Consider the following 69833-nt stretch of genomic DNA (forward strand, 5'->3'; position numbering starts at 1 on the left):
ATTTGGATGCCACGTAAGCCAAAAAGGTGTACAAAATTACCAAAAAAAAAAAGTTCAGCGGGGTAATAGGACCTTAATTTTGTTAAGGTGTATCTCTGAGATTTCAGTCATAGTCTAGGGTGGTACTTGTACCTTTTCCCTTGTTGATACATAACCTCAATTATTTCAAACCTAAATCAATATGAATTTGGTTTGTAGTTATAGATCTGATACATAATTATATATCTGATACACAACTTATGTATTGTTTACAATATATCGGGAGAAGGAGCAATGTATGTGAGAGTTATGAAAAATCTAGAATTATTATAATTAGGGAAACTTTCGGAATAGAATATAATTAGCGCGTGCCCAAATTGTTGAAATTTCTGTACTTTATATTTTCAGTAATGGTGATTTATTATTGTTTTCTATCTTTTTCTCCATATTTGGTCCTCCCAGTAGAAGTGTTGGAATGTGTATATATAAAATGTGTATTGTAATGGTATGTATGAACTATGTATAAATTTTGTATACATTGATATTGTTTGATAATAGAAAGCTCTTGATTATTGACTCCACATATTAAATATTATTGAAAATTGGACTGGAGCATTTTCAAATATTTGTGGTTCCTTTGTGCATGAAATTTGTATAAATTATATATAATTTGGTGCCACATATAAGAAGCCCAAATACTTGGCTCGTTCACAAAAAGGGTCCCAAGTTTAAATATTTCAAAATAATCAATAAAAATTCAAGGAAAACATGACAAATATATCTTCGAACTATCGTAAATAATATACAGATATATCTTTCGTCATACTTTTGAGACATTGGTGCCCTTGCCGTTCAAAAACTAGAGCATATATACCCTATATATTAACGGACATACACGTGTCATAATCTTATATATCCACCGATTCGACATTTATTAAATATCGGATCGATGGATATGATTGTGCCACATGTCCCTATTTAGTCTTCTGTTAGAGTGAAGGGTATATATGCTCTAGTTTTTGGACGGCAGGGACACCATGTCCCAAAAGTATGACGGAGGGTATCTGCATACCATTTACGATAGTTCGGAAGTATATTTGTCCTTTATACACATCCATACAGTACTTTAAAAACTCAAAATTTTAATTTCAAGTTTCTGACTTTAAAATCTATAAACAAAGGAAAGCTTAACTTCCAAATACCTTCTTTTTTTTATAAAAAAAAAACAAAAACAAAAACCTCAAATTATACTACTAGGTATACATTTTCTGAAAATTAAAGGATAAAAAAAGTTGGAATTTGCCTAAAAAGGAATAAGGGAAAGATGACTATATATATATGGGTCATATTTTGAAGTGCTTTACTTTAACGTATTTCAAATGACATGAATTTATGTACCTACCAAAACTCTCGTGATCATATGTTGAATTATAAAACCATATATTATTATATTTTAAAATAGTACAAAGTTTCCTTTTCTTGGATGGGCAATTGAAAGCTCCACTTTAAAACCATCTTACAAACTTTTGCAAAAGAAGGTGTTAATAAAACAAGGAATATGGTTATCCACATGCTACATTTTCTCCAAAGATTCTAATGGGGTGGTGAATATTCGATTCCGAGTTTGAGTTTTGAAAATAAAGTTGATTTCGATAGATACTGAATTTGAGTCCTAAAAATGAAGTTGATTTCGATAGAAACCGTTTTATCCCTAAAACAGTTTTCTAATGTGTATGAATATAATTAAGAGTAAAACATTTTTTATTTAAGATATCTTTATTTCAAAATTTCGAAATATGATATTTTAGATTAAAAATAAAAGGATGCGTACCAGACACCACAATGTGATATATTTAGGTGAGAGGAAGTGAAAGATCACAAGCATCACATTGACACTTCCAATTTCCAACTAATTAAATTTGCCTAAATTGAAGGTAATTAAATCAACAAGTCATTTTCACTTCCATAATCTGGAATACAACAAATTTAATAAAAATAATTTGACTAAAACATTTGACAAAATCAACCTTAAAACAGTAATATATAATTTCTCACCATTGAAATTTTTGACTTTGATGAACAACAACTCAACAAGGATTTATTTATTTATTCTCAAGAGTTGGTTGGTTAAATAGTTGTTAATCGTACAAACAAACATTTCTATGTCAATCAAGATTTCATTGCGATTCATTGCATTAATACTCAAAATTTTGTTCACATGTTTTTTTTTTCCGCTCTGATATCCGCATTGGAGCTTGACAAATCTGAATCCATGACCATTTCTGGCGACGATACTCTCAACATAATTTTTTTCATTTTTGAGTTTTTTCATTCTCGAGTTGCTTGAATTCGAGACTTTAGTTAATTAAGGATGCAAAAATCGCAACTATCCTGTCATGATCCATGTAATTGGTTCATAGTGATTCTTTAATTTGTCCCTATCACCACCTGAATTTGAGTTTTCAAAAATGAAACAATTTTAATACATTGTGTAACTACTAAATTTGACTTTTGTAACTCTGAAAATAAGTGAATAGTTTATAAAGTCATGTCCCTTTTGTATTTATTTCTTGAATTCAAAATTTTAAATTCAAAATCAATGAGATAATGTTTTTATAATAAAAAATAATAAACACCCTTCTAGTGTTGCAATTATTGGAGCATATTCTGGATTCATGCCCATTTTATGAATTTGAATTTCAAATTTGTTTTTTTTTAGTGAATATGCTGTTGTCTTTGTTGCATAGACAATAAAGATTGTCACTAATTTTATCGCTAATTTATTGCTAAATAGTTTGTGATTAACAAGTTTTTTTTGATAATTCATCGTTAAATTGGATTGATGAAACTGTCACACGTCATAATTCTTTTCCATTTAGCCCTTTTATTTGAGGGAAAATTGTATAAAATAGCAAACTATTAATTCAAATTAAATGTTATAACAACAGTTTCTTTAATTCTAATCTGTAGCAAACACTTTGTCATCGCCTCTCTCCCCAAATTTCTCGCTCACCACTCTCCCGGTCTCACTCGCCAGTCTCTCTCTAGCCTCTCTCACTTTATACAAACACAAATGTATAAATTATGTTTGTGTTTGAATAAAGTGAGAGAAAACTGTATATATACATATCTTTTCGTTCGCCTTTCCCCCCAGAGAATCTCGCTCGCCACTCTCCCTCGCCTCTCTCACTTTATACAAACACAAAGGTATGAATTGTGTTTGTGTTTGTATAAAGCAAGAGAAAACTGTATATACAAATACAAATACATATACTTTCGTCCTATACACTTATAATTATACAAAGCTGCCAGCGATTTATACAAACGAGAGGCTACCAACGATTTATACAAATCTAATGCTGCCAACGATTTATACAAATCTGATGCTAAAGTTTGCTATGTAACGCAATTATACAAACTATAGTTATAGCATACAAATATGATTTTTATGTTTGCTAAACCTATTTCAATTAGTCTGAATTTATGTGAGATAATTATCTATGTTGAACAGAAGAAAATTCAAAAGTTAAACAATATGTTAAACAAATATCTTTGTAACTTTCATTAAATCCAAAATAATAAGTCTTCTAGTCTTACATTAACGTGTTATGTTTATATATTTATAGGATACTTTTCAAATTTTGACTAATGCCTAATTTTCTCTTCTTTGAATTTTACAATTAACGAACAATTAAGTGGAATAAGAAAGCTTAATGGAAATTTTGTGTCATAACCATATTGGCAATGAGTAAATTTTAGAGCATCAGATTTATATACATCACTGGCAGCCTCTCACTTGTATAAATCGCTAGCAGTCTCTTGTTTGTATAAATAGTTGACAGCTTTGTATAATTATAAGTGTATAGGACGAAAGTATATGTATTTGTATTTGTCTATATAGTTTTCTCTCGCTTTATACAAACACAAAAGCAATTTATATATTTGTGTTTGTATAAAGTGAGAGAGGCGAGGGAGAGTGGCAAGCGAGATCTGGGAGAGTGGTGAGCGAGATTCTCTGGGGAGAGAGGCGAACGAAAAGATGTGTATATATACAGTTTTCTCTCGCTTTATACAAACACAAATATAATTTATACATTTGTGTTTGTATAAAGTGAGAGAAGCTAGAGAGAGACTGGCGAGCGAGACTAAGAGAGTGGCGAGCGAGAAATCTGGGGAGAAAGACAATGACAAAGTGTTTGCTATGGATTAGAATTAAATGAAACTGTGGTTATAACATTTAATTTAAATTAATAATTTGCTATTTTATACAATTTTTCCATTGACAATTTAAAAAGAAAAAAAAAGGTTTGCTTGGTAAGGTGCAAAATATTTTTATATTTCACATATTTGTTAATTAATGTATTTAGAAAAATATTTTCTCCAATCGAAAAACTAGAAAAAACATGTTTTATAATAAAGTAACATTGTCACACTATTGTCTTCTCTCTACCCCAATACCCCAACCACCCTCATCCATCACATGCATTTGAGACGATATTTTCTACTTTCTTACCAAACGTCAAAAAGCATTAGAAAAATAACTTCACTGAAAAAATCGAGAAAACATGTTCTATAAAAATAACACTTCACGTTATATATATGGATAAGGGTCTAAAAAATATCTCAACTTTAGTTGAATTTGCCGTTGCGATATTAAACTTTCATGAGGACCTATTACCTCCCTAGACTATTTAATACCGTATTTTTTACTCCCCTGAACAATTTAATAGTGTATTTTAAAGGTATATATGTGCCCCACGTGAACACATTACTATTTAAAATTTTGCATTATTTTTTATATCCATGTGGGTAAATATATATGTTTAAAATACAATATTAAATAGTCTAAGGAGGTAATAGGTCCTCATGAAAGTTTAGTATCGCAACAACAAATTTGACCAAAGTTGAGGTATTTTTCAGACCCTTATCCATTATATATATATATTGTTGCCCATTCTCATCCCACTACATATTCTTATGATAATATTTTCTGCTACCTTATCAAATATCATAAAATATTATTAGAAAAATGATTTTGTTAGACGAACGGAAAAAATATATCTATAAGTGATATTTGATGACACTATTATCTCTCCCCCTCCCCCGCCCCCCCCGGGTAGCTACCACCTTGCTTACTTCCATTCCACTACATGCTTTTGAAACAATATTTTCCATCTTCTTATCAAATATTAAAAATATATAAATATAAAAATGTATTTATTTTTAAATTCGTGAAAAATATGTTTCTTCGTACTAAATGCTTATTCTAGAAAAGATACGGAATCTAATAATTATGATTGATGTAGTCATTGAACTAATCAATTGAAGGCAAACGTATGAATACCTTGTATAATAAGTGGAACACTTCATTCATCATTTGAAAAGTCGAAATCAACAAATTGTTCACTCCATTAAGTGAATTAATGGATCACCATGTGCATGCACTATCTTAATAGTTGTCTATGGTTTTAATGCATAACAAAAAATTGAGAAGAAATTAAATATGATAACTACATTTGCTGCATACCACTCAATACGAAAATAGTTGGCAATAATTTTTTTTCAATTTGATGTTCGGTATTTATATTAAGGTCTGGTTCATGAACGAGCCGCCTAATTAAGAGAAGGGTGGTTCATTGCACACCTTTTGCTGAAAAATTATGTGATGTACATAAGTTAAATTTTAGCTATTATATGAGTGTGTATGTGTTTATATTTATTTTTTCATACCCTTAATTAATATAACTGAGAAGAAAAGTTGCACATTCTTTATCAAATTTCTAGCTCCACTAGGCTGCCACTTGCATAACTCTGAGGGTGACGCTCCAAATGATATTGTTTCATTTCTAGAGCTGGCTCGAATCCGAAACCTTTAATCAAGAATAAAGGAGACCCAACCATCCAATCACATTGATTGTTGTCGATGTTTCTATTTCCATAACAATGCTAGCTTTTATCCATCGAGTTAACAACTATAGAACCAAATCAAGGGAATTAATTTAAATTTATCGATACATATACTAATCGAAATTGCTCAATTTTACCGTGCAATACACTTTTGGTCCATTCATTCCTTGTCGTTAGCAAAATATTTCTTAATTATAGTATCCTTTAAGAGTTAGATTTTGATGGGAATGCATTCTCGATCCTTGAATGTCATGCTCCAAACTGAATGATACTGAAACGCCAGATAAAGAATGTTTGGCTTCAGACTTGAGGGGGTATATGTTGATGGAAAGAATTCCACATCAGAGCGAGATAAAATCCCTGATCGATTTTCTTATAAAGCACGCTTGAGCAATCCTCCTTTATTCGACCTAATTTGAAAATAACCTTTTCTTTTTCAATATTTTCATAACTATATATAACTATACTAGTTACAATAGCCCGTGCTAGCACGGGCCCAACATATATTTTTATTTTTTATTTTAATTTATGTGACATTAATAAAATTTTAACGGTCAAACAATTTTTTTATATGTTCTTTAAATTTTAAGTTGTTGATTATTGTGGTTAATAATACTTTATATGTAATTTTCAATATTCTCTTTGTCCAATTTATGTGTCACGCCCCGAGCTACCCCCGAGACGCTGACACGGGACCTAGGATCACAAGTGATCCCAAGCTAACCCTGCTGGCATGATCATGAGCATACTAAAGATATTAAACTGATGCGGAAGCTAAATCATAAATAAACTGAAGAGATGGGGAATACCCATATACTATAACTGAGATATATCAAATCTGAGAGTTTAATACAAAAGGAATATCAAACTCAAAACACTAAGCTGAATCTAACTATGTCTGAAATAAGCTTCTAACTGACTAGAAATGTTGGGACATGCCCCAACTAGGTCTAGCAAAACTGAAACTAAAGACTAAAAGCGATAAAGATAAACATGTCACTAGTCCTCAAATAATGAAGATTGACCACTGGTGTTGCTGAACTGAAGATCAGGAATCGATCTAAGCGTGATCTGGATGCTGAGAACCTGAACCTACATCACGAGAAGATGTAGCGCACGTATGCATCAGTATTTGAGAAGTACTAAGCATGCAGGATAGAGTAAAACTGAAATAACACATAACTGAACAAAGCAATAAAACAATGAAATCATCTAAACATGATATAAATACTGAAATACTGAATACTGAGCTAACTGATGGAATGACCAAATTTATAACATGCTGAGACTGAATACTGACTGTACTGAAATATGGTCAATGCAAAATAGTCTGACTGAACTGTGGGAGCTACTAATAACCGACATAAAACCACATGAGCTAAATGTGGAGTCCGATGTATACGCCCCATCGAGAGGACCCAATATACCCTGCCAGAGGTATAAAGACATGCTGACGTGATCACTAAACTGATGTTGCCCACAGAGGGGACTTACACCTATTTGGCTCATAGTTCTGGGACTATATGGGTACACTGAACCCTAGTCCAACTCGGTATTATGCTACTCCCAATGAATTAAGTAGTTAACTGGTTATGACTGAATTTCTGTAAATACTGGATAGCTCGAAACTGAACATGCAAACTGAGAATGCAACAATTAATCTGATAATGATGCATTAATAACTGAGGCATGTATAACTGAATACTGAAATATCTGACCTAGCATGTGTAATTCAAGAACTAAAGAAATACATAGCTAGGGTTCTAAAATTCATGCGATAAACTGAGCAATAACATGATAATCTGATTTGGAACATTTAAATAACTAATTCATGATGATCTGCTGTAATTCTAGAAACCCTAGGTCTGTTCATAATCATGGAATCAAGAATCTGACTAAATTCTAGGGACCTAATGGGCGAAAGGAACCCACTAGTGAAATCCCACATACCTGGTGACGAATTCCACGGAGAAATCTTTCGATTTCGGGGCTGGAACTGGAGGAAACTTGCTGCGTTCTTGACCTTTTTCTCCTCTCTTGATTTTTATTTTCTAAGTTTTGATTAATGAATTTGACTTAGGTAAGTTCTAGTTATGTTTCTAGGCTTAAACTGATTAAAATCTCTTGATTTAGGGTCTAAACGACGTATCTTAGGGGTTAAACGAAATAGGAAAAGACCAAAGGACCCCTGACTTAGCTGCTGTCGGAGTGACTGACGGACTGGACTGACGGGCCGTCATTTAATCGACGGTCCGTCGGTTGGATCCGTAGGTCGAGTCTGCCCGATAGGGCTTCACTAAAACGAGCATAACTTTTTACTCGGAGATCGGAATTTAGCAAACTTGGTGGCGTTGGAAATATAATTCAATTATCTATCATATCATAGGTCATGGGACACATAATTCATTTTGTGCTAAAAGTTATGACCATCTGAAGTTGATCCATCAACAATTTTCAGCTAACTGGTTGTTAGTCCTAACCTACGGTCAGACCTACGGACCGTGGATCGATTGACGGTCCGTTCTGGTTGACCGTAGTTTGTGTCAGAGGCTGGTAAGGGAAGTCTCGATCCACGGACACAGACCACAGACCGTGGTCTGATTTACGGACCGTGGTCTGATTTACGGACCGTGGGTCTGTCCATGAGTCGGGACTTAGCCAATTTTCTGAGCTGGGTTCTGGGGAAGTTTTCTGTCACAAACCACGAACCTGCAGGACGGACCGTGAGTCCATCTACGGTCCGTGGATGGTGTCCGTGAGTGCCACCTGTAACACCAGAAATCTGAAATCTCTATTTTTGGATACGGGGTGTTACATTATGTGTCATTGATAGAATTTCGAAAGTCAAGCAAATTTTGTATAGTCTTTTAGATTTTGAAGTTATTTAATTATTACGAGTTATAGTACATTTTACGTATATGTTACTTTTTCTATCCCAAACTATGTGACATTAGTAGAATTTTGAGAGTTGATCAAATTTTTTGTATGTCCTTTAAATTTTGAAGTTGCTAATTATTGTGTGATTTGTAATACGTTTCATGTTATTTCAAATAATATATGTTATTTCCTCTATCCTAATTTATATGGCACTAATAGATTTTGAGCTTCAACCAAATTTTATTGATGCCTTTATAATATTTTAGGGTTTAATTACCTCTTTTTGATTTTTAATCCATTAATATGTTTTCTTCACAATTATCAGTAGAGCTACCTTTCAGTGTTGATGGTTTAGCAACATACCCTTAAAGACCAACGAAAGCTTCCTCTTATTGCTGCGTATTATTAAGTAAAAAGTATTCTAATTAATTCTACTAAAGATTCACTAATTGAATGATGAGAGAAATTAATTAATGTGAGAAAAGTACTGAAAGAAAGACTTAATCCTACTCCATCCGTCCAATAATTATTGTCTATTATAGTATTTTGGAATGTCCTACAATACTTGTCCACTTTATGAAATTAATGGATAGTTTACCACTTATCATTAATTATAGTCATTTTTCAATTATATTTTTTAATACATTATATTTATTATATTTAAAAATGATATAGTAATATTACTCTTTTATTTATAATTTCTTAAAAAATGTATAAAGTCAATACTGGAGAAATATTATTGGAGAGAGAATAGTTGATATCAGTCACCAAAGCAATACAACTAAGTAGTAATAAGTGGGGCCCATGTTTTCAAAAAGTTGTGCGAATTATTTGTAGTTTTAAGGGGACAAATTAGTCCAATAGATACAAAAAATGAAATGCAGCTGCACTACTCCCTTAACTAACAAATTGAATTACATTTTTCATGTGAAATTACAAAAGTAACATCTGAGGATTTTTTTGTCAATTCCCATAAACGGGGAGCTCCTCACATTCACTTTTATTAATAGTAGTAATATAATAATTTTCAAAGTTAAATTAGATTGTATTAATTTGATATTTTAAACAAAAAATTTAAATATGCAAAATCTATACAAAAAGTACTATAAATTGTAATTTTGCATATGAATATGATGAAAAAACACATTGTAAAACATTAGTTAAAATTCTTATAGTTTGACTCTAAAAAGGAAATCATAACAATTAAAAGTGTATAGAGAGAGTAATAAATAGGTAATTAACTTTCAAGAAGTTTAAAATAAAAGGTTGAAAAAAAGAATAAGATAGACAACATATATTGAAAATTGAAAACATATAAATAATAAATGGGCTTAAATGAGGTCTAACTTTTCGGCTAATAAAGTAGTAGGTAATTAATGGTGTTAAATTGTTCAATAATATAAATTTTAAAGGTACAACCATAAAAGAAGAATGTACAACACTATCTAAGCACATATCATCCAACACTTGTCATGTGCTAAGTAGTAGATATTCCCACTTATTATATATAGTAATATATTTTAATCAATCATCTTGAAGTTTGAAAAAATACTCCATCATATAGGTATGTCGAATAAATCGGAAGTCTAGTAATTAGGTTGAAATAATATCCTCCTTGGAAGTATCTATAAAGTCAATTAACTCTAATCCTAACTTTATAAAATGGTAATTTATTATTCTCTCCTATGACCTATATATATCTAATCACATTTATTCTTTTAAAAAAGTAAAAAAATTCTCTTTTTTTTTTCTTTTATTATCTTTTTTTTTTTAATTCCAAATACATCATAAGTTTCCAATCTACTGAGCTTTTTGCGCCGCACATAAAATAAAATAAAATTAAAAAAACAAGTCAAGATAACAACAATAACAATTAGAAAACACTAGCAACATGACAATATTCAATAATTTGAATCATGATAAGATATATAATTTATTTCACAGACAAATCTACCACCAAACATTAATTTCACAAAAGAACATTTCTAATGTCTCTAACATTAATTTCGAAAACATGTTTGAAAGATAACACCTCCAAAAAAAACAAAAATAAAATAAAATATGTCCTACCCTGTACGTGATCTAAGTCAGAAAATAATAATATAAATATAATTGCGGAACCAAGATTTTAATTAAGGGAGTTTAAAAACTAAAAAAGTAAACACATGAACTAACTAAAGGGAATTCGATATATATATACATAAAAATTAATTTTAATTATACATAAATTATATTATTTTTCGTCGAAGGAGGATCGAATGAACCCCTGATCATAAATTGACTCCACCCCGATATTTATATATATATATTAGAGAAGTCACATGTTTGAAGAAAAGTGATAGGTAAAAGGTATCAAGATTCAAGGTTGTTAGGTACATATGTTTATTTATATCGTCCTTTTGTTTTCTTGCATTTGGATGGTCAATGGTGGCATACTTGTAGAATTACTAATTTTGTGAACTATATTATATATTGTTTAAATAGTTGAAAAATAAATATTTTTATTTATTTTATATAAAATTTATAATAACGCGGTCTCTCACACAAAAACGTATATACCTTGCTCCAAGCGGCATCATAGAATAGTAAGATACCACTTATATGAAAATACTGAGTATAAATATAAAATATGACACTTTATAGTAAAAAAAATTTTAAAAAAAAGTGATACTAATATAGAAAGTTTTTTGCGTATGTTATTGATTTACGTGTAAATATTTATTTTTTACTAAAGATGTGACGTTGAAAATCATATACTTATATGTTCTAATGTCATAAATTGAATGAATTGCCAGAAATTTTAAAAAATTATAATAAGATTTTTCCTTAGTTATTTATTTTCAACAAAATGTAACAACATTGATTAGCCGTATGCAATAGCGACCATTTGTGACTTTAAGTTAATGATAAGAAAAAAATTATGAGAAATTTCTTAGTTAATGACTTTTTTTCTTCTTCTGAATTTCTTAATTATAGTAATAAATAACCTGTTTTTTCCTGATCAAAACAACAAAGTACTCGTTTGGTCATAAAAAATTTGGAATAATAATTATGTTATTTAAAATTTGGTGTTTGATGATAAATTTTTTAAATTCAAATTTATATTTAAAATTGGAAAATATCTTATAATTTATTTTTAATTCACTTTTAAAGTTGTATTTAAGTACATCCTAGTAATTCAAATATTCTTTGCAAAAAGTATAACCAACCATAACTTCATTTTCAATTCTATAAATTCCAAATAAAGTGAAAAGTATTTAAAATTTATGACCGAATGCCTACTAATTATTTAGCTAGCGTTGACTATAAATTTTCAAAAATTTATCTTCAAATATATGTTTGACCATAAAATTTAGTTCAAATATCTATTTGACCAGGAAATTTAATCAGATTTTAAAAATCCGATCTTCAAATATTTTCAAATTCTTAAAAACTAGCTTCAACTTTTGACCAGGACTTTCACTCACGTAACTTCAATTTTTTTTTTCCAAAAATATACATACGTATTTAATTACAATTTCAAAAACTCAAAATGTCAAACTTCAAAATCTATTATCAAATGAGAGCTTAATTTAAAAAAATAATGAAACCTTCAAAGAAAAAAAAGAAGGAAAATTTGTTAAGGAAATGACATAGTGCCAAGTTGCCAAATAGTCCAGCACTGATCCTATTGTGCTAACCAGCTAAGACATTTTTTGTTGCCTTTTTCTCTCTTTACTCTTTCACCTATACATACATATTTCTGTATGTCTCTATCATGTTTTCACTCGTTTATAGATGTGGGATGGTGGGGTTAAGAGGGGTTTGGTTTATTCCATAGATTGGAGGACCTTGAAAATGCAAGATTTCAGCAAATCTTGGACCCCACCATTGCCTATTCTATAGTTTTGCCTAATTTTTCCAATAAACCAAACATGGCTTATGCACCCCACCCCTTCTTTGAACCCCATTTAGTTGAATTTAGCTAAAGATTTCACCTTTACTCTATTATTTTAAGTGTTTGGTTTGGTATTCTTCTTCTAGAATCAAGATTTGTCTAAAAACAGTTATTTTGTAGTTGGAGGTGAAAGTGGTGGATGAGGTTTCTTCCATGTGGTATACTTTTGTAGAAGTAATTTTTATTTCTTTCTTTGTTTCTTTAATAGCCAAAGTTTCTTCCTTTTCTTTCTCTACTTTGTTTTAAAATAGACTTTTTGAAGGACTAATTGTACATCTTATCTTTGTTTAGTGGGGTTGGCTTGAAATTGACTAACATTAAGTTATCTTTATGTGGTGTTTGCTGTTTCTGAAGGGGATTGGAAGAGCTTAAAGCTTGATCTGAGTGGTGAATTTGAAGTGGGGTTTCATTTTTTTTTGGAGGTGAGTAGGAAGTTATTGAGCTTTGATTTTACTTCTGATGTTTAGTACTTTGCTTACTATTTGTTGGACATGTTATGTTTGTATTTTTTGTGCAATTTGTCTGGCAGTTGTTGCAATTCTTTATACTGTCTTTACTGGTTCATGAAATGCAATTAGGATCTAGATATATATAACACTGTTTATTCTTCTTTGTTCTTTCTGTTTCACTGTTTGTGTCTCTCCCAGCTATTGGGAAGTGCACCACAAGTAGATTTCTGTTTTTGTAAGGAGATTTGTTGCCAAAGATTTGATTTTTTTCTGTTTTTCAGCTGTTACATAGTCTGAGACTTGTTTTGTAGACGGGGAATCTTAGTAGCTAAGTTGGTTGGCTACCTGAGAGTTCGATTCTCCACCTTGTAATCTCGTTCACCTACAAAAGACTTGTTGCGTAGACCCTCTTGTAGTTCATTGTTTGATCAAGTTTTAATCTTTGGAGTAATTTAATTGGTAAAGATTCTTTCTTCTGATTCATGACTAAAAATTCTTGTGCATTAACTGGTAGTTCCATTTCATTTCAGCCTATTTCCCGAAATTAGAATTGGGACGATACAAGTGCTGGTGGATTTTGGTCTCTTTGTATAAATCGTATTTATATCGCAGAAGGTGAAGGAAGAAAGTTCATTTACCTGCTTTCTAATGTATAATCACCTTGGAGGTGCAATATGGAACGCAGAAACACGGACAAGGATGGACCTAATAAAGAAGGTTTATTGCAGTTTGTGAACAAGGAAGAACAAGCAGAGGAGAATAGTTGTTTGTCGACAAGATTAATAGAAGAGTTAGAACCACAGCACCTACTTAGATTAGGAAACCCGCGCTTTACAGGAAATTGCACTCAGAAATTGTTCTTTCATAGTTCTCTTGGCTTACAAAATAAGCTTCCAAAGCATATAATAAGTTTTGACGAAAGATACTTCCTTCGCTGCCTTGAATTGGTACACATACATTCCACATGTAACTTCTCTTCAAAGATGCAAATTTTATCAAAGAGTTCAGGTTCAAGAGAGGTTAGAAATGAAAATCTCTGCACTAATGGTAATCTGGCGATCGAATGCCCTCAAACTGTGGGGATTGAGTCAAGTTATGTCCCTGACTCCTCCGCGGAGTGGATTCTTGGTGCAATAACTGGTAGTAAGAGTATGCTGAACATTTTAAAGAGTCCTTTACTTAATCAATTTGGATCTGTTAACTGTACTGTTGATTCTGGAAAGGAAAATATACATGACAGTGAAGAAGCAAGTTTTTCCGATTTCATGAGCTCTCCCGGTGGTTTTAGTGTCAGTTCAGCTCAGAAGCTACAGAAGGAGATGGCAGATCATGCATATGGATCTGAGCATGTACACAGAAGGGTTCTTTCTGTATCTAGTACAGCTTCGACATGCTCGGATCAATCTTGTCTTTCAGCGGCTGCTCCTATTTCTCAAGGAATGCTCCAGAGGAGATGGAAAAATGGTTTACCACATTATGTCTTTTCCATAGATGGTAAAAAGGAAGTTTATGTAGCTGATCTGCTGAAGATTGACTCACCTGATGATAAGTTTCTCGATTATGTTTACACATTTCATTCAAGACCAGAAGGCAAAAAGGAACGCGCCTTCTCTGCAAGGGAATCACAACTTGTAGGTAAAATGACTGTGTCCACTTCAGTGACACTCAGCTCAACCAAGTTGGAGATTATGGAGACGCGATTTGTTGTGTTTGGTTCCATGGATCAATATATGGATGAGATACAAACAAGTCATATCCTCAGGAAGAACAAAAAATTGGCAAAGAAAGTAACAGATGTGTTCAGAACTAGTCAGTCTTATAAGCAGAGAAGCTTATCCAAGTTCGGGGGAACAAGCGCCATTCTTGAAGATGCTTCTTGGACGCCATCCATAGATATGTATGATGATTATTATTCATGCGGCAATGCTCTTTTAGATCAACAGATTCCGCCAAATTTTGAGTTGGCTGCCATTGTTACCAAAGATCCTCTTAATGACAGCTCCAAGGAGGCAGAGAAGGGTGGCTGGGGTATGAAGTTTCTCAAGAAATCTCCGACTGGAAGTAAAAATGCACCTCCTGAGATATCGGTGGAATGTCGTTCACGTGGCACCAGTGAATGCTCAACAAGCACGGATGTTATAATTCCAAGTGGTTTTCACGGTGGACCTAGAAGCAGACATGCTGGGCCGTCAAGCCTGTTGGAGCGGTGGAGCTCTGGTGGGCACTGTGATTGTGGAGGCTGGGATCTCGGGTGCCCCTTCACAGTTCTTAAAACTGGAAATGAAGCTTCATCACAAACTACATCTGGAGACTGTCAAACTTTTGATCTCTATATACAGGTCTATCTCATTATAAGTTTTTGTTCTCTATGTTCTTCAAGCAAACTATGCATTTAAATAAGTGGAGCATTGAAATGTCACTAACCGATTTTCTATTACCCAATTTTGCAGGGTTCAAAACAAAGTGCACCAGTCATGAAAATGTCAAATATTCATGATGGTTTGTATTACATCCATTTTCATTCGACTCTGTCAGCTTTGCAGTCTTTTGCCATAGCTGCTGCTTTCATTCATAGACATAGTCCTTTCCTACGACCGAAACTGTACAGGAAGTGAAGTAAGATGACACAAAGTATGGTATCTGTTGTTATAGTTCTCTACTTTTAAAAGAAGTCAGACAAATCGACCATTAGAAATGGTTCGAAGATATAACATCTGATTGTCTCTCATGTTCATTAATTTATCTTAGCTGACAGATTATTAGATAGGAGGAAATTCGTTTGTTAGCTCAGATTATTATTTTGTTAGTGTAATGAATGATACAGTTTAGAAGCAGCGGTCAGTGTACAAATCGTCTATTGGATGGGGGGACATCCATTTGTACTGTTGATTAAGTTACTGAAAGTCGAAACACATTGATTTTTGAGTGGTTTGTTGATCCTTTGATCTTTAGTGCAACTTTCAGGTATCAATGGAAACTTCAGTTATGTTTCAATATCGTCTACCGTTGATTGTAAGAGGCCTCTCTCTCTCATTGATTTTAGCATGTGTGATGTTATGTTCACAGTGTAGATGAATCACTGCATTTCCATGCTTTCTTTACACATGTTCTTGGAACTCATCTAAGATAACATACTTTGTGTCAATGGTAAACTCAATCCTGCAAACTTCTTTGTGCTAATAACGACAACAACAACAACGTACTCAATGTAATCCCAGGAGACGGTTGGATAAACTCTTTGTTTCCTTATGTTTATGTTGCAATTGTTTCCGTGCTTTCGTGTATTGTAGCATTGATATGGATGTTGCAAGCTTTGTTGATGAGTGACCATGTTAGGGAAGTAGTATAGGCATTTGGACATGTTTTGTTTGAATTCATTGCTTTCGGCTTGAACTATGTATACAGAATTTTAAAAATATACATATAATAAGGTTACGTTTTTCGATAAAAATGGCGTATAAAGAGAGTTGGTTGGTGATGATCTCTGAAAAATGCTATTTATTCTTACTTCATTATACAGTAAAATTATGAGGGGATTATAGTTGATCTTTTCTAGCATTGGTGTCAAATCACACGACTACACGTTCAAGGGTATGACTTAGTGATCAATAAATTAAACTAACGTGTAGTCGTGACTACACGTTCAATTTTTACAAATAGATAAAGTAGAAATAAGATAATTAATGTAAGATAATTTCAAAATTTTCCCCCTATTATGAGTATATATTATGCAGTATTACCTTTAAGAAAAGCTGGTAAGACAGTGTTTGTTTTGAGTAAAAAGAGACAAATTGAGAGGAAATGGTAAAGCCAGTGTTCTGTAAACCTCTGTTTGTATTAGACTGATTTCCCAAACAGGAAATAAGAGATTTGGGGAATCTTCTGTTGTGATATGAGCCGTTGGATCAGTAAAGATGAATGGTCAAGATTAATCTATAAAATCAACGGTCGTGATGAAATAATCAGACGGTCTACATTGGTCAAATTCATTCTGTCAACATATCCTACTAGGTCAAAGTTTAGTCCCGATCAATAAAGATTGTGATGAAATGATAAGTATTTTTTCGTTTCGATTGTTATCGAAGAATTCGAAATACATCTCAACAATTTTTCAATCACGTACATAATAACTACGCTAGACATAATGATCGTTACAAAATTAATGAAATGTCAATTTCTTTTCCATGTTTTTTATAAGTGAAATGCAACGGCCATATCAATATATTGAAATAGAATAAGGTAATATGGACAATAGGTTAGATGAAATTGATTTTGAATACATCGATATATAAAATTGATATTGGATATATAAATACATAAAATTATGAAATTAAGATACATTGTGAAATAAAAGTACAGAGAAGGATAGGGACGTGGGAGAGAGGAGAGAGTCTGCGTATTTCAAATAAATGTAAATCAAACTTTGGATACAATACATATGAAATAAATTATATATCCAAAGCAAAAAGAAAAAAAGAAACAAATTATATCTAATTTGACTTGTGTGTCTAAAAAATATATAATTTAGGAAATTATTATTTCAACCTATAATCAACATCAGTAAAATTGTTTCATGTTATTTCCTCCAAAATAAAAACAAACCATTTAAAAGCTCTTTTTTTTTTTCAATTTGTGGAATTCCAAAGAGTCGATGGTGGAGTGAAAAGGCAAAAGGTTGTAATACAATTGACAGTAAAAAGTAACTATTTTCTTTTATAGATATTTGTAAAATAATTTATCGCATTTAAGTCGAGTGAAACTTTTTTTATTTCATTAAAATATATTCAAAGTTTATAGCCCCAAAGTACAAAATTTAGATTTCATTAATTTGTGAAAAATAAAATAGAATGTCATACAATTTATTTTACGGAAAAAGATTAAAATTACTTTTGAACTATGCAAAATAGACCAATTTATATCTTTCATTATATTTTGGGATAAAAAAATACCCTCACAATTATTCCAAGAGATCACAAACACCCTCACAAGTCACAAGTGAGACTAATCTCTCCACCTAACGGCAAAGGCATTTTTTATCTCAAAATATAATGGAAAGTATAAATGATCTATTTCACATAGTTCAGGGGGTAATTTTAATCATTTTCCGTCAACGGAATAAGATTTCCCAAAATTTTCTTTTATGAATACATTTATTAGTTAACCATATTTACTAACTATACTTATAATTAAATTATTTGGTTTTATATATTCATAGGAAATTCTTATTGGAGCTTTTATCTCTCACCATTGTTGAAAAGAATGTTGTGATGGAGTCCAAATGCTTCTTAATGCTAAAGTAAAAGCTATTTCTCCAACTCCATAAAAGGTATAGTGATTTATCCTTTTTTTTATAATTATGCAGAGGCGAATTCAGAATTTGAAGTTTAAGGGTTTGGACCCACCATTATATCTATAAAGTTATAGGTTCATATTTATTGTATCAAATAAATTTATGCTTGGAGTCAAAAGTATTGAGTTCGGATGAACGCGATTTGTTAGAGTATGGTCCACATGAATGTTTCTTGATCCTCAAGTTTTTTAAGGTAAAAAGGTGAATACTTTATTTGATTTTTTGGGATTTGTGGAAGAATTTCGGTGAAAAACTAATGGGGTCAGTCTTGCATTGAGTGATTCTGTGTTGGGGTATATAACCCATTGATATTAGAGAGTGAAAATGGTTTCATGCAGAAGAAAAAATGAAGAAAATGATATAAAAATTTTTACCTTTGAAAATGTATTTTGTTGTTATTGTTGTGTTTTTTTGTTTGGTTTCTCACTTTCTATCAAGAATTTTTTCATACCTAGGTCTTGAATCCGAGACCTCTGGTTTAGGGAGGAGCAGTTTGGATGCACCACATACTCTGTGTTGGTGTTGTTGTGTTTGAAGGAAGAATAGAGCAGAAAAAATAAAATCTTTGTTGTCTTTATTTGGAATCTGTGCTATTCCACATTTTGTTTTCTCTTTGTTTTGTATTTTTGCTTTTTATAAAATTTGATTCTGAATTCCCCATGTTAAGGTGTTCATGGTTCTGTTTCGATTAGTAATTTTTATTTTATGTTTCATCTGTTAAATAATGGTTTTGCTTCTTTGATGCTGTGAAATCTCATTAGTTTTGTTTCTGATGTATACTAGGTTTAGGGTGTGTTCGGTATGAAGGAAAATGTTTTTTTAGGAAAATAAGTCGGTTTCTTGCACCCAAGGGTGTGTCTTGTGTGGTCAATGAAGTGGTCGAGAGCCATGAGGTCTCAGGTTCAAATTTCAGCGGAGACAAAAATAATAGGTGATTCTTTCCCATCTGTCCTAGACTTGGTGGACAGAGTTTTCTAGTACTTGTTGTTGGTGGGAGGCAAGTATCCCATGGAATTAGTTGAGGTGTGTGAAAGCTGGTTCGGACACCACGGTCATCAAAATAAACAAATATATAAATAAGTCGGTTTTATACTTATTTTCTTGTGTCTGTTACGTAAGCAAAAAAATATTTTCTTAAAAACATTTGTATATAATCTAGAAAAATACTATGGGTTGTGGGAATGGGGGTTAGGGGGTGAAGATGAGGTGTGCTTGAGGGTTGAAGGACATAATTAATGTGGAATGCCTTGCCTTGCGCGAGTTCCAGTCATGAGATGACTTTTCGCTTACTCCTGTTTAAAAGCATTATAGAGAAGATGTTTAAAAAAAATAGTAATAGCGAAGATGTCAGTGATGAAACATGACTTAGTGAACTGTGGGAGACAATTGCATTACTTCCTATATATGATGACTGATGACCTGATTATTATGCAGTCAACTCTTTTATACTGTCTCAGACTTGGCTCTATTAGGAATTTCTGAGCATGATGAAGTATCGGTTTATCAATACTTGTTGTTATTATACTTTACTTGAGCAGAAGGTCTGTCGGAAACAACCTCTCTATCTTCACAAGGTAGGGGCAAGGCTGCGTACTCATTACCCTCGCTTGACCCCACTTGTGAGGTTATTACACTGAGTTTGTTGTTGTTGTTGATGATGATGATGTATCGGTTTGATGCTTAACAATATCATCTGGTGTTTTTTTTTTAATTCATGTAGTATTTGATAAAACCAACATTCTATAGTACTTCCAATTAGCTTCTGAAAAAATGCTAGGAGTCCTCATAGATCTGTATTGAATACCGTTCAACATGGAATGTCATCTAGTAAGTTATTATGCTATGCATAAATTATTCCAGTCATCATGTTGGTAAAATTCAGACATTGTTTCTGCATTTTCTTGTTTGTGGTTGAAATGCAGATGTAATGTTTTCTCTTTTTTTTTTTTTGGCATTGAAAGGAAGAAGATATACCTCAACCTCATTGACCTCCTTAAAGTTCTACATTAGTATACTAAATGGCGCCAAACCCGAAGTCTAGAGTTACAAAGGCCTTTGAGGCAATGAAGGTTTTTGGCTATAGTGAAACAGTTGTGAAGCCAGTATTGAGGAACCTTCTAAATTTGTACAACAAAAACTGGAAGCTTATTGAAGATGAGAATTATTCTGTTCTTTTGGAGTCTATTATAGACAGCGAAGAGTCTAAGGTATTGTTATTATTATGATTCAGTGCTTATTTCTATTGTCCATAACCACATGATACCCTTTGCGACATGTGAATCCTTTCTAAAGATTATGTGTGGTAATATTTATATCTATCTTGACATCATGCACAAATAGAAAAATAGGATGCTCATTCATCTTTACTTTTTTCCTTCCAATTTTCAATGTGAAAGCATGTCATTTAATTCCCCTGATGATCAGGAAAAGCAGAAATCCTCATTGGAAGATGAACCGGAAGAAAATGAACCACCATTGAAAAGATCTAGGCTCTACTCCCAGGGAAATCATTCTTCACCTGCTAAACACAATGCCGGCCCTAGTGCTGACGCATGTACTTCAGAGTTGCAGCCTTCCGGCAAGCAGAAGATGGCTGAAATCACCACCAAGTCTTATGAAACTCAGGATGCTGAACTGAAGCCTCGTTCTCTCTTGAACGATTATCAGCGCAAAGGTAAGAAGCAGATTTCTTCAGAGGCTTCTCCTGTTTCAGAGGAGGATAATGACATTGTACTACTCTCTGATGATGACATGCGAGGACCTTGTACTCTGTCATCTCATTTGGAATTAAAGAAAAGGGGAGACACATCTCGTTCATATCCTGCTGTGATACCCAAAAGAAGATTAGCTTATAATAGTAGCCTGGAAGAGCCAAACGTCATGGGTTCTACTGATGTATCCAATGAAGGTGCACTGGTTCAGTATGGCTTCAGTGATGCTATCCCACTTTCTGATAACCTGCCAGGTTTTGATGTTCCTCTTGCTGTTTTCCCTTCAGGTATTCCTTCAATGTGTAGAGTTAACTATTAATAAGATTATTCTGTCTCTCTCACCAGACATGGTTCTACTTTGAAACTGTGAACGGGTTGTTCTTTTTTGTGAGTTTTGATACCCATTCTGTTGATATTCTCTAGATGTATTTTCTTTTTGAAGTCTCTTTTGACTGTCATGTATGCTAGTTTTGGTGATTATTCACTAATTCAGGACGTGAATATTGAAATTATTGACTAAAAGGGAGAAATATAGGAGGAGTTAACTTGCTAATATCAATAAATATATTTTTGAAGTTAATGTGTTAACTGATGAAAGCCAAAGAAAGACAGGCAAAGCCATACTGCTATATATCTATCCATTCTCCACTGGTATTTCTTCTTTATGAAGCTTCAATGATTACAATTTTCTGAGGGCAAATTCTATGAATTTGTTCTGCCTCTAGTGATCTTTATACAAATCAAAGTTGTGAAATCATATTTGTATACACGCTTTTTACAAAAAAGCTACATCTTCCTCTCTCGATTGAGCTTTATCTTTCATACAAGCTAGCTGTAAGATTCTTATGGTTTATAGTAATTACACATTCTGCTCATAGTCAGCCCAATGATATTTTTGGTTGATGAAAAGGAAAAAGCTATGTGAATGAAGAACATAAGATTTGTTGAATCAGATGGGGTCATAAGTTGTTTTCTCTTTTTGTTGGTAAATTGTATGTCTGAAGTTGGGAATCCTTTTTTTTTGTGTTCTTTTCCTCTTGGTTTTGTAGTCAAATTCTAAGTCTTACCAAAATGTGAATGTTATCTATAGTCTAGAAGTTTAATTCTGTCATATTTTTTTGGAATTGAAAGGAATTGATAAACAAAACTTGGAGTATCTCTACTCTGAACATCTGGGTACAGAAGGAACTGAAGAAGATGCAACAAATTCATCACGACTAAATATTGCTTCCTCCCCAAACGGGGAGGTGAAAGTCTCTTTTGTCTATAAGACATATTCTTCATCAGATTTTTGTCCACCAAGTTTAGATGCAGTCTTTAAGCGGATGGAGGAAAAGTATATGAAGTCCTACAGATATTCTCAACCTGGTTTTCTGCTAAGTCTGATGGAAAATCTGTGTAAATGCTATCTGATAGCTGGCACCAAGGCCAGGGCAGCAAATGAGCCATCAGCTGGGATAGAGTCTCAGAAACTTCACCCAGTAGGTGTCAGATATGATGCTACTAATCATGAATTGCACTTTGCTCCAGACACTAGGAATGGCTCATTCAAATTGTCGAATTTTATCAAAATCTTACCTCAAATTCCAACATTTCCAGCTTCAGGAAATAAGGATATAATGTGCTATATGGTGGATTTTAATGGTACAAGGATTAAAGGTGCTGAGAAGGACAACACTAACAAGCTTCTTAAACTCCTTGCCTCTTCAACTATGAACAATTCAGTGCTTGTTCACAGTGAACACTCATCTCCTGGTCTTCGTAATTCTGTTTATTATATTGAAGACATCGCCAATGGTCAAGAGGAGCATAAAATTTCGTTGATTAATGAATTCAGCCATGTCCTGCCTGTCTTTAAGTACATACCTAAAAATGTTATTTTCCAAAAGGCATATGTGAAGTTTCTTCTTGCTCGTATATCAGATGACAGCTGTTGTTCAAACTGCAGTGGGGATTGTTTGTCTCAAGATATACCCTGTGCTTGTGCTGGTGAAACAGGGGGTGAATTTGCCTACACATCAGGTGGTTTGCTCAAGGAGAAGTTTCTTGAGAGTTGCATCTCAATGAGTTGTGAACCCCAAAGCATGGTTTAGTATATTGTCAGGACTGTCCCCTTGAAAGGTCTAAGAATAATAGCGTGTCTGGCCTGTGCAAGGGTCATTTGGTGAGGAAATTTATCAAAGAATGCTGGCATAAATGTGGCTGCAGCAGGGGATGTGGAAATCGTGTTATTCAGCGAGGCATAGCAGTGCCATTGCAGGTTAGAAAAATTATTGCAAACCAAGAGTTTCATGTACCATAACTTTGGCTCTTTTTGAACATAAAAAATAGGAGATTGTTTCAGTACTAGTGAGAATGATGTTAGGAGTAGTCATTTAAATTATTGGTCTGGGAAAACATGTGGACTAAAACACACCTTAGGCTCTTGTGTGACATAAAAGGGGAACTTTAAAGTCAAATTATTTCTAATTATATGAATGTGACATTCTTTTTGGGACAAACTAAAAGGGAAAGTGTGCCACAAATTGGGACAGAGGGAGTAATTTATTGTGGTTGAACTATAATCTATATTGTATATATTGCTTTTTCCATCTTGGTGTGAATATAAATGATATCTGATTTATCCGAAAAGGAAAGAAAGGTTTTGTGCATGATCAATACTTCTGAAGAAACCTAGAGTAGTAAGAAATTGTTTGACACATTCTTATCCTGCATGTCAGGTGTTTATGACAGCTGATGGGAAAGGTTGGGGTCTCAGGGCACTGGAGGATTTGCCTAGAGGTGCTTTTGTTTGTGAATATGTAGGAGAAATAGTGACCAACACAGAGTTGTATGAGCGAAACACGCAAACTGCTGGTGAGAGACACACATATCCAGTTTTGCTAGATGCAGACTGGGGTTCGGAAGGTGTCCTGAAGGATGAGGAGGCACTTTGCTTGGATGCTACATACTATGGCAATATTGCAAGGTTCATTAATCATAGGTTAGGCTCTAATGTTCATCCTTTTCTCTTTGTAATTGCCTTTCTTCTCTTTCTTCTTCTCCCCTCTTACATTAACCTGGTGATATGTGGTTTGTACACTTCTTCTACAAAGTAGATAATATTCATGTCCACCAGCTGTTACCTACTAACAAACAACATGTTTCTCTTTGTTTCGATTACTTTGTTCCTCAAGTTTGGAAAGAAAACTGATAGGTAAGCATTAGATGCAACCCCATATATTGCATGTAGAGATATAATAATCAATTGATTACTTTTGTTATGGCTTTCCTTTTGGAGTACATTTGGCATGGAATAAACCCCCAGTAGAGCACCATTACAAGTCCCTTTTTTCTTCTTTGCATGATCAACAGCTCGTTCTTTGCTTTTATTGTTTCTAAGAATCACATTTACATTAAAGAAAAGTGCATTGATTCTTTTTTACTTCGCAATGTGGACTGAAACTAACCACATTGTAATTTTATCTTGACCAGATGTTATGAAGGTAACTTGATTGAGATCCCAGTTGAAGTAGAGACTCCAGATCATCACTACTACCATGTACTTGTTATCTATCTTTCTCTTAACGCTTTTTGAAGTATCTCTCTGTTATTTAGAAATCCGTGCACTATCTACATCAAGCATCTTTTTTTAATGTCACTGCAGGTCGCTTTTTACACTATGAGGAAAGTTAATGCTTTAGAAGAGTTAACTTGGGTAAAGCCCCTATCTATGTTGAACTCTATAACTTTTATTATAACTTTGTTATTTTGATATAGGAAACATGAGTTAAGTCAAAGATAAGTATATACGAAGAATCATTACAAATTTGCTACATTGCAGGATTATGGTATTGACTTCACCGATCATAGTCATCCAGTGAAAGCTTTCAAGTGCTGCTGTGGAAGTAAATCTTGTCGTGACACCGGCCTTTGAAGAGTCAGTTCAACTTTTTACCTCTCTTTCTTATACTCGCCCTGCAGTGAAATCTGCCTACTATTTTCATGCGCATATTGACCTGAGTACTTCTCTAGAGCCTTATGATATGTATTATACACACATCTCTTCCTGCCCTTTATATCTTCTCGCGACCAGAATCAATCTGCCAATTGATTAAACTATATTCCTTCCTTTACAGTTCTACCTACCAGCCTTTAGTACATTGAAATGCTTACTAGGTGCACCATTTGTTGTAGAATAGAGTAGCTTAAAGCCATTCCTGCGCGTGTTTCACTTCTAAATACTTGCTGATTGTGAACTACTTCATTCGATCTTTATATTTAATCAGATACCGTTACTTGCAGGAGCTAGGAAGTATACACTGATGAAGATTACTCCTCACTGATGATGCTGATCCCATCGATAGCTCACATAGATATGATATAGGTAAAACAAGAAACATAGTTTTGTTATTTCTGGAAAAGAACAGCTGGTGTTAACACAGATGAAGATTCCTTCTTCCTGATGATGTTGATCGCTTCGATCAAGAAGCAAATTTTTTTTTTCTTTTTAAAGAACTGCTGATGTTATGTTCTACCAGTTGATGAGATTGCATATGACTATGTTGGAAAAAACATGTTTTATTTGAGTATATTACTTCTTAAATACCTACTTGCCCTGTATACGCTGAGAAGCCCATTGGCTCGTCTTTGACTCTTACCTCTCATTTAACACTCTACTTCGTCAACTTCTCAGTCCCTCGTGAGTGTGGCACGAACCTCTAACTCTAAGCATGGAGTTGATGGTTGGTAAAAGTCTTGAATTACATTTCTTTGCTAAAATGCAATACACTCAAAGCATCAATATATTATTCTTGTGCTAAAACCTTGCATTTAGCTGGTGACTGGGACCACAAGGTCACAAATCTTTTCCATGAATCATCGTCTAGTTTGCATTGAAGGGATAGCCTTGTCTCTATGTGACAGGTTCGAGCTGTGAAATTAGTCATTGATGCTTGTGTCATGATAGAATTATCTACTTATTTTCGAGCCATATCAGATATTGATGTTTGTGTCACAGTATAAAGTTATCTCCATATCACATATAAGTCACGATTTTGAGACGTGGAATTAGTGTTTTAGAGTTGATTGCCTACCTTACACCCCTTCGAGTGTGACCCCTTCCCCTGACCTTGCGTAACCGCGGTATAGCTTTATAAATACATCTATTTTTTTATTAATGTAACAAGTTAAATTACACTAGCGACTATATATTAGTAAATCTTGTCTGTCATACTATGTAACACCAAAATTAGTCCATAAACAACTATAATTAAAAGACCATATTATGAAGCAAGTCATGAGGTAGATAATAACTTTACAATAAGTCCAAATACTTTAAACTATAGTCAAAGAAATAGTCTAGTACTTACTAATTATCGTGCAACATAAAAAAAAAAGTCAAGAACCAACTAAATACTAGAAGGTCGACCCATGACAACAAGAAAAGCCGATCTTGTGTTATACTCTGATGATCTCTTTCCTATCGAAACACCCAAACTCCCATCATTTTAAGATAGACACTAACATCAAATTCTCTCAAAACTTTGAACCAACACCTTTGCTTTCTCCATCACCTTATCCTCATTCAACACATACACACTTACAAACTTTGACTTCTCAACATCCTCAAACTCACTCTCCATTTTCTTAACCGTAGTTGTAATTTCTTCCCATCTGTCTAAGCTATCGACCTTTTTACATGAATCTTTTACATGCACTATCTTCTTCACACCATAACATTCCAATTTCCTTATATACCATTTCACATGACTTTTATATATAACCATTCTCAACTGAAACTTCTTCTGCTTACCATAATATATCCTCTTATAGTGTTCCATAACACCTTTAAACCAAATTTTTCGACTTTTTGCTACCTCAAAGTAGTAATTTTCCACTTCATCATCGATCTTGAACGCGATCCTTCGAATATTCTCAATCATATCACATAATTTTTTGTTTTCCTTTTGTTTTACTTCAGCATCTTTAAGTAAAAGCTTCATTTTCTTGAGTTCTGTTTGGAGATCTTTTACATACTTTTTTGCACCACATAAAATGGTACCTTTGTTTATTTTCATTACACCTTCAACTCTCTCAATGAGAAAAGAGACAAAAGCTTCTGCCATTAAACTTTTTTTTGGAATGAAAAACTTAGAAAAAAATTTCACAAGAATGAGAAATCAAAATAGTGTTTGGTTAATTGACATTAAGTTTCTCAAGTTTATAATCTTGAAAGTTTTACAAATTACACATGAAGTCCTTGTAGTTTGTTAAAATTACAAAAATGGTCCTTTATGTTTGGGGATAAGTTCAAAATAACCCCTTGCATATACTTCTTGAGCAATTTCGATCCTTTAAGTTTGTTAGATGTGAATATCTTTCGGAACTGTGAACTAGGAAAGTCTTGTCAAAATCTCAGAAATTACAACACAAAAAACGCCACCAAATATCCAAAGTATTTTTTGTGTTTCAGTTTACATGACATACTTTAACTTTTTAATTCGTTTAAAATGAATAACACGTTTTAAAATTTGAAAACAATTAATTTTATACTTCCATACCCTTAATGAGAAGGCTTTTTTTTTTTTGGAATGAGAAGATTTTGTAACGATACAAATATTATGACAGGTTTAATATATGAGAGAAAGTCCTTTGTCATTTGTTTTAACTATAGAAACCTCCCATTAACTTTATAAAATTACACTTTATAATCTTTTTTGTGATTTTTTTTTTCATTTCAACTTATTGTCCTTTACTTTTTTAGGTTTAAAGTGTGTGCTAACAAAAGTTTTAGTGTAAATTGGATTTATTTTCTTAAATAGTGTATTTATAAATAGTAAAAACGCGTGAAGAGGGAATAATCTTTTTTTTTTTTTTTGTTAATTTCCCACTATATCTTCTTTCAATAATGATGCCAAACTCTCGTGAATGGCTTCTCAATAAATGACAAATAATTTACTATATGTGAAAATCAACCAAATTAGGTATCATTAAATCGAGGATTCTTCGGAAACCATCTTTTTATCTTCACGAGATAGTGATAATATTTGCGTATATTATATTTTTCTCAAACGTCACTTGTGAAATTTTACTTAATAATAGGTTATTGTCATTGTTGTTAACCTAACTAGGTATTTAACGCATATGCAAGCATTCAAATTTTCCTACATATTATTAGTAAATAATAGTCTTTCTTTGTTTCTTTTATTGTTCATGAAGTTTTTGGACCACCATTTAAATACTTATTTTGAGCAAACTGAAAACTTTATGAGAAAATGTTAGATATCTGATTTAGAATTGTATAAATTATTGCAAATGTTTGACATTAGTATAGTATTTTATTTGTCAGATTGAGTAAAATATGAGTCTAATATTTTTTGGAATGATAATTTTGCAAGGTTATACTTAAATAAGTGATAAAATATAAATAATGAGGGTGGTATAATTGAACAAAATCATTTAACTTGGCTAACCTGCTAAAGTTTTAATTAGTTTGAGCCAGAGTAATTTTGATGATGAGTTGATTTGGGGTTATGCCAAATTAATCCATAAAATATCTGCATCCCAAATAAACTCATGATGCTAACCATTCGCAATCTATAAAAATTAACTTTATAATTCTTCTTCTATCTCTTATGAAATTAATTATAATCACGCAGATATGTGATATATGTGATGATTGTTTTAGATCATAAGTTTTAAAAGAAAATTTTCTTTTTTAAAGATCGTATCAAATCAAACAATGCTACATAAAATGGAACCAAAAGGTATATGTTTTAAGCTATATTAATAAACTAGTTTTTTTTTTTTTTTTGGTTTCCCATATGATGTCTGATACCCATATTGGGGCCCAATTAAATCCGGATTCGCGTCAGAAAGTCCCACGATGGGGATTAAAGCTCCCTAACAAAGACAACTTCATAATTAAGAGGACTCAAAACCGAGATATCTAATTAAAAATAAAGAAATATTTACCTCTCCGTCGCAATCCTCGTTGGTCATATTAATAAGATAATTTTACACAAATCTCATAGTGTTAAAAACTAATTACATCCTCTCCATGCTCTTTTCCAAATTACAAAAATCCTTAAATTTGGTGGAATCCAGTTACATCCCAAAACGTCATGATACAATTTGTCTTGATTTCGGATACATCCTATCCCTACTCTTTTTCAAATTACAAAAATTCTTAAATTTGATGGAATCCGGATACATCCCAGAACGTCCTGATACAATGCATCCCGGTTCCGATACATCTCGATACATCACTTTTTGATTTTAGATACATCACTCAATGTCCCGATACATTGTAAACTTATGTATTTGACTGTTACATCGCGTAAAGTGATGTATCCGAGAATAAGATAAAATAGAGATTTTTGTAATTTTTTCAAATCGTAGAAATTTTTAGAGAAAATGGTGTTTTAGAATTCATGAAACTCTTTCTTTGAGCTAATAAAGATGGTAAAAATGGTGAATTTTGTAAGTTATGTGGCCCCACCGTTATATTTAACAATTTTTGAGGGTAAATTGTTAAGTTTAGGGTAAAAAACTAAATTGAACACATTTATTTCAATCACCTAAAATATATTAAGGATCAAAACAAAGCAACCCAATATATCAAGGACTATTTTGATCATTTTCTCTATTTTTTCCTATTAATAAACTAGTTGATTGAACCACATATATCCTTAACTTTCTCTTAAAACAAAAATAAATGGGCAAATTACAGAAATCACATACTTTTAAGGCAAAATTACAATTTATCTCTTAAAAGTTTATAATTACAGAAATCTCTCAAACGGATACAATAATATAAGCGTTGATACATTAATTTGATGTGCGAGATATATTAATCGTTAAGTAAGATACATTACATTTTATACATGATACACTAATCAGATGCGCGAGATACACTAATCTGATGCGCGAGATACACTAATCTGAAGCGTAAAAATGAGGGATTTTGAAGATTTGTAAAACTTATAGGAGATAATGGTAATAAGTAAACTAAAATGTGGAATTTCTATAATTAATCCAAAATAAATTAAAGAAAATGGTCTGGCCCATCTCAAGTTGTATGTGACAAGCCCAAATAGAGTCCATAACCAAACATTCTTCAAATTAAAACCCTAAATTGCCATTTCTATAAAACCCTAGCAAAAACCCTAAATCACCATACTTTCTGCATCCAAAAATGTCAAAGCGAGGTAAGTTTACTTCATGTTGCTTTCAAATTCAGAAGATCGTTCTCAATTATCTTCGATTTTCTCTAATTTTTTTTTTTTTAAATGATGTTTAGGGCGTGGAGGGTCTGCCGGAAACAAATTCCGGATGTCACTAGGTTTACCGGTGGCGGCGACGGTGAATTGTGCTGATAACACTGGGGCGAAGAACCTTACATTATCTCAGTGAAGGGTATAAAGGGTAGGTTGAATCGGTTGCCATCTGCTTGTGTAGGTGATATGGTGATGGCTACTGTCAAGAAAGGGAAACCTGATTTGAGGAAGAAAGTGATGCCTGCTGTCATTGTTAGACAACGCAAACCTTGGCGACGAAAGGATGGTGTTTTCATGTACTTTGAAGGTAAGCTTTTTCCGCAAGCTTTTAAGGATTTGAGCTGAGTTTTTAGGTTGTTTTGTGATTTGAGCTACTTGTTATTGTTTTCTTAGCTCGTTTTTTGAATTTATATGAATTGTTTGAATCAACTACACCCAGATTTGGTATCAGTTGATTTTATATTAGTATGTAGTGAAGTATCTATATGAATGATTATAAAAATGTAATCTTTTGAGAAAATTAACATTAGTTGGTGTACACATTGAGTTTTTGCGGATATCAATCTATCAGAGTTACTCTAGGATGTTGGGATTTCCTTGCTAATATAGTTATTCATACATTTAGCTTTGTTCATTTTCCGGAATTTGAAGCAGTGAGTGGTTATTCCATGAGTTTTGCTGGTTAGGGTGTGGTGCAATTATCCAGTGATCTGTTTTTGTACTTTGGTATTCGTGCTTGTTTTTATAGAAGTGATGTACGAATGAGAGCTGGTTTGGCAGTATCATCATCCAATTTTACCTTGTGCATGTGTCAAGTCATAAGAGTGAGTAGGTCTTTTAGATTCGAGTTTTTATCTGCACTTCCATGACCAGCTATAGTCTAACCAACCTTAACCTATCTTGGTTCATAATCGAATTAGATCTCCCCAATTGAACCTCACTTTTGTGGTTTCTCTCTTTGAGCAGAGATAAATTAACTTTTGAAGCATATGATCTTAGTAACTGAATTCTTCAGTTAAAAGAAAGTTCCAATTAAGTGTATTAGGGAACAAATTTGTATCTTTTGATTGTAAGTTTTACTATCATAGGTCTTTCTTTATCTTGATTTTGTTGATAGTAGGTATCAAAGGTAGGAGATCTGCTTGTGCAGTTGTTTCTGATGGATTGAGAAACATGTGTTTGTATTTATTTATTTTTGAAAATCAGACTTAGTCAGGTGTTAACATTTCTTATCGTGGTTAATACAGTTACTAGTCTGGGAAATTAATGTTGTCTATCGTTACAGATGTGCTTATACTATTCAAGCACTTTCTGCTCCATATGGGCCCAACATGAAGTAATCTATTTTCTTCCATTCTGGACACATATATGCAGGATATGTTGACTTGGCCTCTATTGTTTTCTTAGTTGTTTAGTTTTATATCTTTTGAAATAAATTATATGATGTCCTTACAAAAACTGATTTCAAAATTATCTTGCTATTTTGATGTCTAACTTTTACATATCCATGCATTAGTCAAGTAACAACCTTCTTATACCGTGGTTGATACAGTTACATGCCTGGAAAATGTATGTGTCCATCGTTACAGATGTGTTAATTCCTATTATGCTCATATCTGCTCCATTTGGACTCTACATATGTTTTCAATTTGTAGCATTGTTAAGTATACACAGTGTCTTTACTTGAAATTGAGTTTAACGTTATCTTCTTGTTGTGTAGAACTTTAAACATGTTCAGACATTAGTCAGGTTACAACCTTATTATACTGTGGTTGATACAGTTACATGGCTGGAAAATAGATGTGTCCATCGTTACAGATGTGTTGATTCTTTTTAAGCTCACATCTGCTCCATTTGGACTCTACATATGTACTCCTCGAGTTGTAGCATGTTAAGCATGTATCCGCTAGTAATATATTTTACATACTTGGAAGTTTGCTAGTTGGGTGGAGTGTGTATTAGTAGTCATGCTTTCTACTTCTCAAGCACAAAAAATGTTACTTTCGCTGTGCTTATATCACGTCTTGTATGCTTCTTCAGATAATGCTGGTGTGATTGTGAATCCCAAAGGAGAAATGAAAGGTGAGATCATATGCTTAACCTCCATCAAGTATATCTATCTAAACTATATATGCCTGATTAATACTTCGAAAACGACATCTTCTACTTAGTTTTTGTTGTATCATTGACATTGCATAGTTGCACGGATTATTTCTTTGTTTAGCCATATATCAAGAATTTAAACCGTTCACAATTTTCTTGATGTACGTGTATTGTTCATGAGCTCCTTTTGGCCGTTGTTAGGTTCTGCTATCACTGGTCCAATTGGAAAGGAGTGTGCTGATCTATGGCCAAGGATTGCTAGTGCAGCTAATGCAATTGTCTGAACTACTAAGAGATTTTGATAACTTTTATTTGGAAGTGCTGTTATTGTCACATATACAAACAAATGCAGCAATGTTGTATTGCTCTGAGATTTAAAAGTTCATATAATACCCACTTATTTGCTACTAAATATCACGTCATTTACTTTTCGTCTCGTTTTTGATTTATAGCTTCGTAATTATTGAAAGACTTGTCCAAATAAAATAGTCTCGTTCCCCTCGAATAGTCGAGGAAACATGGTTGAGTTTGAGTTTTTGGTTTGAATTACCTTTGTTAGGGGAGTGCTTTAACTCGTAATAGAGGACTTTCTAACATGAATTTTGATTTAGTCGGGTTTTAAAACGGTTATTATACACCATATTAGGAATCGAGGAGAAGAGCAAAATGAAATATATTAAGAGTTATAAATATTGTGTTCATTATATCTAAGTCGTTTGCTGATTTGAAACCAAATTAGACCAAGTCACACATCTCATTGTTACCTAATGAACCAAATATCTACCCCATAAAATTATGTCTATTAAATAATTTTGTTATTTTTTCCATTTTAATATTATAATTATGAGATTACTTGTTTCCAATTTAAAAACTTCAATTATTTTGAAATTGATTCGACTGGTAAAAACGATTAATATTTGAGATTGAATAAATTATCTATGAAGTACCTATCTGCTTAGCAAAAACAGATAGATCAATTATATTCGTTATTGTTTATGTCATATAGTAGTATATATTTCTTGATTGGGTTATGAATCGGTTTACAAATTTTGGGCAATAGTGGAATAGTTGAGATTCTTTCTTTCTTAGTTAAAGTTTTCAAATTTGAGTTCTGAATACAAAAATAAAATCCTATTAAAAGCACCTCCGGGATTAGCTAAATTCTAATATAAATATCAAATATCGGGTGGAAAAATAATAATTATGAAACGGCATGACACAGCTGTAAGTTGACAAATGTGTGTTGACCAAAAAAAGAAAAAAAAAGTACAGATGTGTAAAGAGACGTGCTACCGACTTGCTGATTAATTCCAAATAATAATTTGTTAAATTTCTGGTTTATGTTTTTAACAAGGGAAAAGGGTCAAATATGCTCCTAAACTATTCGAAAAGATCTAGATATATCCCTCTTTTAAAGTTTAGCTCACTCGTGTCCTCGCTGTTCAACTTTTCGTCTAGATATGCCCTTATGGGCGTTAAACGCCCCACGTCATTTTTACATTATCACGTGGCATTGGAAAAGGGTCAAATATACCCCTAAACAATTCGAAAAGGTCAAGATATACCCCCTTTTAAATAAACTACTCGACCCGTTTTCAACAATTTTTTAAAATTTTTTATTTTTTTTCGGTAAATCCTGAAAATGAGTAACTGACTAATAAAAAAAATAGGAAAAATATGAAAAAAATATATAAAATTAACGCCAAAAATTCGCAAATAAATATAGTAACCTTAAATTCAACAATTTCAATAATTTTTTAAAATTTTTATTTTTTTTCGATAAATCCCGAAAATGAGTAATTGATTAATAAAAAATCTGAAAATGACTTTATGCTGCATTTTTTAGGTTATATTTTTCATATTTTTTATTAATCAATTACTTATTTTCGTGATTTATCGAAAAAAATAAAAATTTAAAAAAATTGTTGAATTTAAGGTTACTATATTTATTTGCGAATTTTTGGCGTTAATTTTATATATTTTTTTTCATATTTTTCCTATTTTTTTTATTAGTCAATTACTCATTTTCGGGATTTACCGAAAAAAAAATTAAAAATTTTAAAAAAATTATTGAAAACGGGTCGGGTAGTTTATTTAAAAGGGGGGGGGGGGGTGTATATCTAGACCTTTTCGAATAGTTTAGGGGTATATTTGACCCTTTTCCAATGCCACGTGGTAATGTAAAAATGACGTGGCAATTCCATTTGGCGTTTAACGCCCATAAGGGCATATCTAGACGAAAAGTTGGATGGCGAGGGCACAAGTGAGCCAAACTTTAAACGGGGGTATATCTAGACCTTTTCGAATAGTTTAGGGGCATATTTGACCCTTTTCCCTTTTAATAATAATTAATCTGTTGACATTTGCCTCTTGTAGGTATAAAAAAGCTTGCAAATCATAAATCTTTGTTTTTGTTAATTGGAAATCATAAATCTAAGTCTAATGAGCCTCCAATGGAACTCTGCCACATATCTCATCAAAGAGTGATGACAAAGAATTATTGACCTATTCTACTTCAATAATTTACTTATTATTAGCTAAATATAAAATATTTTTAATTAAAGTAATTTGTTTATGTAAAATTTAAGTCTTGACAAAACTTAAATCAACTTTTTCCCTAATATAAAGTGTTGGGACTATAAAAAATTGAGACCTCTTATCCTTAATCAAAAAATCTGAATTCAAACTTTAGAAATAACATCATTATTAGTAAGGAACATTTTAATCTTGTTGAGTTATCACGTCATTGGTAATGAGTTATTTGATCTCCATACAAAATTTTGGACAATCCTTACCTCATGACTTAATATCTAAGTTGAGATTGACCCAGTTTTATACCCCATGATATGCCTCCATTTCATATTGTTCACACTTCAGATATCCGATCTTTATGGAGGGGAGAGGGGAGGGTTGAGTTTTCACATCGATGGTGGATGACGAGTTATTTGGTCTACTTATATGTTGTTAAAGTCAAACAATTCACATATTATAAATTAGTTACGTCTAAAATATTTTAACAAAAATTTAAATTAATTAAATTTCAAAATAAATATCGAACCTCAAACGAGAACAAAAATATAATGATGGGAGAGTGCCCCCCAAAAAAAAAGTGTGGACATGGAATATGTTTCTAACATAAATATGTCAAGGAATATAGTAATTATGTAGAGAAAAAAGGATTTGGTTGGGGATTTAAATGAGATTAGGTTTAATTCCATGTGAGATAGTTGTATGTTGATATGCCAATTAGGTTCCACTCTCTAGTGGCACCCACATGACAATTATTATTTCTAATAATTATCAATTTCTAATTAGTTTGAAATTTTTGTTGTTATTTAATTCTTTTTAAAAAAATCAATATTATTTCTTCGCACAACTCAACGTATATTTGTCACAGATTCATAATATAATACTTCTCTTTTGAGCCAAGATTTTTTTGTAAACAATCTTTCTATCTTATAAAAATAAGATAAGATCTGCGTACCTTCTATATTTTTCAAACTTCACTTGGAATTATAATGAACATATAGTTGTTCTTGGACAATCACATGGAATAGGCTAGTGTGAACAAAAATACTTTTCATGATCTAAGTTGTGATTAACTAAAAACCAAAATATATAAAAATATAAAATTTTACGAAGTATAGAATAAAGTTTCATGACACCATTGATTGACATAATTTAATCAACCTACCACCATATAGATCATGTTTTATTAAGGACAAAAAACAATATACATGGTGCCAACTAATTCCCATCACCCATGTGACCCCTTCCATTTTCAAAATTTATCACTAGTCCCCCCTTACAGTAAGTAGCTCCATAAAAATCAACTAAAACTCAAACTTTCTCAAATCTCAAAAAAATGGCAAAAAAATTTGGAATTTTCTTTACACTTTTTTGTATTCTTTCAACTTCATGTCTTGGAGACTGGAACATTTTGTCACAACACAAAACCAATAGTGGCCTCAAAATTAGCCTCAAGAATTATTGTGAGAGTTGGAGAATGAATGTTGAGTTACACAACATTAGAGATTATGTTGTTGTCCCTCAAGAATGTGTTGCATATATTGGAAAATATATGACTTCTACTCAATATAAAGTTGATTCTGAAAGAACTATTAATGAATGTATACTTTATCTTAGTACTAATTGTATTTTGGAAAATGATGGGAAAGATGCTTGGATTTTTGATATTGATGATACTCTTCTTTCCTCTGTTCCTTACTACAAGAAAAATGGTTTTGGGTAAGTTTTGTTTCTCATTTTTTCTTTTTAGGGTAATAGTTTTACGTTTTGTACACTGACAATGTATATTCAGATCGACTTCTTATACTATATGTTGAGTTTTTTCTTATATCGGTTGTGAGATAGAGATTTAAAATTTTATATGATCTTGAACGATCCTAGTCACCTTATGGATTAACTTTTGAAGTTGAGAATTTTGGATTTCTCTTTACTAGTAAGATGTAAAGATCATAAGCTTTTAGTCATCTATATAGCTACATACTCTTTTTGCAAAAAGATTCATTTCTTATCATGATATCAGAGCTAGACTTATCCAATTTCTAGTTTACCTGATGTTGAGTTTGATATTATGTTGTCCACTATCAAGTTGGCAGACCATGTCGAGTCTAGGGTGGGGGAATGTTGAGTTTGTCCCACGTTGATTGTGGGATCGATGAGTATTTGATCTATTAAATAATCTCCACATCATGAGCTAGCTTTTAGGATTGAGTTAGGCTCGATGTTCATTGATTGTTGCTAATGTTTTTTTTTGTTGGTGGAATAGGGGAAATAAGCTAAATGTGACATCTTTGGAGGATTGGATGAGCCAAGGGAAAGGAACAGCAGTGGAACATTCTTTGAAGTTGTTCAATCATCTTAAAGGACTAGGAGTTAAAATCTTTCTTGTTTCTTCAAGAAGAGAACATCTTAGATCCGCCACTGTCGATAATCTTGTCAAAGTTGATTTCTATGGATGGAATAGCCTCATACTAAGGTTTGAATATATTTTTTTAAAATCAATTTATTTGGTTTATGTTTATACATTATTCTAAAATTGGTACTTATATTTTGGTTGAATATTTTAGAGATCAAGAAGATGAATGCAAAAATGCTCAAACATTTAAGGCAGAGATAAGAAGTAAACTTATAAGCCAAGGTTATAGAATTGTTGGCATTATTGGAGACCAATGGAGCAGCATTGAAGGTCTTCCAAGTGCAAAAAGATCATTCAAACTTCCAAATCCAATGTACTATGTTGCTTGATTATGGACTTGTGAATTTGTCAAGTTTTTGTGAGGGAAAAAAACACATGATTTCTTGGATGTTATATGTTGTTGTTTTTTGTGATGTGAATTATTGTTGGAAATAATTTTGTGAAGAACCTTTGATGATTTGATTGATTTCACACTAAATATGGCAATTATTGGAGCAAGCAATTGTCAACTACTAGCCAACCTAAAGGTGCATGTGAACATTTAAGAAAGGAAATAGACAAAAATAAAGATGATTCATCTATATTATAGAGATGTTTTCACATTTTTAGAACAATACAATCTCTACTTAACATACAATTTACTAGTAGTTGATTGTTAACTTATTTGACAACAATAAATCAACAATAACATATGAGCTAACTGAGATCTAGAGAGGATAGAGTGTTACCTCTACCTTGGGAGGTAAAAAGGTCGTTTCTGATAAACCCTCGACTCAAAGAAAAGTAGATCAATTTTTTAAAAATGGGAGTGATAAAATCATGGAAAAATGCTAGAAAGCATAATAAAACATCCTGAATTGTTCGAGACAGAGCTTGGACATTTAATGATATTAATGATAAGATGCAAGATCCTCTTACCGTGGGACGAAAAAACGCTTAAGCTTGTAACATCTTATATCAAAACACTAGCACTTATACTTCTAAGTGAACCTATTCTTGCTTAGCATAGTCACCTCCCATTTGTGCCTTACAATAATCGAACAAACTCCCATCAAAGCATCGCCTTATAGCCTCTTTCGATAAGAATCCATCTTCGTCTCGAGCAAGAAAATACAAAAGTCCCCATTCCAATTTTGAAGCAATCCTTCAAATTAAACCAAAAGATCAAAAAAATGGTTAAAACAACTATGATGAGCTAGCCCATTTGGCATGGCTCGAATTCAAGAAGTGTTTAAGCAACTTATTCACCAAGTATTGGAGATAAATAAGCAGTTACGTGTTTTGAATAATAACTTACCAACCAAGAAAATCGTATATATCTCTATTGGCTTGAGTCATATCCCACAATTCTCCAAGACTAAGCTTATCAGGCACAGTTCGAGCGTACTTGCTAAAAATGTTCTCAAAGTGCACTGGCAAAAACCTAAGGAACAATTAAACCACACACTAAGCTCATGATACTCAAGAAGGTTGTAACACGGGGACTTCAAAACGAGTAGTACATATATATACTTGCCTGCCTTCTCTATCATAGGTCCCGGAATCACTTCCATGTTTTCCCTTGTGTATATTATGAATGTAGATAGGAAGGAATGGAGAAGGAAACCACCCCTGCAAATTAACATTTTACAATGCACTATTACAACATCATACACAACGTAATCCCATAAGTGGGGTCCAAGAGGTTAGACTGTACCTAAACCTTACCCCTAACTCGTAGAGGCAGAGAAGCACAATGCATGATTAACTAACAGAACTTTTAAAAAAGCTAGCAGAAACAGGGGAAATACTCTGCCTCCATTACATTACATCAAATTGGGCTAATTCCGAATGAACAAGTGAACTCACAAATCAAATGCATGACAGTACGAATGACTCTGCTTCGACTTACTGGGAGAGTAGGATAGCTCAAGACAGCATTGATCATAATAGCTACTATGAATGACACGATCACATTGAAGCCAATTTGACGAAGCCCTATTCAAAACGAGGACGAAAAATCAGACATCAATGATTCTAAATGACAAAGAACTAAATTATGGACTTGCACGATGAGTTACCGGAGTATGTTTCCCATGGATAAACAATGCCATTATCGTCCTGATCGAAAAAAGCTGCGTGTTGCTGAAGAACACTCATGCCATTGTGACTGTGGCCTGGAGTTCCATTGGGGTGATCCATGTCTGGAGCAACCAAACCCCTAGCCATATCTGAATATTTTTTTAGAGTTTTGTAAGGGGTGTCACGTTTTAAAATGAAAATAAATAAATAAAGCACAATTCGTGTATATTACTATAAAACTCTCCGCGATGACATTTCATCTTTTGAAATGTATTCACATTAACTTCATTACCAAATGATCGATTAAAAAGTCATCATTTATTTGATTTCACAAATCAATTTTGTTGTATAGCACCCAATTTTGTTAAGAATCTCTAACAAAATTGATTGATAGCTCAGTGGTAAGGAAGGGGCGATGAAACTGCCTTTCACAATAGTGTTGTGGGTTCAATCCCACTAATGAAACATGTTTTGCAAAATTTTTCTCTTCTATCCTAAAATTTGAAACTCCCAAACTCCTAATCCTGACTCTGCTGCCTCTGATTATGCATACATATTACTGTTTTTCACAGTAGTGTTGTGGGTTCAATCCACTAACGAAACATGTTTTGCATATTTTTTTCTTCTATTCTAAAATTTAGAACTCCAAACTCCTAATTCTGACTTCGTCTCTAATTATGCATACATATTACTTAAAAAAAAAAAAACAAGATCGACGAAGCAGTGTCACGTGAAACAAAACTTACAAGGCTTAGGGATAGAAGTTTCCAAGTCAGTTCTAACTTTGCGTTGAATAGTGATTGGGGCAAGAGTGGCCTCTGTTGTCAATGTTGGATTTCTCTGATCCATTCCACCTGTAATTGTTGTTTCTGCCATATCTCTTACTCTATTATTACTATTACTACTTCAACAAAACTGAAAAAATGTACTCAAATCAACAAAGGTTACAAGTGAAATAATTATGAGGAAATTAATGGAGCCTCTGTAAAGGTTACAAGTGGCTATTTACAGTTTTTAGTGCTTCTTATGACACGTATCAGTCAAAATATGATCCGTTTAGTTCTGTTTATATTTAAATCGATTAATTTATAATATTAATAGGTGAGGTCTGAGAAGGGTATATATTGTGTACTATGCTTTATGGTTATCTTGTGTAACGTAGATAAATTGTTTGTGCTAAATCAATGCTCATGTAAAGCATTTCAAAATGAAGTATGAAAATAAAAATATATAACAAAGAAGTCAAGTAAAAAATGAAGGAGAAGAGAATAGTGACAACAACAAATAATTTAGTAATCAAAGCAAAGAAAGTAACATGTAATAAATTTGAAAAATAAGATAATAGAAAAGTAACAATAATGTACAATACTAATAGGAGAAACTAGACGATGCTTGAATACCTACTAACATTCTACTCTAGTTCTTGAATTTCATATCATTTTATCTAAGGTCATGTCCTCGATAAACTGCAAATATGTCATGTTCTGTTTAATCACCTCTCTTCAATATTTATTCGACATACCTCTACCTACAATCATATTTACTATAGCCAGCATCTCACACCTCCTCACTGAGATAATTATGCATATCCTCTTCATATGCTCGAATCATCTCAATCTCACTTCCCTCATCTTGTTCACCACGAAGGTGATTCTCATCTTATCCCAAATATCTTCTTTCGTGGTCCTATATGTACGTACAAGTATGTTCACACATTCATCTCAACATCCTTACTTTCACTACTTTCATCTTCTGGATATGTGAGTTCTTAATCGGCCAACACTTTATCCCGTACAACATAGTCGATCTGACCACCACTTTATACAATCTACCTTTATGTCTTGATGACGCATTCTTATCACACAAGACATCTAACACGTACCTAAAAAAAATTGTTGGCCCATTGGCCCCATTCTATCACCAACCATGGGCTTAACCTTTCCATGGCTTTTTAGCTACAAGGCCCACTAACATCAATCAATTGGGCCTGTATAAATTACAACTCCATCGCTTAAACCTGTTTCCCTTTCTAATTCCTTTACGCCTCTCCGTCGTGAAAAAGCTAACACAAAGGAGAGGATTTTGACGTAAAAACTATGGCCACCGAAGCACCGGTAGAGGCGACGGAGATTCCGCCGGTCGCGGCGGCGGAGTCGGTGGAGAAGCAGCCGCATAAGCTAGAGAGGAAGTGGACGTTCTGGTTCGATAACCAGTCTAAACCGAAACAAGGCGCCGCTTGGGGAAGTTCTCTTCGAAAAGCTTATACTTTTGAAACTGTTGAGGAATTCTGGAGGTAAAATCTATCCTTTCTGTACAATAGGAACGTGATATTTTCTAGATTCTTCATGTTATGTTTATTCAGATTTGTGCTCGTAAATTGTGGAAACCCTATCTATGTCTCGTATTACAAATTGATATCCATACTTCTGATTAAATGATTTTTTCGAATATAACCGAACCTCAATTTACCCGGATTTGGATTTTTAATGTGATTAATTGATTGCGTTTGTGGATTTTTTTTCTTTGATATTGCTACGTGTATGTTGATCTAAGAGTATATGTGATCTTCACCAAAGAGAGCATGTTCTAGACATTCTTTCAGCTGATTACTGATTGAATTTGTGCCTTTTCCTACCAGGTTTATGACCCTGTCTCTATTTTGTGATGTTGAAAAAGTTTGTCCCTTCAGAGAATAATATTAGTATCTGCAATGAAGTTCTATAACTAATGTTGTTCTTTGCAATTTTCAAGCAATCAAATTTTCTCTATAAGACTAAGCTTTTAGATATTATTATTCTAATATTTTCTTCAACTACTACTACTGTAATTATAAGTGAAATTGGCTTCTTAAACTCACTGTCCATGCAAGCAGTGCACTATTAAACGAAATGACGTACTTGTTTATATTAAATTTCCTATATGTTGTATGTCTTGATTTATTTTTTTTGAAAATTATGTTGTATGGTTTGATTTTGATTGATTAATGCGGTACTATGGTTTAGAAAGACTAATAGATGGGTAGGAGTTTATCTTAAATGTGGATTGTCCTATTTGCAGTTTATACGATCAGATATTCAAGCCCAGCAAGTTGACTGTTAATGCGGACTTTCATTTGTTCAAAGCTGGGATTGAGCCCAAATGGGAAGATCCTGAGTGTGCCAATGGTGGCAAGTGGACTGCTACGAGCAGCAGAAAGGCTAATCTCGAGACTATGTGGCTTGAAACAGTAATAATTCTTCTTTACCATTTGGTTTCAGTTCTGTATTTAGTATGTCATATAAAGCACTGTTTTGATTAGTTTTCTTGCTAAAGATGCTCATGTATTGTTTGTTGGATGTGCTTCTTTTGAACAGCTGATGGCATTGGTCGGCGAGCAATTTGATGAGTCAGAAGATATATGTGGAGTGGTTGCTAGTGTGCGTAGGAGTCAGGATAAACTTTCCTTGTGGACTAAGACTGCCACCAATGAAGCAGCTCAGGTAGTTTTCTTATCTCTGGTGTTATATAGCTTTAGAACTGAAATCTGTGTTATTGTTCCACTATATCTGAAATGTGATATGAAATATTGTTTAAGATGGTCCAGATGACAGATCTATGTTTTGTTTCTCAAAACATTGGCTATTCCTGTATTAATATTATTTAAGAAAAGGATATGCCCGAGTACTTGAAACAGATACATTTGCAGGAAGTTTGATGACTTTTTACTTTCATTTTCAATTAATATGGTTTTGTGCTGCGTTAAACGTTTTTCTTAATACTGATATGACCTATATCCATTTTTTAATTTATTTTTTGTTAAGAGAAAAGGAAAAAGCGACTTTATTTGAGCACCAAATTTAAGATCAAGAGAAAATTCCTTTTCCCATTTCGTCCTATGGACGAAACACTGGTGTTGATCATTAAATAAATAATTTGAATATCCCGATCAGAAACATTTATTCTTTTTCCTGGCATGGAAGTCCTTAATATTTCTCTTCGCTTGTTCTTTAACCATTCCTGGCAGATATTTTTTTTGCTTATTGTAGTAGTAACTCCTTTCTCTATGGCATTTGCTCTTGTTATTTGTCGCTGATTTCTGTTCTGTCTTTAGGAATTCTGATAAAAGCACTTTGATCTGGGCACTTGTCCCTTGCACTGCTCTATGGATGTATATGCATCTAGATCTGCTTCATTTTCAGTTTTCTGCTTTGAGCTCTTCTGTAAACCCCTTAAAATGAGTCTTGAAATCTAAATTATTGTGTTGTCATGTTCTATAGCGCGTAATATGATTCAAAGGATCTTTAAATTCTCAAGTCGAAGCATGAAGATTTAACCTTAAGGCTATGGGTGATGTAGCCAAAGATTTTTATGAACTTCTTTCGAAGCCCTTACTTCCCATGTGAAACAACTATACATGACACCATCTGATGTACAAGAGTGAGATATGAGTTTTGTGAAAGGTTAAGTTTTGATACCATGTCAAACAATTTGAGTATCCAACCTAAAACTCTTTAGGTCATTGGTGGAGTAGCCCAAGATCAAAGAAATGAGTGAAGTAGCTCATGTCTTTCATTTAACCCTCTGGATGCCCTCCCATGATCCATGTAAGAACTATATAACTCAACAGCCTCAGTTTTTAAAGAAATCAGCTAAACGTTTGTGGAGGAGCAATTTTGGACTTATATGAAGTAACTGTACTACTGTGATGAAACCGGTATCATCTGATGATAGTAAACTGAGGAAGGGAACATTCTGATTGCTTAACTACCACATTGTGCTGTGATAGTTTGCTATTCATTAACTTTTCTTGATGTATCAAAATAGCATATTGATACTAAACCCCAGATGGTATCATTTGAATATTTTCCCCAAGTTATACTTCCTCATTCTCCGTTTAGTAATCCTATGTACATTCATCTTACAGCATTGCAATACACAAGTTGCGCATTGAAATCTTTTACATTGCTTAACTAGGGGTTTTTCAGTCCTTTTCTTAGTTGCGCGGACTCTTCACTTTTGATGCCGCACCCGTCTCGAATTCTTCAAAAATACACTACTTTTGGCGAATCCGACACGCACCCGTTGGCATTTTTGAAGAGTCCGAGTAACATAGGTCCTCTTTAGCAGATGATTCCCTTGTACTGTTCTGTAATCACGTATGTTTGCCTGTTTTTGGCCTTCTAACATCTCTGTAGTCTGAAGAATTGTTTTGCCTCCTGGAGTGATGCTACACTTGATGCTCCATGGTTTTGCATTTTATAAATTACTGGTTTGTTCTATGTTGTAGATGGGCATTGGTAGGAAGTGGAAGGAGATCATTGATACCGAAAAGATATCCTATAGTTTCCATGTAACTCCCCCTCATCACTTACAATTCTTGCAAATTCAATGGTCTTTTTATCTTTCCTCTTGATTTTCGTTCTTTCTTAATCAGCATATTATTTTGGTCGTTGCAGGATGATTCTAAAAGGGAGAGGTCAGCTAAGAGCCGATATACTGTGTGAATTTCTTTATCGTGTGGGATTAACACCACTTCTTAAGCTCTACCATTACTGAAATTGTACGATTAGCACTTTTTTGCACTTGTCTGCTGCAAATTTTGATCTTATTGAAATTTATTCGAACTTGATGTATGCTTGGATGTATTGCGTTAAAGATTTTGTTCTGAAGTTTGTTGTTTATGTGGAATCACTTTATATCTCAAGTAGACTCTTTTACAAAAGGTCTAGTCGAATGAGTAATTTAGTGTTTCAAAATGAGCCTCTTTAGTGAGTGTATAATAGAATTTTGGAGGAATTTAGTTTGATTTGAAGCACTTAAACACTTGTAAAACAGTATCTATTGTGTTTTCTAAAATAGGCATAATACTTTAACTTGATCTTAGTTGGTATCAATGAACAAGTATTCTCTTAAATTATCATAAAGTTGAACAACTAGACTCACATGAACATGTCAAATCGTGTGAGTTTTTCTACGTATGTTTACTTGTTTAATTTTATGATGGTTGAAGTGTGTATTCGTTGGAGGATATAGCTGAGGGTGTGTTTATGTATTATGTCTCCCAAATACGTTCATATTCTTTTGATCCACATGAGAAAATTAAGAATAGTTTTATTGCTCAAAATCTGTGTATTACTTCTGTTTTTCAATAAAATGGTGGTGTTTGCATCAGATTTCTCGACTACATGACAATTCAAGTTTAATACTTCGCAATTTCGAGTGAAAAGTTTAAAATTGAAATCATGAAGACAATATTTTCTAGACTACAAAGCATATATATATGTTTGAATAATACATATAATTAAGTTGTATCTGATTGATTTGTCTCAATTACACAAACGAGGCTATAGCTATTTGATCATAACACATTTTCCATTGGCAATGATGATTAATTATGTGCCATCCATCAAGCAAGAAATCCCAGTTTTTCACCATTCTTCTTTGCCAATCGAATTAATCCTTGCCTTTGCTTCTGATCTGCTCCTATTGACTTGCAAAACTCTGTGATTACCTGATCAAACCAATACCATCAACATTAGCTTTGGTTTTCGCGCCGGGAAGTTTCACTTTAGGGAGTAGAATGGTTCCTACCAAAGGTGACTTCATTCTCAAGACTCGAACTTCAGACCTCTAGTTAAGGTTAGGGGGAAGGGTACTTACAATCGGTACCCGACTAATCTAGCGGATTAGTGTATGGAAATTCCACTTTAGGGGTAAAACGATCCTATCAAAGGCAATTTCATTTTCAGGACTCAAATTCCAGAAGTATAGTTAAGGATACTTACAATCGGTACCCAACTAATGTAGCACAAGCGATTTCATTTTCAGGGCTCGTACTTCAAAGGTAGTGGGGTGAGGGGGGGGGGGGTACTTACAAGCCCATCACTACTATGGGTGGTTGATATTGCCATTCAAATTGTGACCTCTTGGCATTTATCCTTTTGGGAGACTCAAATACCACATTTAACTTGAGAAATCTACCACAAATTGTCCTCTATAAAATCTTTTATGAATTGTATGAGTTTGTTTACTTTTTATAATAGTTTTCAAGTTTACTTTTAAAAAGTAAATGAATTAAATTTAATATTACAGGACATTTATTAGTCAAATCCAACATTGAAAAGCTTAACCTACATGTTTAGAACAATAATATTAGAAGTTTGAGAACTAAAACCTCTTTGCTTAGACTTAATATTAAATTTAGATTTAATGATTTTAAATACATAACACCTCAAAATTCTTGACATAAATCCAAAACCAGTCCAAATAGACAAAAATTATGTATCTAATTCTCAATTTGAACATCACATCATGTTTAAATGTTGAAATAAATTTATAATTCATCATTTTTCACCAAATAACTTTGACATTTTTATTGACTTTATCCCCAAATAAGAATTTTGATAGATCATATTCAATAATATCAACACTAAAGAAAGACTAAACCTACCCAAAACAATATAAGTAAAGACAAAAATTGTTAGTAGATAATTTCATCCCATCTTATCTACGTTGGTTAATAATCAATAAAATGGATGAAAAACATAATACATTGATATTAAATTTTCTTCAAAAACAAAAAAAAAACCACGATAGGTGATTTCTGCTCATCTACACTCGATGGACATTTAAAATTATACGATATCTATACTGATGGATCGTAACAGATACCTAATTTATTAGTAGTATTAGTGAATGATAAATTAATTACCTGAGAGTGTAAAGCAATAGCTTTGCCCCTAAGTTGATTGAATCTTTTTTTGCCAACAATATTCCTAGTGACAACAACAAGTGGTGCAAATAATCCTTTTCCATCATTAACATTCCCCATCATTGTCCTTGATCTCACTGCCTTTCCGATTTTAACATTCATTAATGGTTGCACTTTCTTCATAAAGATGCCATAATCTTCACCACCAACACATGAAGAAAATGAAGTTGTTGCAATTGAACTTGTAATTGCCATTCAAAAACTAATAATTACAACTAGTAGTAGTAATAATATTTTTGAATGTTGAAGTGATAATGGAGCAAAGGGTTTTTTTGTTGTTGTGGTGGATGTGTGTTTTTAAGCTTATGTTATAAGATTTTTTTTGTGTGGTTTATGAAGGAAGGTTGTTGTAAATTTTGTAGCCTTTTAGTTTGGTTTATATTTTGAGTGGTAATGAAGAGGCAAATTTAGAGCCACACAATTGTACTTGCTGGCTTTTGATTGTTTTTTTTTTCTTTTTGTTGGACTTTGGTTTTTCTATTTTACTTGAATAATAGAAGTAAGATTCTTCTTGTTTTTTTTAATGGTCCACATATTCCATTTAATTTTTTAGAAAAAAACAGTTTGATGGACCAAGTATTTTGCATTAATATGGTTCGAATAGTGTTGCATTTGAGGGGTGTGCCCTAATGTAAATATGATATCACTACAACATATAATAGATTTTGCTGCAATTATTTCGCGGCAATAATAAATATGAGTATTTATAACCAACCCTCTATATTAATATTGCTAAATGCTTTAGTGATTCTGGATATAATGATACTATATATTAACTCAAGTTCTGCTAAATGTTTGTGTGGTAATAACTATAGGGAAAAATCTATTGTTACTAAACATTTCTTTGTTGTAATCTATACGTCACACGAATACAACTTTATCGTTTAGATCCCTTTCCCATATTTTATTTTATTTATTTATCCCATCAGTTTGGAGATCTGTATCTACTATTCTAGTGGTTCTTTCTCTTCATGTAGGGTCTACCATTGTAATCTTGATCATAATTCATATCCATATGCCAAGTGGTGCCCTTTTGATCAATTGAAAAAATTTAAGTCTTTTACATAGAAAACGAATTATGAGTCTCAATTTTGGAGCTTTGAATGTATTTTTGCATGTAAATTCCGTGTATAATCAAATTAAGATACAAATCAAAACGACTAAATAAAATTTTGGGAAATCCACGTAAAATTAAAAGTGACTACTTTTATAGGTTGTTATTTTTTTAGTTTCTCACTAGATGTCCAGTATTTGTATTAGAGTCTATTAAATCTAGATTCACGCATTACATGATTCATTTTTTAGTGTAGCACTCCCAACATGATTCCTTCCATTCGCATGGGCTTAAACTCGAAATATTTGATTAAGATTGAAGGAATTTCAAACATCTCAACATAATTGCGTGATTTTACACCATATTTTGAACCTTTATGGTTCTGAATTATACACGAAGTCTTAAAGGATCCAAAAAACTTGGAATGCTAGGTGGCATGCAATTAGTGGACAATAATTGAACGGTGCAAAAATGTTTGAAGACAAATATATAATTTTGACTCTAGGTGGGAAAGTTGATTTTGTATTTGTAAAGTCATAAATATATTTCTTGTTTCATATTTGATGCATGTGAATAATGAACAATCTAAATTTTCAGCCGTTAATATAATATTTATGTGATAATGTCCTATGAAGCTTCATTGAAGCAAATCAATTGCTTGTCAAATGAGATATGTCTCCTTGGTTTTCTTAATCGAGGTTAGACCGTCGCGTTTGAAATTTTATAACTTCAAATATTCACGTTTGAAAGTATGATCTTGTGAAAGCCAAATATTTTCGCTTGATGTTAATTTGTATGACTTCTAAAAATAAAGTTCAGACATTTTTTTACTAAGATGCATGTAAAATTTGGTTAAAATTTCAGTCATATATGTTCAGATCTTTTCATCTATATTTGCACCTTAGTCATACATGACTGAAATACATGTAAAAACGGGATGAAATTTCAAATATGTGCATTTGAACAAAATATATAACTTATTCTTCAAAATTTCAACTATTCAATACTCAAGTATACTCCAAATAAACTCAAACTTAAAATATAAGTTTCATATATTATAAAAAAATAAAATACAATTATCAATTTATCAAAAATATAATGAATATAATAAATCCATTTAATACCTTTTAGTCATGACTCCCTTCCCAGAGAATCATATATGAGACTGATGACTTCTAAATTGTAGAATTTCAAGATACATATATATAATAGTGATAAGTTGATAAATTATTATTATTTAATAAACAAAATTTAAAATAAAAGGTAGTACTACTGCTAGAGCACCAGAATGGTCACCAAGTCACCATAGGCAACATTTTAAATTTCTCATTAAATTTCATTTAGATATTCGAACTATAGTTTATTCTAATTGAATATTTAAGCACATGATGAAATATTTCAATCAGACATTTCTTGTTTAAACTTTTGGAAAAACTTTGTACATCTTCTCGGAAGTCTAATAGGTAACTAAGTTATCCACATAAAACATATCATCTCATTTAATTACATACATTTGTCTCAATAAATCGTAAAACCCCTAGATGTGTTCTAATTGAGATTAATACATAAAATCAAAAGACATAAAATATTTAATGTGATTAACTTGACTACCTAATATATTCTTGACAATACTTGAAAATAATTTTCAAAATTTGAATAAAAAAAAACTAATTGTAACATGTTATCGTGTGTTCAGATATTCAATCGGAACAGACCGTAGTTCTAGTGTCTAAATAAAATTCGCTCGGAAATTTACGAAGTTGACTATAGGGGTTCAAAGTAACAAACAACAAACTTAGGGGTATCCATTAATAATAAACAGTTCTTCAATTTTGAAGCTTTCTTTCTCCTTTTTGGTCCTTTTTAGCCAGCAGCCGGCGTTTGGGATTTTTCAGGTATTGACTTTTGCTAAAGCACACATCACCATTGATGAACTTGAAACAATCTTCCATTTCTCCTTAATCTCATCAAAATCCCTTAAAAAAAGATTCAAAATTGTTTCATTTGAGATGTCATTAGCTACCCATTTTTCAGCATTTGTTATCCTTTTTACACTTGGTATTCATCGTCTTCTTTGTTGCATCTGCAATTACCTCAAAAACCCATCACTCTATAGATCAAAAACATGGTATTTCTCAGAACCCAGATGGAAAAATCTTGATTTATACTCCCTTTTAATCATTCTACCTATTGCCTCTTTCTCTCATGTATTTCTGTTCTTAGCTTTCTCAGGGAACAATGTAATGTATAAATTCTCATTCTTGCAGCAATCTCTAGTCATTTTCTTCTTCTGGGTGTTCTTGATTCTTATTGTTGTTAAAGAAAGTTTTGATCTTTATGCAATTCTTGATAGTTTGGTTTACAGTTTTGCTGGTGTTTGTTTTGCTGTTGAATTTTTGATGAATGGGAAAGGACTTGTTGGTGTTAGTGGTGGTATGTATGGACATTTGGGGGAGTTGGCATTTGTTTGTGGTGGTTGTTGCTTGTGTTTAGCAGTAAAGCCATCTTTGTTTTTTGTGGAGTTTTTGTTTTCCTGTGTACTTGTGTTGAAAGGGACTTGGGTTTTGCAAGTTGGGTTGTCATTATATACTGATATGTTTTCACTAGATGGATGTGAGAATCTTTTGGTGGGTTTATCAAAGGGGAAACATGATGTTAAATGTGATCTTGAGGAGAATAAGTTGAAGGGAACTGCATTGATGAATCTGTTGTTTATAGTGCATGCTGTTGTGGTGATGATCATGAGTTTTGGGTTGTTTGCGTTGTTGAATCGGGATAAGAGAATGAGATGTGGTGATACAAGTGGACCGTTGCTAACAGAGGTTGGATCAGAGGGTGTGTTGATGCGTCCGCTTCCTGAATTAGAGTTAGAATGAGAAACTTCGGATGTCTTTGATCGAGAAGCATTTGAAAGAAACTGCAGAAGTGGTTTCCTTGTAAGTTTTGAATTTACAGATGTTTTTTATACTATAGAGGAAATTCTAGCCTTTTGGTTTTCTTGATCTTCTGTCTTTTCCAATGTACCTTACTATTTGAATGAAAGGAGAGTTTATACCGTTCATTATATTATTGTTGTCTTTCTATATTTCTATATTCATCTGATTGTTAATGGCAAAATGCTGGTGGCCAAAGAAAGAACTCTTCAAATCAATCAAGCTCCGTACGTGTCTTTAAAGTATCTTTGTACTAAATTAGAAAAATAAAGTAGGTATTTTTATTTTTGGACTAAGGACCGCTGTCAATTACAAAAGAAACAAGGCCATCTCTGTTACAGATGTAGAGAGCCTATCAAATCTAAAACTTCATTTACATTATCTGCAAATGAAATTTATACCAAACGAACAAAGACAGAAAGCCTTGATGCTATAAGGATGATTAGATTTTCCTCCAAACCATCTGGGGTTTTTCTCCTGAAGAGTTCATACAATGCAAACAGGGAACAGCAATGTCTGAACCATGTTTTTTGCATTCCTACTGCGGTTTTTTCTAGACCAGCGCTTCAGAAAGCTGCTGTTGGGGACTTTGGGTTCTTAGTATCATCACTGCTGCCCAAATTCTTTTAAAGCATAGATGTTGCATTGTACAATGCAAAGACAAGTGATTTGAGTCTTAAGTATCCAGATCACAGAAGTAGTATCTCTTACACGAATATAATCCCATAAATCCCTTAGCATTTGTTATGCTAATATAATCCCTTGAACTCCTTAGCATTTTATTTTTTTTATGACAAGGGAAACTCGCAGCCGCTACCCTTTGGGTGCGCACAGGGTAAAACCCCCATTCCTATGCAATAGCTCGCAAACCACATAGGAAGAACTCAATAGCATTTTTTACGCAAAAACAATCCCCTTCTCCTTAGATTTTCTCGTGTTAGACAAGCTTCAGGCATAACAATCCTTCCTAACAGAATACTTTTTAGGGCCTTTGTATTCTTCCAAAGTTTTTCACTTTCATTCTTTCTCAGCTCTCGTAGATTGAATCTTTTTTTTTGTTAATATGCTATTGCTATAAATTCACTGGGTATGTTGTTGTTGTTTTTGTTGTATGCTATAGCTATAAATGATCTGACCTCCTTGCTATACTGTCACCTTCCTCCAATTTTTTAGCAACAAAATCAGCCTTTTGCCTCCCAATCATGAAAGTCTCTTCTAAAGCTAATATTCCATCTTGCATTGTCTTTGCACTGGGCAATGGTGGCTTCTGCATTTATGACAATACTAGAATATATGCAAATTCATCTTTGTGAGGCATATGGCGTAACCACTGGTTCTGTCAGAAATCAGAATCTGATCTCATTCAGTCACCAACTTTAAAGCAAACATTAGCCTAAACTCCCCCATAAGTTTCTTTTGCATTCCTGAGGCCCACTTTTACGAAGCTTTCACTTCATAAGTGTGTTTATAAGTCACAAACCTTAACCCTACCTCATGGAGGTAGAGAGGCTGTTACCAAAGACTGTGGTTCAAGTAACGCATAATGTTAATGGACAGTTGCATGAAATAATCACCTTCAAAGTTCAAACTGTTGATCATCAAATAGAAAAGGAATTTTCTTGCTTAACAGCTAGAGTAATATGCAAATCTGGGTTTAACCTTTGGTAGAAGCATAAAACAACTGCTAAACAACTCGTTTATTGTGCTTAATATTTTTACAATGTACATAGTACACGGGTATCTATATGTATTGCCAACATTTGATAAAGTGACAAATACAAAGGTGTTTTACATGCTAGATTGTAACAACTATCCTGATTAAAGGATATGTTTGTCCCTTTTCAGGAAAACTCTGACCATAAGCAAAATCTATTAATTGTGTTGTAGAGAAATATCTTTTTCCAGCTTTCTGTATTTTGTCTTGGAGGAGAAGATGGGGAATGTCAACCATTTTCGACGAAAACGGTTGAACCCGTGGATTTTTAATCTCGAACGAATCCTCTTAAGTTTACTGGTGAAATCACTTCTATATCTGATTATTTTGAATTTTGTGAACTTTACCAACTTTTTCATGCGCTTGTATCCTGCATGAATGTTATTTGGAAAATAGTCAGCAGAAAGTAAAAGAAAAAGGATGTATAGAGTTAGAAAAACAGTGGAAAAAAAGTACTAATATGGAAGGTAAGTGGCTCCAAGCTAATAGAATTAATGATCTTTCCTATGAAACCTATGATAAATTCACAGAATCTCTGTGTGTCTTTGCTTCTATTATATGTGCATAAACATCATAAATCCTGAGGTACTGTATTTGATTGTTAGTTTCTCTTTAGGTTTTCTATTCAAAAATATGTTGACCTAAAAATCAAAGGGTCATACCTTTCACCTCTTTAATCTGTTGCTCATCTTGAGGTCCTGTTTTCTGTAAGACCTACAAGTTGCAATCATATAGTAGTTCATCACTGTGTATTTTTGCAAAATTGACATCTCAGAGGGCAGAGAGTAAGAGAGGTTCTACTGTTTCCTGATGATTATTTGATCTATTTCCTTACCTCAACCAGGCTCTTCAGACATGTTCTCATCCTTCTTTGTATGAATCCTCGAGTGCTCTGTTTGATGCAGAAATAGGCATAAGATGTTAATAGGTACAATGCAATCACACTTAAAGGGTTTTTACCTTTACATGATTTTTCACAAATGCGTAAAAGTTCAGAAGGTTCCACACAGTCTTGTCTAGCCTTTTGCCTTCAATGTGGCGGGACAAGATATCTGTGAATGCCATGATAAAAAGGTAAATATCAGGCCAACTCCAATTCCAAGATTTAGAGAATGCAGGTGAACACCAATATATGTATCTTCTGAGCTTACAAGTAGATCTCTTCTCTTCTTTAATGTCTGTTTCAAATCATTACTCATGTTTAGGAGGTTCTTGGAGTCTGTTTTATTTTTCCAAAGCTGAAGTAATATTAATATTTTTCTTTTGCCTTTATCAAATGTTTCATTTATTCGAGAGAAACAGTAATTTGTGTATACGGGTGAATTGTTAATAGAAGATACCAAAAGAGACAAATCCTCCGTTTGTGCTTAAGTCTTCAATTGCTTCTCCTCTTAGCTCAGGAGGTGGAATAGGGGACCAGATGCAATGGGGTGCCTTGGCACATGTTTTTGTGTTTGCAACATCCATGAGTTCCTGCTGCGGAAATTGTCAATGTCCTGGACACTTGAACAAAGTCATGCATGCTATAAAATTACAAAGTCGTACATGTTATAAAATTGTGTTACCTGGAAGAAAGTTGTTGCTATAATCACATCTGTTTTCTCCTTAAAACGCATTGGGAATACTGCCGTGATTTTCTGGGGCTGTCACAAATGTAAAGTTTACATATTAAGAAGCATGAGGCTGTATTCTCTCAAACAAATCTCATATTTTTGGACGGAATTTATCTCTACATTTTTTGTACAATTATTTCTCTTCATTCAAGTTCCTTTAAATATGCCAATTTAAACCAGAGTTCCAGAGCCAATCATATAGTTGCTATTCATGTGCCATATTTTTTAACTTAGCATAATGCAGTAGCTATACGCAGTAGTTTGGAAGTATTAGATGGCGTAGTTTATAATTTGATCTAAAACATGCTTCTAGTGCCTTGTTAAAAAGTGCCTGCAACCTGTTCTTCCTTCACAGCTTCCTGAATTGGCATGAGAAAAGGTGTGTACTTTCGGTATAATTGTGAATATAATGTTTGCAATTTGTATGTTTACTGCAAGTAGAGTTTGCAATCCAAGACGGTAAGACTTTTGATGGTTTGAAGAATAATCACTCTGCAGATATTAAAGTCTGAAATGGCCTTGAAATTTGATGGTTTCGGAAAATATGTTCTCACTTTAATTTTTAATTTCTCTTCCATTTGTAGTATAATTTTGTCACTTTTTGGAACATTGTTTTGAGTATTGCTACCTGCATGCCAAATAAACTAATTGTTTCTCAGAAAGGGCTTCAGCATTTATGGCTGCCCCATATTGCATTTTAATCCCTCTACTGATGTTCCGCCAATGAGGATCAACTACTGCCAAGGTAATGTTAACTGAGCTAGTCTTATATTGGGCAGAGCTACTTATCTGCATAGTGTGTTCATTTACTTGTCCTTAAATTTGAAATTGTATATTCAGTTATGAGGTGATTAAACAAAGTATCACATAATGTGAAGTACCTGTTTTATGACATAAAACGGCTCTCTTGGGTGATAAACAAGTTTAATTGGTTTGTACATCCCTTGAGCCACATCTTGTGAATTCACATTCATCAGCATTTCTTCCAGCTGAGAACTCAGAATTACACCTTGCACAGCAGCAATGTCTGTGATCATTTTTATAGACTCTGAAAAGAACACAGAACAACACAAATTAATGAGCACCGCTGCAGTGCGGAATGCTATCAAAGTAGTAATTGAAAGAAATTCAATTTGGTTCCACTATTGATGGCTCAGTTTATATCTTATCATCACCATAACAAGGCTCAGTTTATATCTTATCATCACCATAACAAAGTGGCAGTAGCTGACCACTTTAATTTGTTATTGTTTTCACTTGTGGTGCCACATTTAATTGTTTATTGCCTGATCTATTATTCTGCTTCTGAGATGTTTCTAAAACACAATAAAGGGGTGGGGGGGGGGAGTTGATGAGAGGAGTTCCAAACCTTTACCATGCGGCATTCTAGCAAAATTGAGTCGTATAGTCAGCTGATATCCTTCTTTTGGAGGCTCAACGATCTCCACAACTTCAGCACTGATAGCCTTTACCTTCTGTATAGTGTAGCGTGACAGTCGAGTTGAGACCAGGAATGATTGAGACAGAATTGGGGTTGATATTGATAAGTAGGTATGATCAGGATCTGACACCAATGACTGACAAAATATTTCAAAAAGAAAAAAGTTATGGACACATGTTTTGGATTGTTGAAAGTCAGCAGACATTTAAGCAAAAAAATGCATTTCTCAACTTGGAGTTCTTTTTTGTTAATATAAAAGTAGTTGCTTAAATTGTCCTTCAGTCCGAAGGATCTGCCTTAAGACAAACCTTGTCTTTTGTGCCATGAACTTCAATCAGGTATGCAATGTATGCTTGTGGTTGCTAGTTGCTCTTACCTGAATGTAATATTCAACGGACCCAAATTCATGAAGGTGATGGTCGGCATCAATAGCCCTTTCATCTCTGTCTCAAGAAAAAACAAGCATGTTCATGGTAAGAGTTTTAGTTTTTACATATATGTTATTCAAAAACTTAAGAAGAAACACGTTGGAGTACTGCTTACAATTCAGCTAGTAAAATCTAAGGTAAAATAACTTACACTTATTCCAGCTTAACAATACTAAATGGACCTCAACTTTGTATAGTTTTGTTTTTGGGATATCGGATCTCAATGAATTCTGTCAATTTTACAGTTAGGCAAGAATGATCTCTGGAAGGTCCATTTTGTTGCTAAGCTAGAGGGAGGTTCAATCAGTTGTTTTAATCAATCTGGAATTAGCATCTCATTACCTAGATTTGTTGTCATTGTCAACTTCTTGACTGCAGACAAGACGTCTCTATTTTATTCTATGTTATTGATGTGTCTTTTCTTTGTAGGTTTCCTATAAATCTCTTGTATATAGTAATGATGTGGATCCAAATAGAGTGACATGGATAAATAGGATTCATATGCAGATCCCAACTTGTAGTCTAACTTGATATAAAATCGTGATTATTCAGTCCAATTAGTTTGTTGTATGAGTATGATCTAAATAACAGCATGTTGTTTATGCAGCAGGACCAACTTATCAGGACTTAGAGATTATGGTGCTTGGCTGATTGGCTCATCTCTTTCAAGCACTTTGGTAAGTCCAGTACCGACTTGTGGTCACAAAAAGTGGCATCCCTTATTTTCTCAGTGTTGCTGTCACTAATTGACTGTTGAAAGCAACATTTGATAATAGACCAGAAGGCAAATGTATCTCCAGAAATGGAATTCTACCTGTACAACGCCTTCTTTTGTCTGCCAAATAGAATCCTTTTTGTGCACACTCAATGTCTATCTGCTTCCACATCATAACTATAAACAAATTACTATTCATCGGCAATGTTAACTAATCCTGTATTTCTCAAAAACTTAATTATACTTTACCTAATGATTCCTGCTTAATCTTTATAATTGCCTTATGTTCTGTACTTTCTCCTCTTTACCTTATGAGATGCTCTCCAATGTGTTCAGTGAATTTTACTTGGGTTTCTAAATTCTAATTATGTGATCTTGAAAATCTTAGCGAGAAAATAATGTTCACTGTATGTTTTTGACAGACTAGAATTACCTAGTATTGAAATTGGAGCCAAACTCGAATATTAGACAGATCCTACAGTCTACACCATGATCAGCAATGCTCATCCAGGTGAATACATTGTTGCACTCAACGGTTCCCCTAGTGGTTAATGAAGTGGTTTGAGAACCAATACTATGTGATTTCTTCTTATTTGTCTAAGCCTTGGTGGAAGGTGGATAGAGTTCGGAGATAGCATATACCTGTGGAATTAGTTAAGGTGCAAGCAAGCTAGCCAGGACACCATGATTATGAACAAAAACATGTTGCATCATTTGCTAGGTGTTGAGATTACAAAAGTTATTATGACTAATAAAACGCTTTGTTGTGTTAGCCTCTACAGTAAACAGATAATTTGTCTACTTTACTGAGAAGTAAATCTTGAATACATGACTTTAAGTACAAAGAACAACGAGTATAGTTCATTTTACCGGTATAATCTGAGCAGAATCTCCTTCAATGCTGGCGATGCATGTTCAAAACACGCCATGCTCTGTGTGTTGATCTTGAAAGTGGAATGAATTCACATGAAGGTATGTAAAACAGGTTTTTACTGATGAGTTGTTGTGGTAGAAGTAGTTCACTTTTTATTGAGTAAAATGCAAGTTTCTAATTTTGCAATCATGTTTAGTGTATTTTGAAGCAATTTATTCACCAAACAAGACAAATGGCACTACTTTTTTGTCTTCAGTCCATATGATCATATCTGTCAATGCTTGTCTTCAAAGATGAGGAAACAGATACAATAATCATGTTATACATGATTCTATGCATTGGTTACTGAACTATTATTTTTATTCTTTTGTTTCTCACCCGGTGTTCGGAGCCCACATTGGATCTCCGACTAAATCCGGGGGTGGCGCTCCCAACAAGATTTTCTCCATACCCAGGGCTCGAACCCGAGACCTCTGGTTAAGGGTGAAGCACTCCCACCAATGCACTATTATTGATCATTATTATATTGTATCCACTTCACTTGGTTGTTGCATGTGTGCAAAATCAATCAAGAAGAGATCTTTCTTATTGGATAATTAAGTTAATGAGTTCTTGGAACTACTTATAGAATTTTAAAAAAATATTTGATATTTTGGATCTTATTCTGGTGTTGGGGCCAATCTTCACTAGAAAGTTGAGAGATTTTTATTGTCTTTCTTTAATGGTTGGTATATTTTCCTATTCCAATTTACACTTGGATTTTTTTTTTCAATCTACTAAATGGAAAAGGGGTGTTTTCGGGTAAGGTGAATTCAGGATATAAACTCGAAGTTATATGTTTTTCTACCATGAGAGGAGTTAATTTGGATTGTTTAAGCAATTCACGTAATTGTTGACTTCTTGCCAATTTATTCTGAGTAGCTTTATCCAGATCAGAAACAAATTGTGCAAAAGTTTTTAATTTTACGAATTGTATCGTTTGGTTGGTGGTACAAGAGATAATAATCTCGCGATTAGATGTGAGATAGTTTTATAGTACGTTTGGTTGAATTTTTGAAATTGGGATTAGCAATTTGGGGATAAATCACTACAATAACAAAGATGCCCTTTTCCAAGGCTCTTCCCTCCAAAGTCCTTCATAAAACTCAAGGTTAAAATTGGAAATAAAAGTTTATCCCAACTTATCTAGTATACACCAAGCACATGTTTTATTTTATATCCGATATATCTCATTTTTAATCCAATGAACCAAATATCACGCAATAAAAATATATTCATTAAATAATTTCATTACTATTTAAACCTCGTATTATAACTTGGGATAACTTGTTTCTCCACTAAACTTATCCCAATTCCCAAATGGCTCTTAACATTTATGCTACATTAATTATAGTTGGTATCAAAAGTACTTGATTTAGATGTATCTATGTCGCAAGGTTGCATCCGTCTTTGCAGAAGTGAATGCAACCTACATTCAAAGAATTCAACTAAACTCAATATTTGCGACAAATACCTTTAAATTATGAAAAGCCAAGGAATAGGAAAGAAAATGATAAGTTTCTAGAGAAAAATTGAAGTATTGAAGACACTAGCTTTACCTACTCTAATAAGAAAGGTTGACAATTACAAAGACAAAGATCAATACTTCCTCTGTTCTTAATTATTCGTCTAATTTTTTTATTTTACTTGTCCATTTTGACAAATCAAGAAATAATTTTTTTTTACTTAATATACCCTCAATGAATTACTTTGAAAAATGTAAAACTTTTTGAAAATCTTAAAATTTTAATTCATCTACTTCATAATTAACAAGAGTAAAATGGTGAACTTATTATGTCAGTCATTGTTTTCTTAATAGACGTGTCATTCAAAAGTGGAGAAATAATTAGGAAAAGAGGGAGTACTTATTAATGAGATTTAAACCACTATGATTATAAAGTACTTAGATTAATATAGACCTAAATTTGAGGTGGTCCAAAATTTAATACACCTTACTTCACCAATGTATTAAATTTATACTTACTTTACATCCAATAAATGTCTTCATTTTTTTGTCATTCAAGAGAGTGTCATTGTCCACATCTACTCAATATAGAAAAAGTCTTTCGTTTTTCAAATATATTTGAACAAAAATTTATTAGATTCGATCAAATTTATATATGAACTTCTATCTCCGACCCTATCTATACATTATTTATTTTTGTGTCATGCCATACATCACTATCCACTAGTGCCATAACATCATGCACAAATTTGGTAATTTGTTACTATGTCTTTTTCTCTAAAATAATTAGACGTTACTATTTGCTATACACACTCAGCACCCACAAAGGATAGAATAGTAAAAATATGTATAATGACAATAATCTCATTACATGTTTCTTACCGAGGCGGAGTTACAGTATTAGGTACAGTTTTTCAAACGAATTCAATATTTTGTTCTTGAACCTTGAGGCTTGAGATTGTATGCTTAGGAAATTTATTAAATACGCTAGATATTTAGTTACAAATCGAGTAGCTAAAATGAGCTAAAAATTTGATGACAAGTACTTCAAATTCATAAATATATCTATTTATTTTATTATTCTTAACCTAACCTTATCTTTGAAATGATCAATTCAATTTCTTGTTCAGTTTTAATTGAATGAGTCTAATGAATAAAGTCTCCCTCCTTTTCTTGTATCGTAATTAACCAGGGTTGTCGTGAAAGTAATCAATACTCACTTCATCATCAAGTATAGATTTTGAGTTGAGTTTGAGTTCTGATAAGAATGTTTTACTTTTTATATGAAATTTTTCGATGTGAATTCAAATATCATCAAACCCTAATATAAGTATAGGCGATGGAATAGAAAATAAAATAAAATAAAATAAAATAATGGAGATTAAAAAAAAAGGTGAGGGTCATTAAAATTTTAGAAAAACAATTTCTTCCTATTTTGCCCTCATATGGACCCTTTAATCATCTTTAATCATATGCATTTTTGTACTACAGACCTTATCTTGCCAGTTGCTAAACACCCCACCACGACAAAAAGTTAAAAAGAGTATCATATAGGAGTACTAATTATTATATATTCTTCTAGTTTAGCATAACAAAAACGTTTTCCCATTATTGTAATTGTTTGGTAATTTGTCCCTTAAGGGTGCATGTGTTTGCTAAGAAATAATTTTTTTTTTTGGAAAACATTTTTCAGAAAAGTAAGTGAATTTTATTATAATTTTTTTGTGTTTGGTATATAAGCAAACAATAAATGTGGTGCGTAATGCGTTTGTAGTTTTATTCCAATTTTATAAATGTAAAAATAATTTTTTTATAAACACTCGACTCATGTAGAAAATAATGAGAATGGGAATAATAAAAGTAAATAAAAACAAGGAAGAGCTGATCTAATTAGAACATTAGTTTAATAATTATGTCCCTTTTTCACTCACAAAGACTTATATTTATTTATTTATTCATTAAAATGTCAGATTAGTAATTTCGTCAATTGATTACGATTTTGTTAATGAGATTTCAATTCTTCATCTTATAATCCTCTTTTCCATTTTCCCTAATTGTCCGTACCCTCAATTTTTTCTTTTTTCTTTTTAGAAAAAAAAAAGACTACATAAAAGAATTCTTAAGACAACTTTGAAATCATCCAAGAGATAATTTAAATAAATTATTTTTCACTAATCAATGGTTTTATAGTACATCCAACTCCATCATGTCCACTTTACACTTTTTATTTTAACCATTGACATCCTATCTTCTTCTTTTTTTTCATATATAAATACAAATTCAATGGGATGATGGATTGGACATTTTTTTTCTCCACGATTTGACAACAAAGTAGCCCTACCAAAAAATAAATAAAATCAAATCCAACTAACATGTCCATTTTCCTTTCTTCTTTTTACAAGAATAATGTCATTATTCGATACTGATAAGAAATGACATATATCTCAAAAATTCAGTCGAGATGTACTACACTAACCTATACAATATTATAGTTATAAAAAAATGTTGTCACTATCATTTTAATAATACACCACAATCAATTAAGTTGTTCTAATGTGATTGGAATAAACAAATCAAAAAGATTTCCATTATTCATCAAATTAAGAAAGAATTAACATCACTATTATATTTAATCATCATCAAGAGAAGGAAAAAAAACTCATACGTAAATACGAAAAAGCATTCCATAAAAGAGGAAGACATTTTTAAATCTAAATTCATTCAATATTAAACTCATATATCGATAAGTAGAAAGCGATATCCTTAAAACGATAAAATAATTGCAGTATGATGCTTTCCTTACTTAAAAAGTTGTTTACTCTAATTGGACTAACATTTCCTTCTATATAATTTCAAGATTTTAATAAACTTTAGGACATCATTTTTGAAAAAGTATAAAAATAAATAAGTACTCAAAAACAAGAAGGGGAACATGGTTTGTAAGATGAAACAAAGTATTTCCAAACTAAGGAATATTCAAATAATGACAATAATATTAACTAACCAATTTATTATATAAAAAAAAATATTTTTTTATATATAAAAAAGACATCTTCATGTGAAGAAATTCAAAGTGTTTCCACTTTAGTATTCTTATATTCAACAGTTAGGCCCCACATTTCCACCTGTCATCTTCATAACTAACTCCTTTTTTTGGCATTAATTAATAACTACAATTTACTTCTTAATTAATCCTGGAGTTTATTTTATAACACTTATCCCCTTAGCTTCTAGTTTAAAACTTTATCAAACATTTAAATAATAATAGTTTTCATGTTGTAAAACCTATTGTTTCCACATAAATTGACTTATATATGAAGAATTGTTATATCACTAACCAATTGTCTCTAATAACCTTTATTAGCATTTTTAAGAATCCAAGAATTGAAAGGAGAGCGATAGAAAGGATGTGTACAATTTTTTTGGTATCTAGTGCAATTTCAGATTAACGAAAACATGATCTTAGATTTAAAAAGTATGGATAATGTGTATAAAATGATAATAGATAATAAAATGTTTCTTATTTTCTGAAAGTTTAGGCTTGTTGATGTTTGTCGTTGAATTAGCTATAGCCGTATGATTATAGTGTTTGCTTTTGATATCTATCATCGTTTGTTATTTATTGTGTTTTGATTATTGCACTGAATTTTGTTGTTCTTGTCCCTTCCTAATAGGTATTGCATTGCCTTTCTGGTTAGTTGCTACGGTTGATACAATATTTTCTTCTTCTTTGTACTTAGATCATTTGGTGCACTTGCGCCCATATTTTTTGAAAGCAGTCTCTTTATTTTTACGAAGTAATGGTAAATCTACGTAGATTGTATCTTCCCCAAACTCCACTTATGAGATTCAACAACTTATGTATATACAAAATAATTATGCACTATTTATAAATTATTATTTTAACAAAGCGTATTCAACTAAAACATCTTGCACCCCTCTATCTCCACTTTTATACCTAATAAATTAATTAAAATGTACATAAACTATCAACATATGAATCATAATACGAAAAAAAATTATTCTCCATATTTTTTTTATCTCTATATTAAAGTTTGATTAATTTGAATCTATATTGTGTAGGGCCTTATTTGGGTGAAGCACTCCTTATATTTATGACTCAAATTCAAAACTACTTATTAAGGAAAAAAAAATAGTTTCATCCACTGTACCACATCTTTTATCGATTGTTCTCTGTACTTTCACTGAGTCAAGATTGGCAGCAACAGTAATTAGATACAAATATATAAAAATATTAATCCTAATTATTTTGTGAAAATTTATATTTAGCTTCCACAAATAACAAAAGTAAACGCACTTCTCTCTCACACACAGAGACACACACTCTATCTTGTATCCTCTTTCTATTTTTTCTCTTTTTTTCCCAATCTAATCATACAAATTCAAGGGTTTTTGATTCATTGTTGTACCAATTCTCCTACTCTTTTCCATTTTCCTTCACATTCAGAGAAGGAAAATTAAAATAAAAAACAATTCTTGAAGCTAAACCAATACAAAGATTAGCTTTTTAGCTTTTTTAATACATACCCATATAGTTTTATGAGGATTTAAAGATCAAGAATCTGCAAATTCCTTGTTTTGATATCATTTGGGAGGTGGGTTTTGTGGGTTATGAAGATAATGCATTAAATCTTGAAATTTTCTTGTAAAGATTTGAGCTTTTTGAGAATTTTTGTTGAAATGGGGTTGTTGGTTTTGCATTGGAATCATCTGATTTTGAGGTTGTTTAGGTAAAGGAATTTAGAAGGAAGATTTGTTTTTGTTGTTGTTGTGTGTTTGGAGGAATGGATACAAAGAATAATAAAGATTTTAAAGGGGAGAAAATTCAGTATGTTGATAGTGTGGAAGCTCTTCCTAGTTCTGTGTTGAATGGTGGAAAAGATGAAGATGATGAGTCTAAAGCATTGTTGCCTTCTAGGAAAGGTGGATTGTCAAAAAAGATAGCTAAGCCAAAGAGGAAAGTTCAGTGGAATGATACAAATGGGAATAAACTTACTGAGGTTTTGGAATTTGAGCCAAGGTAAAAAAAAATAGAAGAAAAAATTCTCTTTATTGATTCCTCATTTAGCTTATGGTTAATCAGTAGAAGTTTTGGTCTATAAAATTTGTTTCTCAAGTCTCTGATTATGTGTGAATTGTATTGGTTGCTCATTCTGGAAAATCATAGTAGTTAATCAACTTGATGTTTTCGCGCGATGGATCACTAGAACAATGGGGCAAATCAATAATTATCAGTAGAGCTATTGATGGTTATTAGATCTTTTATTTATCAAAAGTGAAAATGTCAGATAAAAAGAAAAAAAAAACTTAAAAGTGTGATGTTTTGTTTATGCCTTGTGTCAAATCTGAAATAGAGTATTAGATGATGTATATGTAGTATGTGTGTGGATATCTTTCTTATGATAAGCATATTGATTGCGTGAATCGCAGATATAGACTAGTTGTCCATGATAGTGTTTTTGGCATCCTAATATACCTGTTATTGTGAGTCGCCAAGGGGATGGCTGAGTGGTTGAGCCATTGAGGCATATCAGTAATGTGAGCCTATCTGCTCCAACTCTGGTGGGTATGGTTCCCACAACTGTGATCATGGGCAGTAGCAGGCTATCTGGTGGATTAGTCGAGGTGTGTGAAAATAGCCTAGACACTGCTATCATCCAAAAGAAAAAGAAAGGAAGCCAATGATCATTAGATCTCTTATACTATTTGCTGATGAACCGTAAGACCTTAAAGGAACATGCTTAGATCCTGGCTGCATTCATGGGATGATCTTTCAAAACATATAAGCTTCACTATTAGCATCGGGCAACATTACAGTATAAATGCTCAAGCTATCCAAAACCACAAGAAAAAGGCCTAGGTAGTATGCCATCCAAATGCAGTATGTTGTTACTTTATATTAAAGTGAATGTAGTGGCAACTCCACATATTTAGGAATTAGGAGCGCTCTTGTTTGAGCAATATAGCCATTTAACGAGCTGTCAGTATTTGTTTCATTTTAACTTGCTCATGAATTGTATTGATGTAAGTTTCTTAAACATCTAGAAACTCTTGCAGAAGCAAGTACGAATGTAGAATCTTTTAAGAAATTTTGGTCTAAGAAATGTGTGTGCAGCTCGAGAAGAGAAGTAGGATAAACAGCTTGGGGGAGGTGAAACCCTTTCTCATGTATTGAGTGTTGATACTGATATCAACTATACAATATTGCATAGAGTCCTCTGCTTGGAAATGTGTGCCTCTACAGTTTGCTTTACTACCTCTTCGGAATAAAATTGGGCAAAGACTATATGCGTCTTGAGAAAATTTTAGCATATCCAGAATGATATTTTGATTGGAATTTACAGGTTATACAATATGTTATTGGTAAGGTGACTAGAGTTGGACTCTTTCTGGTCTTAAGTAACTCTGCCCCCCGTCTTACTTTGACTTAAGAACTAGGAGGTCAAACGCTTACTGTATACTGGAATATGCTATGAAAAGGAAGGGTAGAAACGATAAGCTTATTTTCTCATTTTTGGTCAGAATGTGGGAAGTTGTTTTGCGGGTGCTAATTTACGCCTTTTCACTTGTGTTTTCAACTGTGGTTCCTAGCTTTCTGAATTTTTCTTGTCTGATTTCGCACAGTTATTAAGAATAATTTTCTGGATATTGCTAAGAGGCTTAGTTAGGGGAACTAGGGATGATAAACAGGACCAATGAATCCTTTCCCTGCCATAGTTTTTAACCCTGTCACTCCCCTCCCTGCCCCACGTAACACCTTTTAGAACCTTTTTTCCTCCGTTTTTGTGCACTGAATTATAATGATCTTCTTAACTTTAATAAGATAAATGGACCTTGAGCCTAACTCAACCCCAAAAGCTAGCTAGCTCATGAGGTGACCCCAGACCATATAAGGAGGCAATAACACACTCAGAATATGACCCACTGCACCTTTCTGTCATCGCTGGTTAATAGGGTTATGTCGTAGAGGCATTTAGGCACCCATGGCCCCTGCCTGCTATATTTTAGAAAAGTAAGCATTCACCCGCCCATCCTCCCCTGGCCTACTCTGCCTGAGCATTGCCCTGCTGCCACCGTCCTCCCCATTAACATCCCTAAGGGGTGTACTATATAAGCTTAAGCTATGTGTCATATGAAACATCATAAAAGATGAGATAATATCTCACTATAGACTTGACTTTAATGCAGTACATCTAGCCCAAGCACTAGATCTTGAATTTTTCGTTAATGAGTAATGTTTATGTTTGTCATCTGGCACTTGAAGTTGCAGGCACTACTTGATCTAGTTTGTGAACATTTGTTTTTTTCTCTAGTTAGTTCATCAAAAAGATAGGATGTAACTACTTTACCCCTTTGCCAAGGAACATACAACTTTGTTTTTTGTTAGTCGTTTGCTTTGAAGTTTGGATTTTATGCTACGGTTCTTCAGTTTATTGGGATTGCTCTTACATATAGCTTTTTGTTTGTTTGCAGTGATGCAAGTGACTCGGATGACGATGATTCAGATTCTTGCATTTGTAGGATAATGTAGTTCTTATTAAATGCAATACCAAACCAATTGTGAATCAAGAATGTTGAATCTTCCTTTGATTCACATCTTTATAGCATACAATAACAGCAGCTTTTAAGAGAGTCGACTGTCTCTAATTTGGTTCAAGTTATCTGAGCCAAATGAAACGACCCTTTCTCGTTGTACACAATCAGATAGAGAGAATGACTTCCTCTATTGTATAATGTATATGAGTGCTTCGAGTTATAGTAGATAACATACAGAACCCTTCGGATTTTCTTGTTTTCTTTTGCTTGATTATAATGTATATGAGTGCTGAGCCTTACAGATGATGACTTTTTTCTAGCAAGAATGATTTTATAACATCTTTAATTCTTTGTCCATTGCTTTGTTTTGTAACAATAAAAGAATTACAACATACATATGATATCCTCTCAACCAAATACAACACACTGCACACATAAATCATGCACAAAAACAATCAATTCTTTACACAAACATCAATCCAAATGTATTTAGGTACTGCACTTTCTCTGTTTATATGATATTGACTTCATCGAGCACGACTTGATCTACAGCTCTATCTTGATTGTAATACACAGCTGAGCCATTTACTGATATTGTTCTTGCTGAAACCATCCAGTTTGAGAGACTGGCATCAACTGGAATATCATGTCCTTGAGGCTTAGGCTTAGCCTTAGAGTTGTTCTTGGGATTTAGGTCCACACAATGGTTGTTTACTGGTTTTGCAATCAAGGGCATTTCTTGTTTTCCATCCAATTTGATTATGTTTTCCTTCTGATGCTTCACCTGCTGTGCTCCTTTTGCTTTAACTGCTTTCCATTGAGTGAGATTTTCAACTGGAAGAAGCACAGAACTCCTATGATTTCGACCTACTTCATTCGATTCATCTTTGTTCAGTTTTTCAACATGTCCATACTTGTTTTCTGTTTCAATATGCAAAGAATTTGCACATTCATCACCACCAACATCATCATCATTGTCATCACTAACACCATAGTCTTCTTCTTCTTCTTCGTCATCAAGATCATCGATATCACTGTCCTCAAGTGTTATCTCGTCTTCCTCCTCATCGTAGCTATTGTTGCAGTTATAGTATCGATGACTCGAAGGGTACATAGACATACTTGCTTTGGCAGTCTCTTGTTTGTTTGTCTTCTCCTCTTCTTCCTCTGGGAAATATGTTGTGTTGTTTTCATCATCTTGAATTCTCTCATAAGTCTTCACATCCAAATTGAAGCTCACTTTCTTTTTCACCTTACGTTTTGAGGATTCTTTTGGCTTATCCCTACATGAAAAAACAAATAAATTCACAAACAAAGTGACCTAGTCGTTAATGAAGTCGGTGACTAATAACTGAGGTAAACTGAAATAACTAGTGTGTTCCAATAGTTTCTAATAGACCCTCGGCCCAAAGTAAAGCAAACCCAATGAAATTATCAAGATGCATAAACTTATCCAGACATCATTGCTATCAAAAAGGGAAAAAAAACCTGAATTGCTAACTCACCTGGGCTCAGAATTTGCTGAATCTATAACAATTTCCTTCTCAGAATCCAGTGGTACATACTTTTGATGCACCTAACAAATCAAGATTCAAACAAAGCAAACATCTTCATATTCAAACAAAAATTAGTTAAAACACTTCTAATGATTTTTTTTTTATTTGCTTCATGCCAATTCATACAACATATCCAGTATAGTCCCACACAAAAGGTCTAGGGAGCTAGGGTACAATATACATGTAAGCAAACCTAACCCCTACGAGGCAGAACCATAATTAGGAATTTAAGCACTAATGTTCACTGCCTCTTCCTTACCACTAAGCTGTCAATCAATTTTATTAGCGATTCACAAATCAATACACATATAAATTTATTTAATTTTCTAATACAAATACAAGGTCTACGAAAAGCTATTGGGTTTATCTATACCCATGAACCCCACCTAGCTCCGCCTCAGCCCCTACACCTCAACCATCATTTCTAAGCTAGAAGGGCGAAAGGGATTCATCTAAAAAGACAAAGATCTAATTTTTCCCAGTAAAAATTTTGTCTTCGCCACTGCATCTAAACGACTCGAATCGTTCGATTACAAATAAATGTACACAAAAAATTGAATTTTAACAAGCAACTTACTTGAAACTTGTTACAAGGCTTTATACGCTTTTGTTTCTTGTTTGTAAAACCAAAACATCCAAGAAAACATCCCATTTTTTTGTTTTTGTTTTCAAGATCTCTGCTTTCTTGATTTTCCCCCAAAAAAAAAAAAACTGCAGGGAAGAATGGAGAAAGAATTTTAGACTCTGTATTTTGCAGAGTGTTTATATTTTGGTAATGAAGATTTAAAAATGTTGTTGCCTCCAACGGTATTTGAAAAAAATAGGAACGTTAAGAAAAGTATATAGTAAGTAAATAATAGTAATAATTATAAGTGGGGTAGTGGATAAAGACAAAGTTTCAAGCTAGTTTGCCAGCTCAGAAAAAAAAAATTGAGGTCGTTTTTTTTTTATTGGTATGATAAGTCTGAATGGGTCGTTTGATATGTCGGATAAGGATAATATAAAAGATGAGTTATTCTTGTTTATCCTGTTTCACGTATGGAACGGTTCCTAAAGATTTGGTGGTATTTGTTTTTGTAGAATTGAGGTTTTACTTTTACTAGGTGTTCATTCTATGA

At 32.9% G+C, this 69833-nt stretch overlaps 11 protein-coding genes across 13 annotated transcripts; 7 read left to right on the forward strand and 4 right to left on the reverse strand.

Annotated features, from left to right (window-relative positions):
* The first annotated feature begins 12464 nt into the window (after positions 1-12464).
* On the forward strand, positions 12465-16074 carry LOC125808810 (uncharacterized). Its single transcript, XM_049488471.1, has 4 exons — positions 12465-12858; positions 13055-13122; positions 13715-15488; positions 15600-16074. The coding sequence occupies exons 3-4, from the start codon at positions 13824-13826 to the stop codon at positions 15762-15764; spliced, it is 1830 nt and encodes a 609-aa protein (XP_049344428.1). The 5' UTR covers positions 12465-12858; positions 13055-13122; positions 13715-13823; the 3' UTR covers positions 15765-16074.
* Positions 16075-20386: 4312 nt separating this feature from the next.
* Positions 20387-25683, forward strand: LOC125808919 (probable inactive histone-lysine N-methyltransferase SUVR2). Its single transcript, XM_049488589.1, is given in 9 exon segments — positions 20387-20706; positions 20924-21499; positions 22359-23286; positions 23289-23470; positions 23931-24193; positions 24685-24751; positions 24857-24907; positions 25034-25129; positions 25495-25683. Coding segments are annotated over 8 exon segments (2349 nt in total). The 5' UTR covers positions 20387-20517; the 3' UTR covers positions 25127-25129; positions 25495-25683.
* Positions 25684-30488: 4805 nt separating this feature from the next.
* LOC125808821 (60S ribosomal protein L23) lies at positions 30489-32991 on the forward strand. The gene is given in 4 exon segments (XM_049488483.1): positions 30489-30586; positions 30589-30777; positions 32511-32552; positions 32775-32991. Coding segments are annotated over 4 exon segments (375 nt in total). The 5' UTR covers positions 30489-30525; the 3' UTR covers positions 32858-32991.
* A 3327-nt stretch (positions 32992-36318) lies between these two features.
* LOC125808849 (acid phosphatase 1-like) lies at positions 36319-38093 on the forward strand. The gene is made up of 3 exons (XM_049488511.1): positions 36319-36821; positions 37366-37575; positions 37667-38093. Exons 1-3 carry the CDS (start codon positions 36439-36441, stop codon positions 37842-37844), a joined length of 771 nt encoding a protein of 256 aa, XP_049344468.1. The 5' UTR covers positions 36319-36438; the 3' UTR covers positions 37845-38093.
* Positions 38094-38413: 320 nt separating this feature from the next.
* On the reverse strand, positions 38414-40456 carry LOC125808862 (peroxygenase-like). Its single transcript, XM_049488525.1, has 6 exons — positions 40323-40456; positions 39576-39725; positions 39407-39492; positions 39032-39126; positions 38813-38938; positions 38414-38659 (listed from the first exon to the last, which is right to left on the reverse strand). Exons 1-6 carry the CDS (start codon positions 40450-40452, stop codon positions 38506-38508), a joined length of 741 nt encoding a protein of 246 aa, XP_049344482.1. The 5' UTR covers positions 40453-40456; the 3' UTR covers positions 38414-38505.
* Positions 40457-41601: 1145 nt separating this feature from the next.
* Positions 41602-45259, forward strand: LOC125808858 (eukaryotic translation initiation factor). Its single transcript, XM_049488520.1, has 5 exons — positions 41602-41869; positions 42634-42802; positions 42930-43055; positions 44843-44905; positions 45012-45259. Exons 1-5 carry the CDS (start codon positions 41673-41675, stop codon positions 45057-45059), a joined length of 603 nt encoding a protein of 200 aa, XP_049344477.1. The 5' UTR covers positions 41602-41672; the 3' UTR covers positions 45060-45259.
* A 567-nt stretch (positions 45260-45826) lies between these two features.
* Positions 45827-47677, reverse strand: LOC125808823 (protein PROTON GRADIENT REGULATION 5, chloroplastic). Its single transcript, XM_049488485.1, has 2 exons — positions 47267-47677; positions 45827-46066 (listed from the first exon to the last, which is right to left on the reverse strand). Exons 1-2 carry the CDS (start codon positions 47519-47521, stop codon positions 45962-45964), a joined length of 360 nt encoding a protein of 119 aa, XP_049344442.1. The 5' UTR covers positions 47522-47677; the 3' UTR covers positions 45827-45961.
* Positions 47678-50252: 2575 nt separating this feature from the next.
* Positions 50253-53325, forward strand: LOC125808872 (uncharacterized). The gene is made up of 2 exons (XM_049488536.1): positions 50253-51316; positions 53219-53325. The coding sequence occupies exon 1, from the start codon at positions 50390-50392 to the stop codon at positions 51254-51256; it is 867 nt and encodes a 288-aa protein (XP_049344493.1). The 5' UTR covers positions 50253-50389; the 3' UTR covers positions 51257-51316; positions 53219-53325.
* LOC125808871 (actin-related protein 2/3 complex subunit 2B) lies at positions 53110-58208 on the reverse strand. Of its 3 annotated transcripts, none has more exons than XM_049488533.1 (10): positions 58095-58208; positions 56458-56524; positions 56016-56217; positions 55522-55688; positions 54593-54670; positions 54368-54500; positions 53988-54079; positions 53863-53919; positions 53690-53741; positions 53110-53397 (listed from the first exon to the last, which is right to left on the reverse strand). In XM_049488533.1, the coding sequence occupies exons 1-10, from the start codon at positions 58151-58153 to the stop codon at positions 53186-53188; spliced, it is 1119 nt and encodes a 372-aa protein (XP_049344490.1). In that variant the 5' UTR covers positions 58154-58208; the 3' UTR covers positions 53110-53185. The 3 variants fall into 3 exon arrangements, with proteins under 3 accessions (XP_049344490.1, XP_049344489.1, XP_049344491.1); XM_049488532.1 differs by having other exon boundaries at positions 56010-56217; XM_049488534.1 differs by having other exon boundaries at positions 56010-56217; positions 58032-58180.
* A 5785-nt stretch (positions 58209-63993) lies between these two features.
* Positions 63994-67516, forward strand: LOC125808874 (uncharacterized). The gene is made up of 2 exons (XM_049488538.1): positions 63994-64643; positions 67097-67516. The coding sequence occupies exons 1-2, from the start codon at positions 64408-64410 to the stop codon at positions 67152-67154; spliced, it is 294 nt and encodes a 97-aa protein (XP_049344495.1). The 5' UTR covers positions 63994-64407; the 3' UTR covers positions 67155-67516.
* Positions 67489-69421, reverse strand: LOC125808873 (nonsense-mediated mRNA decay protein 2). Its single transcript, XM_049488537.1, has 3 exons — positions 69293-69421; positions 68665-68735; positions 67489-68442 (listed from the first exon to the last, which is right to left on the reverse strand). Exons 1-3 carry the CDS (start codon positions 69365-69367, stop codon positions 67671-67673), a joined length of 918 nt encoding a protein of 305 aa, XP_049344494.1. The 5' UTR covers positions 69368-69421; the 3' UTR covers positions 67489-67670.
* Positions 69422-69833: the final 412 nt, after the last annotated feature.

This window comes from Solanum verrucosum, unplaced genomic scaffold (assembly GCF_900185275.1).
Source record: "Solanum verrucosum unplaced genomic scaffold, falcon-dt-bn FXZP01000218.1, whole genome shotgun sequence".
Taxonomy (NCBI): Eukaryota; Viridiplantae; Streptophyta; class Magnoliopsida; order Solanales; family Solanaceae; genus Solanum; species Solanum verrucosum.

What these genes read in the sequence shown, in the direction of transcription:
- LOC125808810 (XM_049488471.1), top strand. Translation starts at nt 13,824, where the DNA reads ATGGAACGCAGAAACACGGACAAGGATGGACCTAATAAAGAAGGTTTA. An exon ending in CTTTTGATCTCTATATACAG is followed by an intron (nt 15,489 to 15,599) that starts GTCTATCTCATT and finishes CCAATTTTGCAG; the next exon opens with GGTTCAAAACAAAGTGCACC.
- LOC125808871 (XM_049488532.1), bottom strand. Translation starts at nt 58,153, where the DNA reads ATGGCGTGTTTTGAACATGCATCGCCAGCATTGAAGGAGATTCTGCTC. An exon ending in CGTTTTATGTCATAAAACAG is followed by an intron (nt 54,671 to 55,521) that starts GTACTTCACATT and finishes CATTTGTGACAG; the next exon opens with CCCCAGAAAATCACGGCAGT. An exon ending in CGGAGGATTTGTCTCTTTTG is followed by an intron (nt 54,080 to 54,367) that starts GTATCTTCTATT and finishes TGGCATTCACAG; the next exon opens with ATATCTTGTCCCGCCACATT.
- LOC125808873 (XM_049488537.1), bottom strand. Translation starts at nt 69,367, where the DNA reads ATGGGATGTTTTCTTGGATGTTTTGGTTTTACAAACAAGAAACAAAAG. An exon ending in AGCCTTGTAACAAGTTTCAA is followed by an intron (nt 68,736 to 69,292) that starts GTAAGTTGCTTG and finishes TTGATTTGTTAG; the next exon opens with GTGCATCAAAAGTATGTACC. An exon ending in TCAGCAAATTCTGAGCCCAG is followed by an intron (nt 68,443 to 68,664) that starts GTGAGTTAGCAA and finishes TTTTTCATGTAG; the next exon opens with GGATAAGCCAAAAGAATCCT.
- LOC125808862 (XM_049488525.1), bottom strand. Translation starts at nt 40,452, where the DNA reads ATGGCAGAAACAACAATTACAGGTGGAATGGATCAGAGAAATCCAACA. An exon ending in TCCATGGGAAACATACTCCG is followed by an intron (nt 39,493 to 39,575) that starts GTAACTCATCGT and finishes CGTTTTGAATAG; the next exon opens with GGCTTCGTCAAATTGGCTTC. An exon ending in TGAGCTATCCTACTCTCCCA is followed by an intron (nt 39,127 to 39,406) that starts GTAAGTCGAAGC and finishes GTTAATTTGCAG; the next exon opens with GGGTGGTTTCCTTCTCCATT.
- LOC125808849 (XM_049488511.1), top strand. Translation starts at nt 36,439, where the DNA reads ATGGCAAAAAAATTTGGAATTTTCTTTACACTTTTTTGTATTCTTTCA. An exon ending in TACAAGAAAAATGGTTTTGG is followed by an intron (nt 36,822 to 37,365) that starts GTAAGTTTTGTT and finishes TTGGTGGAATAG; the next exon opens with GGGAAATAAGCTAAATGTGA. An exon ending in TGGAATAGCCTCATACTAAG is followed by an intron (nt 37,576 to 37,666) that starts GTTTGAATATAT and finishes TGAATATTTTAG; the next exon opens with AGATCAAGAAGATGAATGCA.
- LOC125808874 (XM_049488538.1), top strand. Translation starts at nt 64,408, where the DNA reads ATGGATACAAAGAATAATAAAGATTTTAAAGGGGAGAAAATTCAGTAT. An exon ending in GTTTTGGAATTTGAGCCAAG is followed by an intron (nt 64,644 to 67,096) that starts GTAAAAAAAAAT and finishes GTTTGTTTGCAG; the next exon opens with TGATGCAAGTGACTCGGATG.
- LOC125808858 (XM_049488520.1), top strand. Translation starts at nt 41,673, where the DNA reads ATGGCCACCGAAGCACCGGTAGAGGCGACGGAGATTCCGCCGGTCGCG. An exon ending in AGACTATGTGGCTTGAAACA is followed by an intron (nt 42,803 to 42,929) that starts GTAATAATTCTT and finishes TCTTTTGAACAG; the next exon opens with CTGATGGCATTGGTCGGCGA. An exon ending in AGATATCCTATAGTTTCCAT is followed by an intron (nt 44,906 to 45,011) that starts GTAACTCCCCCT and finishes TGGTCGTTGCAG; the next exon opens with GATGATTCTAAAAGGGAGAG.
- LOC125808823 (XM_049488485.1), bottom strand. Translation starts at nt 47,521, where the DNA reads ATGGCAATTACAAGTTCAATTGCAACAACTTCATTTTCTTCATGTGTT. An exon ending in CTATTGCTTTACACTCTCAG is followed by an intron (nt 46,067 to 47,266) that starts GTAATTAATTTA and finishes TGGTTTGATCAG; the next exon opens with GTAATCACAGAGTTTTGCAA.
- LOC125808872 (XM_049488536.1), top strand. Translation starts at nt 50,390, where the DNA reads ATGTCATTAGCTACCCATTTTTCAGCATTTGTTATCCTTTTTACACTT.